General features: G+C 56.5%; 1 protein-coding gene across 2 annotated transcripts; it reads left to right on the forward strand.

Moving 5' to 3' along the window:
• Positions 1-3306: 3306 nt before the first annotated feature.
• Positions 3307-44969, forward strand: IGSF9B (immunoglobulin superfamily member 9B; the record flags this gene model as incomplete). Of its 2 annotated transcripts, none has more annotated exons than XM_082843801.1 (20): positions 3307-3370; positions 12372-12569; positions 14018-14164; positions 19045-19196; positions 19446-19563; positions 20641-20782; positions 21060-21205; positions 23347-23489; positions 23774-23914; positions 23999-24115; positions 24362-24512; positions 25290-25413; positions 27445-27620; positions 29001-29227; positions 29946-30030; positions 31835-31996; positions 32256-32301; positions 32864-34513; positions 41719-41840; positions 44761-44969. In XM_082843801.1, the coding sequence occupies 20 exons, from the start codon at positions 3307-3309 to the stop codon at positions 44967-44969; spliced, it is 4320 nt and encodes a 1439-aa protein (XP_082699927.1). The 2 variants fall into 2 exon arrangements, with proteins under 2 accessions (XP_082699927.1, XP_082699928.1); XM_082843802.1 differs by having other exon boundaries at positions 25290-25401.
• Between the last annotated feature and the right edge of the window lie 24335 nt (positions 44970-69304).

The following is a 69304-nucleotide window of genomic DNA, read 5'->3' on the forward strand; positions in this document are numbered from 1 at the left end:
ACCTGGAGAATAACTGCAGTTCTTTGCCTGCAGCCTTGGCTGCCAGCCAGCATCACTTGCTGACCACGTGAGTGAGCCGCCTGCAGCGCTCAGCTCCCCTCCCCCGGTTGGTCAGATGTTGTACGAAGCAGAGAAGAGCTGTCCCCACCATGCCCTGCCCAAATTGCAGATTTGTGAGCAAATAAGTGACTCTTGTTGCTTTAAGTCGCTACATTTTGGGATGGCTTTTTTTTTTTTTTAATATGGCAAGATAACCGATACAGTTCCTGACTATAGAAACACTAAACACCCTTTCTGGTGCTCATTGGGGTAAATTACTTGGACCTGGAGATGCCTCTCTTCCTCACAAGCAACTGTTCTGACGACCGTCCTCACCTAGATTCTACAAAGAGGTCTGGGACCACTGAGGAAGGGGGAATGACAGTGGGTGAACAACTGGTTTTGAGTCCTACGTGCTCAGTGGATGTGAGGAGGGAGTGAGTACCCCCTCCTCTTCTAGATTTGAAGCTTCTGCAGACACCTGTCCTTCAGGGCTCCAGGGGGATGTGTGGGTAGGTAGCTAGATGGTTTTACATGGAGGAACTGATAAGACTAGCATTTTGTATCTCCAAAATGTAGGAGGGCTGACATCTACTCCCTTACCTGATGTACACACCTGCATTATTAGAGACACCGGTGACTAACCAGCTACACCCAGGAGCTGCTCCCAGGAGTGGCTTACATCCTTCCCTCATGTCCGTCTTGGATGCTGGGGTCCATGTTCACCTTGAGTCCATTACTGGACGTGTCCCATCCTTCTTGGGTCCCGAGATTAGCCACGTGCCAAGAGGGAAAGACTTAATTGTCTCGTTCCTCACTGGGACCTGACATTGTACATCTCTTTTGAGTTGATATGAAACCAAACTGAGACATGTCTGAGGATGACACTAACTTTTCCCTTTGAATCTCAACTTTCCTCCCTTTTCTCTCTGCCTTCTCTCCCTTGTTCTGCTGCATTTCTGGTAGATTTATCCAGAAGAAATTTAGTCCCCTTTTCAGATCTTTTGAAACCCTTCCCAGCCAAACTCACACTCTTAAGCTCTTTATGTTATTTTTTTCCTTTCAATCTGACAGACAGTTTTAGTTCCCTAGCAGAAACTACCATGCTGAGTAGGACAAAATCAATGACCAAGCAAATACAGTCAAGATGATGGTGAGAGTGGCTCCACCCCTTTCCTTACCCTTCCGGCCCCTAGAAGAATGTTTCCCACTCCTCTGCCGTGTTTATGCCTACAAAGGGCTAGGGACTGGGGTGGCCCTGGGGGACCCAGCATTTCTCTTTAGGCGAGCTAGCTGCTTAGGGGCTTTAGAAAGAGAATCCTGTTATCGTTAGTTCTGCAAAGGGATCCCTTAAGGCTCATAGCCCTAGGACCCTGGTCACGTGTATACGTTGAGGGCAGAGCTCTAGCTCCTGGACACGCTGGCTGGGAATCAGCCCTTCAGTGGGGGACCAGAGCTTCCAACTCATTTCACATCCCCAAGAAAGGCATCTTGGCAGAGAAAGAGACCCTAAAGTGATGGCTCAGGGAGAACTGTCCCTGCATCACCAGAGTTATGTCTCATGACTGGAGAAGTTGGGCAGGGCAGGATTCTGGTTCTCCAGGTTATATCCAAATGCTACACTTTACCAGTGTGTTTGCTGCTCTGCTGGCGAGGGGGTCCCAGCTTTCCATCTCCTGGCTGGCGGTGAGCTAAGAGGGTTCACCTTCCAGGGAAGGCTGTTTCCCCAGTATTCAGGCCACTTTTGATGCATGGTCTGTGTGTGCGTGTGTGCATGTGTGTGTGTGTGTGTGTGTGTTTTCTTAGAAGCAAGTTTCCCTCTTGTTTTGTTTTTGTTTGTTTTTCTTTGAGCTCCATGTCCTAGAGCCAGTGAGCTCCCCTTTGCTGCCCCTCTGTCTCCCCTCTGTGGCAGCAGCCCATCCTGGGGAGCTGTGCCCCTCTCACCACTGCTCTCACTCCTTGAAAGAACAGGCATCTTCACTTCAGCCTCAGAACGCCCGTGTGAGGGGATTGTTTGTAGTAGATGTTTCCATGACACTCGTTTATTTCTTCTGCAAATACAACTGCACTGGGGGAGGGGATGAGATTGGGAAACATGAACACCTTCCAGTTTCCTCCCTGTCCTCTACTGAAGGAATAAGAAATCCACTTTCCCTGGGTCCCTCCATCCCAGACCCCTACACTGCTCCCCAAATCCATTTGGTTTCATGCTGCTGATGGGGCCAGGCTCCCAGGAGGGTGGGGAGGGGGGAGGAACCTTGTGCTTGAGGAGACAGCCTTTTTAGGAGAAGAACAAACACTTTCACTGCTCAAAGTCGAGATTTCGTGGTGATGAGCAACTATGACCCGCACTGGGGGTGGCAGTGTGCACACGTGTGTTCCCGACGGGGCCCGTGACTCTCCCGCAGCTGAGCCAATGAATCACCCCAAATCTTAGCGACTTTTAGAGGTCATTTTAGTCATCCCCCTGCCTTCGGGCTGGATGGAGCTTAATGTAATCTCACGTTTGGGTGGGAGGGGGTGCGTTGGGGAGAAAAGAGTGGCCGTGTGTGGAAGGGAGGGGGTTGGTGGCGGTAGCGCGTGACCCCTTTGAAAAGATATCCGGCGAAGGACGTTCCCAGCTTCCCCAGGCTGCCGTTCCCGGGTTTCCCCATCACTGAATCAGCACCGTCCTCCCGGGACGCCTTTTTGCTGGATGGAAACCGGATGCTGGGTTCACTAGGTGGGCGGGGGCGCCGACCTCTCAGACCTGCAGGGTACCCGAGACTCCAGGGTCCCGTTAGCCGGCCCGGCAGCCACATTCCCTCCCCCAGAAACTTGCCAGGCAGCGGGAGCAGGGAGCAGAACCAAGCGGAGACGCGGTAGCGCCTTCTCCCCGGCAATGCGCATGATTCTGCGGCTCTGGGCTGGCCACACGTCAACGCACCTTGAATGGGCTCGCCCCCCTCGCCGTGACGGGCAGGCGTCCCAGCCAATCGGGCTCCGGGTTTGCGAGCCGAGCCCAATGGGCGGACTGCGGGGGCGGGCCTGGGGCGGTGCGGCCGGGCTTCTCCTCGGCGCTGGCTGCGCTCCGCTCGGGCTCTAGTGCAGGTGCCGCTGCGCCGGGCGGGAGGCTACGCGCCGAGCCGAGCGGAGCCGCGGAGGGATGGGGAGCGGGCCGCCCGGTCTGCAAGAGCCGCAGGAGCCGCGGGAGCACCGGCACGGGGCGTAGGCGGCGCGGGGCACTTTGCGATAGGATGAGGCTCCTGGCTGGCGCGCGGTAGTACTATGATTTGGTATGTGGCCACTTTGATAGCAAGTGTGATCAGCGCCCGAGGTCTTGCGGCTCAAGGTGAGTTGAAGTGCAGTGTCCCTCCCCTGCGCCTCCCGGCGCTCTCGGCCCCGTCCTCCTGCCGAGCCCGCGCCCTCCCGGCGGGCGCGCTCCGAGCACCGCGGGGAGGGCGGGGGCCGAGGCCGCGGCCGGCGGGAAGGGCCTGAGCCCGGGCTGCCGGCGCTCGGGAGAGGACGCCTCGGGCTTCGGTCCACTTCGCCACCCTTGGCCCCAGGGCTTCACAGCGGGTGCCGCGCCCGGTGCCCTTCTCGGGCGCAGCCGCCGCCCCGTGCGCTGGGGAGGCGGCGGCTTTCTGAATGAACTCTGCCGCCGGGGAGTTTGCGGGTCCTCGGGCGGCTGCGGCACGCTGGACCCCGCGCAGCGCCACCGCTCCGCAGGAGAGCCGCTGTGGGGCTTGGCTCCGGCTCGCGTCTTTCCGGACCACACGTCTTGGCAGCTGGAGGTCGGGTCCCCTCGCAGGGCGGGGCGCACGGAGCCCCGCGAGAGGAGAAGAGTTGGTTCTGCGCGGGGCTCCTCGCCGGCTGTGAGGAGCGGCTGCCTTCGGCTGGCCCTGCCCGCGCCCCGCTCCGCCGCACCTGAGACTGGCCGGGCAAAAGTTCCCCGGGAGCGCGCCGCAGCCGGGCACAGCTGGCCGGGGGCGAGGGCGGCGGAAGGGGGTCCCCACTGCCGCGTCTCCGGGCGGAGGGAGGTTTTCCTCTTTCCGTTTTTCCGGTCTGAGCTGGGAAGAGGCCAGAGGGAAGCCCGCGCGTTGGGTGATGCGCACGTGAGCGCGCGGGCTTGTGCTCTGGAGACGGCAGAGCCACCTGCCCACCTCTGTGTGACACCCTGGCTCTCGGCCCTTGTATGGAAGTAGGAGCGGAGGCTGAAAGTGCCGGGTCTCTGAGCTCACGGTGCTCAGCGCGCAGACACGACCCGGCTGCGGACAGGTTCCTAGGGCCGGGAGGGATGGCTTCCGGGGAGAACCGCCGGGAGTGGGCGGCCGCAGGAGGACCCGCAGCGGGATACTCCGCGTCCGGCCGCGCTCGCGCAGGAGGGTCCTCTCTTCACCGTGTCTGGGGCTGTGTAGGGGGAGGGGAAGTGATTTGGGAAAGTTTCTGGAATGGAATAGGTCTCCGTGCTGTTTGGGAGTGTGTGAATACAGAGGAGGGCGAAGGGAAGGGTGATTTTGTTAAATGGTGTGTGACCTGGATGGTTTTAAAACTCTCCCTTTGTCAGGTGGGGAAACTGAGGCCAGAGTGACCGCAGAAGCTTGTGGAGTGGGGTGTGAGGTCGTTCGAACTGCGCTTGAGAACCTGTCTCCAGCCTCAGCCTCACCCCCTCATTCCCTTGTAGTCTTCCGATGCCCGCAGCTTCCTCCCCTCCAGTTTTTGGTATGTTCCTGCTATGGGACTGTGGCTGAAAGCACAAAAGGATGTGCTGGGATCTTTGAATAAAAAAGAAACTCCAAAGGGAGGCTCTGAAATAGCCTCCAAGACTGAGACTTCAGGGGATGAGACTTCAGGGGAGGCGGATGGACTTTTTACAAGTTTAAGCACAGAATAAAGGAAAATGGGCTTTATTACAGCAGCACACAAGGTGGCTAGACAGAAGGAAGGACTTCCCAGCATTGAAGGTTGTTGGTTATGAAGCTTTTGCCTTCTGTCTGCGGTGGCTGGACATGAACCCCTGCCTGCCACCCCTGTGGGTCTTCGGGGTCTTTTTAGCCAAAGGGGCTCTGCGTGTGGTGGTGAAGGACCTAGGTCTAGTCACAGGACCTGCAGTCAAGTCTGGCTCGGCCACTTGCTGGCCTGTGACCTTGGACACGTTGCTTCGCTTCTCTGATTGTCACTTGCCTCATTGGGGGTTAACAGCCTGAGCTTGTAGGGTTTTTGTGAACATTAGCGTTCTTTAGTAAGTAAGAAAGTAAGTAAACGATGATGATGATGGTTTCATTGTCTGGGGCTTCCAGGCCCCCCTCTCAATTTCTTTCCCTTGAGCCATTCAGGGCATTGGGAGCTGGGAATGCCTTGGGGTAAAGTTCAGGTGCTGCCTCTGTCGGGAACCAAGTTTGGTTTCCCAGGTGGACCTCGCCCGGGGAGATGTGGAGGGCTGCTCGGAAATCCTTTGAAAGATCTGTAAAACTGGAGTTTTGTCAGTGGCCAGAGCCTTGTGGGAAGGATGCAGGGAGCCCAGGAGGCAAGCAGCTCGTCACGCACAGCCTCCGGGGGCAGGAGACAGGCCTGTGAGGCTGCTGCCTGCACACTGCCAGCATTCAGATGCTGCTGTGTGAGCTCAGCTGTTCTCCGACTGGCAGAGGTGACTTCCGGGAGATTCCTGAGGGGAGGGACTCTGCGGTGCCAGCCTTAGGGTTGGGCTGAGCAAGGGCTGCTCCAGCAGAGGGGCGAAAGGGAGGGATGAGTCACGTGTATCCGGGGGGCAGTGGAGAGCTTGGGGAGGGTGTGCAGAAGAGCCTGGAAGATGGCTATTGGAGTCTGCATCCCAGACGTTTGCTGAACAAGCCTGGGGGGAGGACCCGGGCCTTTACCGCCAAGGCTGCCTCCTCCTGTTGACTACAAATCCTGCATGACTAGTGTCCCCAAAGAAAGTGGGTTCTGACTCAGATCCTGCTGGTAGCTGGACCAGTGCCCTGTACTCTTGGCCTGGCCCTGACCCTCCTCCCTCCCTTTGGCAGCCAAGGTGGGAGGGAGGAAGTTTAGGCCTGGAGGCTGCTAGCAAGACCCACGGGCAGCCTCTCAGCTGAGCAGGACTTGGCTCGGGACGTGGCCAAGTGGCATGTGTGTGCGTCCCCAGCACACACGCTAGAGGCAGGGGTGTGTCTGGCAGGCTGCGCTCGGGAGAAGCCGAGCAGGGTGTGTGTGTGAAGAATCAGCTTTCAGCTGCTGGCCCCAAGATCGGCGTGTGCTGGACCTGGAGCTGCCGGGTCCCAGGGCTGGTGGTTTCAGGTTTGAGGCTCTGAGACAGAAAGCTGGGATCTGGTTACCTAAGGAGCAGATGCTGCCTGGCCAGGAGGTGCTGAACTCCAGCCTTGCTTTGGCTGCCCTCTGTCCTGGCTCCTGGCCCTGTGCTCTCCTCCCTCAGATCTCCCTTCCTCGGGCCTGGCTGCCACAGCCTTGCTGCGCTAAGGGTGTGAGGGCGGACCTGGGCGCGAGGGGGTGAGGCCCGAGAGGGACGAACTCTCTCCTCTCTGAAAGGCTTCCTGCCCCCCTGCACGTCCCATGCCTCCTCAGGCTGGGCTCGGGTCTCGGGGAGCAGCTCTCTCCTGTCTGCGCCCGAGGATGGGTAAAGCAGCTTGTGTGAGAGTGGATCTGAATTGTGGAAAGAGCTGTCACTGGTGCAAGCTGCTGGAGGTGACTGCACACACGCGCGCGCGCGCGTGTGTGTGTGTGCGTGTGTGCACGCAGTGTGTGCAGCTGTGTGTTTGCATGTGCACGTGAATGCAGCAGACAGGCGACCCAGAGTCTCTAGGAACGAGGTGGGGCATCACTCCCATCTGAGTGTTGGTGGCCGTGGGTGGCAGTAAGGCTAGACTTGGAGCAGACGCCTGACTTCCCCTGCCCCCTGCTCCACACCTGAGTCTGGACAGCGCAGAAGCCCCCAAAGTTGGAGGCTCAGCCCAGGGGCTGGTCGAAGGATGCCTGAACTCCCCGAGAGAAAGCCTCAGTGGGGACACACACGGGCAGAGCCCCAGGGATGCAGAAGACGGGTCTGTCTTGTAAGGTGGGCTCTGGTCTCGGCTGCCCAGTAGCCCAGACTCTTGAGTGGAGAAGGGGCTGGGTCCCTGGGGAGCCAGGCGCAGAGGCAGCTTGTAGCCTGGCCCTGCCCATGGGGGAGAGCCCAGCCTGCCCGAGGCAGCTGACCTATTTCTCTTAGGCATCTTCCTGCTTTTCTGTTCTCTCTTGCGTGAATAAGCAGAAGACTGGTGAGCAGAGTCGGGGGCTCCATGAAGGTTTCGGAGAGCAGTTCCTCGTGGGCCAGACTGTGAGCGAGGGCTCAGCCAGCCTGCCTGTCCTCCTGGAAGGGAGGGGACTGGGTGCTGCTCTCTGCCCGACCCTCTACCCCGCCCCGCCCCCGAGCTCCCTCCTGGTCCAGGCCCGGCCGCCAGCTGTGGCAGTTAACTTGCACACACTATATGAAGGCAGCCGCTGTCCTGTTTTCTGGCTTCTGAGTAGGGAGTGCTGACGCTTCACTACGAGCAGACACGGGCTTCGATCCCCCCGCTTACTCGTGACCACCTGGCGCCTTACCCGAGGGCTCTCCCGGCTCACGGGCACTTGGACCAGGCCTGTACCCGCCCGGCAGGCGGGCAGGGTGGGTGTCGCTGGGTCTGTCCATGGAGGAGCCGCTGCAGGAGCAGAGCGGAGGTTGGATTGCTGACTGCTTCCTGCCAGTGGCTCCTGGGGAAAGGCTCTTGGAAATACAATCTAGCCCAGAGCAAATTAAGGCTGCTAATAGCGTCGTTGCTGCCTCTCGGGCTGCCTGGGCCAGGAGGGTCAGGGTGAAGAGGCGCCCATGGAGGAGGGGGCCTGCAGATCCTACCCCTCCCCCAGGGCCTCGAGAGAAAATGGAAAGGTTCCCAGCCAGGGCCAGGCTGGGCTCAACCGACCTTTGACTTGGGCCCTGAGAGTTTGATGGGGAGTGGGGGCCGAAGGGCCTGAGGTCAGCACTGGGGAGACCGCAGAAGGAGGATCTGCCCAGGCGTGGGTGGAGGTCCTGGCCGGAGGCAGGCTGTCCTGGTGCCCTCCGGCCCACCTGCCTCCTGGGAAGGACAACCAGGGTGCGGCCTGACGTGGACACGGCCGTTCCTCCGCATCACACTTGGCTTTGGGTGGTATGTCTGTCCTCAGCTTTCCTCGTGCAAGCCTCTGGCTCTCCACCCCCCGGGTAGGGGGTGGGTGCTGTTCCGGGGGAGCCCGATCACAAGCTCCCTGGAATCTCCTGGAACCCCCTGGCGTGTCAGGGAGGAGGGACTGGGGGACTGTTGGGGGCTGTGCCTTTTTTGGACTCAGCAGGGATTATTTTTAGGCTGGCAGATGGAGGTGGTGGCTGGCGCTGGTATTATTAGACAACAGGCCTGTGGTTTGGGAGCCTGGTGCCCGAGGGGGAGGGGGACGGGGTTGGGGGGTGGGGTGGGCGGGGGAGGGGAGGCTCCCTGAGGACTTGTACTCACAGAGGAGGAGGCTGGCGCCGCCGCCACACCCAGCCCGAGCTCCCGGGTCCCAGGTGGAGGGGGCTCAGTCCAGTGCCAGCAGCTGTCTTCTGACCCAGGCGCACCCCGCCGTCCTGCTTGGGTCCAGGGCTGCAGAGCTCTGGCTGTGAGAACCTGTCCAGAGTGTGCGGTGTGGAGGGGCTGGCCTGACTCAGCAGAGGGGAGGGGGCTGCTTCTTGGGTCGGCGTGGGAGGGGCCTTCGTCCTTGGTCCCTGGGCCTGTGGCCCGGCCAAGGGGAGACACGGCAGCTGGAACCTGCTCCGACCTGCTGCCCGGCGGGCGGCTGAGCCAGCCCGGGGGCCCTCAGCCTGCTCACCTGTGAAATGGAGATGGTAGTACGCCTGTCAGCCAGCGCTGCGACCCAGCACGGGCCTGGTGTGTAGGAGCGGCCTAGAGGAAGCCGGGTTTGCCTGGTGGCCGGCTTTCCCGCCGTCAGACCTTCCGGTCCTGGCATCTCTCCTCCCCCAGCCCCGCCTGTGGAAGAGCCCCAGCTTGGGGGGTGGGGGCGTCAGGCCCTGGATGCCCCGTGGTCCTGTGCTCATGGGGGATCCAGTGGCAGCCCTGGACCCGGCTACCCGCCGGGCACCACCTGGCCCAGAGAGCAGGAGGTTTGTCCCCAGTGGGCTTTCGGAAAGGTCAGCCAGACCGCAGGGGCACCACGTCCTCCTTTGCCCTCTCTGCCCACCAGGGTGTGTCCCCAAGATGCAAATTTGCTCAGCTCCTCCGGGTACAGCTGTGTCCTGCCTTCTCTGAAAGGGGTGTGTGGCATCTAGGACACCTCCCACCCCTGCGGTGCTCACCCTGAGACGCCAGCATCCCTTTGAGGCTCGTGGCCTTGTCCCTCCGCTGCTGCAGGCTTCTGTGCTGGGGAGGGGTCTGGGGCCTCCCCCCGCTGCAGCCCTCCCACTCAGGTCACCACCCATCCCTGTCTTCCCCTGCCCCCTCCTTCCTGCTCCCTTCTGAGCCAGCCACCGTGAGCAGCCTGCTGCTCCTGGACTAACGGCCTCCCTTCTGCCCCCTCCTGGCTCTGGGTCCTCTGAAGGCCTGTGTCTCTGTGTCCCAGGCTGAGTCCTGTGTGCCTCTGAGATCTCTCTGTTTGTCTCTCTCTGTCTCTGTCTGTTCGCACCCTACCATCTGTCTCCATTCTTGCCCCTGGACTCTCTTTCACTCTTCGACTTGGGTCGTGTCCTCCTAGGGTTGAGGTCATCTCTCTCCTCCGTCAAGCCCCTCTTCGGTCTCTGCTGCCAGCAGTGTTTACTTTTTTTTTGCAGTGAGCTTTTCTGGAGAAAGTGTTTTATTAGACATGCTTGGCTCAGAAAGGCTCAGGCTGAGGGGGAAGTGCTCGTGGGTGATGGAGTGAGAGCACACGCTGTGTGTGTGTGTATGTGTGTGTGGGTGTGTGTGTGGGTGTGGGTGTGTGTTGAGGAGATGAGGGAAGCTGATAAATATTTTAGGACTCAGAAAGCCAGGAGGGCTGGTCTGAGCGTGGGAGCTGGGGCAGGGCCTCCCCCCACCACGCCCCGCCCCGGCCTTCTTCCTGGGAAGCGGGTCTCTTTTGGCTTTGCTCCCGTCTCTGGACTGCTGGCCTCACCGTGTCCTCTCCCAGCTGCCGGCCGCTGGTGGAAGGGTCCTCGGGAAGAACCGTGGAGGCGGGGCTGAGGCCCGAGTGGGCCTTGGTGGGGTGGGTGCGTAGCCCTGAGTCCAGGCTGGCGGGGGCCGGTGTGGAAGAGGCTGCCTCGCTGCTGTGCGGTGAGAATGAGGCAGCCCAGGTGCAGACCCTCCCCCCGCCAGAGCCTCCAGAGCCTTCGCTGTGAGAGGGGGGCAAGCGACCCTGCCCCCTGCCCCAGGCGCTGGGGCCAGAGCCTGGGAAGGAGCCCCTTCTGTGGAGGCCTCTGCCCCCCAGGTGACGGCCCCCGGGAGGAGCCCCCTCCTCTTACCCTGGTTCCTGTATTGCCTCTCTTCTCCTCCAAAGCCTACACACTCACACGTGCATGCACACGCGCGCACACGCGCGCACACGCGCTGCTTTCCCTGCTTGCTCAGGTGGCCTGCTCCTTGCCCATCCCTGCAGGGTCCAGGAGCAGCCTCTGTGCCCGGGTGCTGCGCGGGCTCTGTCCCCACCTGGGGGTGCCTGCTGCGCTTTCCCTGAGGGGCTGGAATTCAAACTTAGCCTAAAGCAGGGCTGGGAGGGTTGGAAAACCGGCTGGGGCCTCAGGCAGGTGAGGGCAACAGTCTGCTCTGCTCCAAAAATACTCTGTGATCTTAGCTCTTTCTCTAGAAAACAGTGATGTCACCGGTAGCCAATCAGCTTCTGGAAGGGTTGCCTCCTCCTTCTTCCGCAATTTGCAGGAGGAGAGGGAGCTGGAGCGGGAGGGAGAAAAGGAGAGACAGACAGAGACACAGACCCAGAGAGGTGGAGGCAGAGCTCACCACGGAGACCGGGCAGTGGAAAAGCAAAACCCCTTCCCCGGCACAGGCGAACGGAACCCCACACGTTCCCCCAACACACACACGCGCTGATAGAGACATATAAACGGGGAGGTGGGGAGAGACAGGCAGGTAGACAGAATCACCCATGCAGCGGGGAGCTAGAGAGAAATGACAGAGACACAGCGAGACAGACGTTGGAGGAGGATCCGGAGCCGAACAGAGAGTCAGAAAGACACAGAGACACGAAGGAGAGACGGACGAGAGGTGCGGGGCCGGAGCCCCCAGGGGTGGAAGGGGTGGTCAGAATCAGGCCCAGAGGCACGCGGAGGACGGGGGCTGCTCTCCTGGGCGTCCCGGGCTGGGAGCCTCCGCGGAGCAGCCGCTGTCCCTGGTGCTGCCTGGAGGGGTCCAGCCGGGACTGGAGGGGAGGGGCGGGGTGGAAGGGCTGGGGTCTGGGGGGTAGTGTGGGTACTGGAGGGAAGGCAGCGGGAGGGGCCTCTTTCACTTTGGAAGGGAGCTGGACAAGGTGCCTTTGGGCTGGAGGTGGGGTTGCAGGCCTCGGGGCGGAGCCTGGCTTAACCGCTTCTCTCTGCGGCTGGGCTGGGGGTGGGGCCGCTGGGGAGCCTCTCCCGCCTCATCTTCCGTCCCTTCCAGTCCCTTTCGGGAGGGTGGCCGAGCCCTATCCAGCCGTGCGCCTCGTCCTCGGCCGGAGGTGGGGATGTTCCCCTTAGCTGGCTGAGGTTAGCAGCCCCAGGGTCCCCCTCCTGCGTCCCTAGTCTCCTGCGGTATTAATGGTGATGTCTGGGGCTTCGCAGCCTGATAGGCTTGGGGCGTGGAAACTGGCGGGCTGGAGGCCCCTCCCGCTCCCTCTCCAGCCCCTCCCGCTCCCTCCTCTGCGGCACGCGCGGCGGACCGAGGGAGGAGGGGCAGAAAGGCCAGCTCCGGCCCCCGGGGTTTTCCGTCTGCTGATGCCACGAGCAGCCTCTGCGCAGCCTGTTAGGGATTCCCCGCTCCTGCATGGAGCACTCTTGTTTCGCGCTGTGAACATCAGGCTGAGCTGGGGGCGGGGCGTGGGAGGACGGCTGCCTCTGCAGCCCCTGCCAGGCTCCATTGGGAATTATCCTGGTGCAGGAAGACGTCCCATGTTCACCCGCTGCAGCGCCCGGGCCACGGTGTCCACAGAGGGGCCGAGGCCCCTCCACCTTCTCAGTGGCCACGCTCCTCAGAGCTGGCGCGGTTGTCATGGGGGAGGGCGCGGTCGGGCTCCGCTCTTTGGGGTTGGCAGGGCAGGGGTGGCCTCTGGGGGGGCCGGGCAGGATCTCCTTTCACCTCCTTCCCTGTGTCCCCGTGTGGCTGTCCCGATAGGTGCCCACGGCCTGCGAGAGGAGCCCGAGTTCGTGACCGCGAGGGCCGGCGAGAGCGTGGTCCTGCGATGCGACGTGGTCCACCCGGTGACGGGGCAGCCCCCGCCCTATGTCGTCGAGTGGTTCAAGTTCGGGGTGCCCATCCCCATCTTCATCAAGTTTGGCTACTACCCGCCCCATGTGGACCCTGAGTATGCAGGTAAGGCCTTCCCGCCTGGCTCCAGGGCCCCCGCACCGTCCCTCCTGCCTGTGTCTCGTGGCCTCTTGTCTTTTCCGACGGGCCTCTTATCTCTGTTTTCCAGTCGCTGTCTCTGTCCTCCCATCCTTTGCACTCTGGTAGGTTTTAATTAAGTGGCGTGAGGAGAGGGACATGGAGGTGGGGCAGACACAGAGCTTCCTGCACAGCCCCGCTGGGCCGCAGGGGCCAAGGCCAGAGGAGGAGAAGGGAGCCCAGGAGCCTGATGTGTGGGAGAGGAGGCCGGCGGGAGGGCGGCTGGCTCGGCAGGAGCAGCTGCGTCAGAGCCATGGCGGCCGCGGGGTTTGCTCTGTCTGGCTTTGCCCACTCCCTCCCTCTGGCTCTGAAGTTGGGGCCTCATCCAGTCCTGAGTGTGGGGAAGTGTCTGGGCGCCTGCTGCACTTGGTGCCTCGTCCTCCGGCCTCCCTTCTCCCTCCTCCTGGCCCCAGTGCTGTCTTGCTCTGCAATTACTCCTGCCAGTGGTGGCCTCACTGAGTCACTGTCAGGGCCTGCCTGCCAGGGAGGAGGGCGTGGGGCGGTGTGAGTGAGGGGCGTGTGTGCCTGTGCGAGGGTTGCACGTGGGCTTGTGTGTGTGCATGCATGTCTGAGTGTGTGTACGCATGCACGTGTGTTGGGGTCTAAAGGAAGAGAGGAAACTGGTGGGACACAGCTTTTATCTTTACCTCTGATTTCTGAGGTCTGCATTGCATTTTTCTCAGCTTCTATTTTTCTCTCTCCCTCTTCCTCCTCCTGTGTCTGTGTCTGTTCGGCCCTGGTTGGTTTTGACTGTCTGGTTTGTAGGCAGATTGCCACTACCGAGGAGACAAGGAGGAAAGCACAGGAGGTCGTGACACTGGGGCGAGGAGTGGGCCTGAGTGGAGAGTGAGCGTAGGGGGGACCCCGAGGGCTGCTCTGGGGAAGGGAACGGAGTTAGGGAGGGCGGCTCGGGTCTTTGCTTGCCTGCCAGCCACTCCTCATTCTTGGGCTACAGGCCCTGCGGCCACGCTCGGAACCTGGGCTCTGGCTGGATGAACGCTCTGCTCTCTGGCCTCCGCGACAGGACTAGGAGGGGACGCCGGCACCCTGTCCCCAGCGGCCTCTTCTCTGCCCACCACAGGAGTGCTGGGCAGACAGGGTGCTGGGCGTGGCAGCCACGGGGACCTGCTGGGGCGGGGTCCCTCTCCTCTTCTTCTGGGCTCTCTGGCCCCCTTCCCGCCAGCTCTGTATCCCTTCTGCCTTTCCTTGGCTCCAAGAGAATGGGAAGTTGCAGGGAACTGAGGCGTTCTCGGTGCAGCTGGCGGGCAGCGAGGCTGGGGCTCTCGGGGCCGCCCTGCTCTGGGCCTGCCCGGCGGCGGGCTGGGGTCACAAGGGTGCTCTGCGTGCCCCTGACCCACTTTGTCCCCTCTCCACAGGCCGCGCGAGCCTCCACGACAAGGCATCCCTGCGGCTGGAGCAGGTGCGCGCCGAGGACCAGGGCTGGTACGAGTGCAAGGTGCTCCTGCTGGACCAGCAGTACGACACCTTCCACAACGGCAGCTGGGTGCACCTCACCATCCACGGTGCGTGCGTGCGCGTGCGTGGGCCTGTGCGTGCGCGTGCCTGTGTGCAGGCATGAGAGTGTGCGTGCGTGCGAGTGAGCGGGCAGACGTGCGTGGTGCGTGCTTGCGTGACTGTGCACGCAGGCGTGTGAGCGTGCGTGCGTGCGTGTGCGCCTCCTTCCGGCGCTCCCGGGCTGGGGGCCTCAGGCCCCCTCGCTCGTCCTGGAGCCCCTGGGGGCCATGGGCACAGAGGCCTGGCAGCTCCCGGCACCAGGGCGTTTGCCGCGGGCGGGGTCGTCAGAGCCCAGCGCAGGGAGGTGGAAACCGGCACCCGAAACTGGTAGGGTTAAGGATCTGCGGGGCGGACTTGGGAGCAGCCGCAGGAAGGCTCTCTCCGGGCACCTCCCCGTTACAGCCTCTTCCTTTAGACCGTTCACCTCAGTAACCGTTGGGCGCCAGTCTCCACGCTGGGTGACCCGCAGCAGCAGAGCGCACCCAGGGCCGGCGGGGATCCTGCTGGTCCCGGTCCAGAGGGTACCTTCTGATGCCCGCGGGTACTTACTGCCCTCGTGTTGTGCCGTGCTTCCCAGGGGCCGGGGTTTCCCTGGACCGAGGGTCCCCTGTGCCCTTGGGAGCCCTCGCTTGGGAGGGGACATTCCGGAGGAGCCAGGGGGCGCCGGAACCGGCAGAAAGTGGAAGAAGTGGTCCCCATGGTGGAGGGGAGCAGGGTTTTTGCTTTGATTTTTTTTTTTTTTTTTTTTTGGTGGTACGTGGGCCTCTCACTGTTGTGGCCTCTCCCGTTGCGGAGCACAGGCTCCGGACACACAGGTTCAGCGGCCACGGCTCACGGGCCCAGCCGCTCTGTGGCATGTGGGATCCTCCCGGACCGGGGCACGAACCTGTGTCCCCTGCATCGGCAGGCGGACGCTCAACCACTGCGCCACCAGGAAAGCCCTTTGATTTGTTTTTCTGACCATACAGTTACTCTTGCTTCAGTTTATGAGCCGACGTGTTCAGCCACCGCGTGTTGCAGACGCTGCACTGGTTATTGAGGTGTCAACAGGTGTGCTTTGGACACGCCCCCCACTGCTTGCGTCTTTCTGGGTGTGATGTCTGTGACCCTGGGTGCCACGGTCTGGAGAGAGCAATGGGCGCTTGCCTGGGTTGCAAGTTTCTCTGAGCCTCGAGGGTCCCTGCCTTGTGGGGTCGGGTCAGGCTGTGCTCCTTCCGCCTTGAAAACCCATCCAGGGCCCTGGAAGAACAGAGTATTTTAGCCAGAGCACTGGTCTCTGGAAAGCGAACTTAGGGACGGTGGCCCTGGGTCAGTGGTCCAGGCTGCCTGAGCCCCTGGATGCAGGCGCACCTGCTGGTCAGTCCCCAGAGACCGATTGGAGGCTTATTTTGAATCTTGGTTGGGCTGTCCCCACCACCCGCGAGTTTTTGAGTCATCCCTTTTCGATGCCAGCTGTTGTGTGTGCCCAGAATGAAAACGGCTTAATATTAGCCCAAGCAGAACATAATTAGGAAGGTAAACCTGCTGCTGACAGCGTCACTGATGAGCACCGAGCCAAGAGCCCCACGCTGCTTGCTTGCTTCTGCCCTTTCCCGAGGCGGGCTGACGCCTCCTGCAGCCTCACCTCCTCCCCTCACATCACTGCTGGGTCCGGTCCAGCAAGCAGAGAAGCAGGCATGCGCAGACACTGCGAGCCGGGACGCAGAGCTTCCTCCTGTTAGAGTCGTGTGTCCTGTTAGAGCTCGGGCTCCGTCTGCACCAGGGGAAGTTCGTGGCTGGGAATTCCTCATTGCTTGGGTGGACCGGCATGGAACGCGGCCCGATGAGACTCAGCTTATTTCACGGATCCACCGCGTTAGCTGTCTGATCCCTGGCACCCGTATCATTTCTCTGAGCTTCCCTTTTGTGTTTCCAAGAACAAAGCCTGTTTGTAGGGCTGTTGTGAAGGTTAAGGGAAACGCTGTGGGTGAAGACGTCTGGCACCGCGCCTGGAAGGTTGGCTGCGCAGGGTCATCGTGTGCAGAATGCTGGTTATCCTCCTCCTTAGGGGAGAAAAAGATGAAGTCGGGTAGCATAGGAGGCGCCTCAGGTTGGGAGAGGTGGCCTGTGGTGGTCGGAGAGCCCTTGGGAATACACCCACAATCACCCATTCAACACACATTTCTGAACATCCACTTGGCCGGCTGTGGGGAAACGCAGTGGGTGTGACCCAGACCCAGCTCTGAAGGACACGTCACGAGGCAGTCAGGTCCAGAGAGGATTGCAGTATGGGCTTTGGGAGCGTGAGGGATGGAGGGCTTCTCTGAGGCAGTGAGCCCTGGGCAGAGACCCTTCGGGGAGGAGGAGTCTGCCAGGTGCGGGGGCAGGAGGCGGGAAGGGTGTTCCAGGGCAGAGGGAACAGCATGCCTGGAGGCCCAGAGGAAGGAGAGCCAGCGCACTTAGGCAACCTGGCAGGTTGTTCGTCCGGAAGGGTCAGCCTTTAGCACTGGGGCTCATCATCGGATGCTTCCCCTCACCAGGGGCCTCCCTCTCCAAGGGTGGACACCACAGGCACCTCCCAACGTGAGCGATCTCACCCTTTCTTCCTTCTGCATTCTGAGGTTCCTTCCTGTGTAAATACTTCCGTTATCGAAGGAAAGAGTTTGGAGCACCAACATTCCGTTGCTTCCAAACTAGAATATTTAATGTCAGGCATTTCTGACTGGGATCACCTTTGGAAAGTGAAAAATTAGAATCACAGATTGTCTTATTCTCCTTCTGTGTTTTCTCGAAGACCAGTTGGGAGGAAACAAGCCCAGTTGTTTCTTTATTGCATATAAAATACCTGGAAAGCCAGAGTGAAACCTTGCTTTATGTCGATGAATTGCTTGGAGGAGAGGCCAGCCTATTTCTAACGTGCACGGTTAATTATAGGGCATTTGTGAAGAAGAATTAAGCCTAGAAGTGCAGCTGGTAAGCTCACACCTGATCCAGTAAATAATCCGGAAAACTCGAAATTGTTCCAAGTGCTTTCCTGATTAGCACCTACATAGTAAAGTAATTATGTAATTAGTAATTAATTTGTCACTTCAGGATGTAATTTATCATATTATCTTTTCTTTAAGTGTGACGCAGAGGTAACAGAGGCCACGGCTGTGTGAGCTGGAGTTCAAGGGCAGGCGTGGCGGGAGGGCTCTGCTGGGGTGAGCGCGCGGCCAGGCCAGGAGGGGCCTGGGGTTCGGATGCCAGGTTCCCTCTGCAAGGACTTGGAATGAGTTTTACCATCACTTTTGGTGTATTAGACGTTGGGTGAGGATGGACTTTCTCAAGGATGTGTCGTGAGTGATGAAGCCTGCTTTCTGGTCACCCAGTCCTCACTCCGGTGCCCCCTGTGCGGCCACGCTCAGCGGAGGGGTGGGGAGATCGTCGAAGAAAGCCGTCTCGCCATGGTCTTGTCTTCAGTTTTGCGTTTGCATTTGTGTTGCTCTGCTGTGTGTGTGTGTGTGTGCGCGCGCATGTGTGCAGGTGTGTGGCTCCTTCACTGCATTCATCCGTCTGTTCAACCAATGTTTGTCGAGACTCTACTGCGTGCCAGGAACTGCGCTAAAAGCTGGGCACGTAGTGGGATTCTTGGAAATCTCTGCTCTCAGGAGACTTGGTCGTAAGTGCTTTAAACAGTCTGAGGAGGCAGGAATGCAGCAGGTGCCTTCCTAGGCCGGCTGACCAGGTGAGGCAGAGGTGGCATTTTAGCAAAGGCAAGCAGGCGCCGAAAGGGTGAGATGTGGGTCCAGCCCAGGAGGGGGGTGGCCGACGCAGAGCCCCCAGGAACGGAAGTCCTTGGCACTTGTAGGAAGACGGGAAGGCTGTTGTGTCGGAGCAGAGTTGAGGGGTGTGCAACGGGAGGTGAGGCTGGTGGCAGGTGGTGGGTGGCCGCGACCCCCGGCGTGTCCTGAGCCTGGGGCAGGGCAGCCTCCGAGGAGACCCCCCTCACAGCTTCTCGTCGGGGCCTCAGGAGCCCTGGGCGGCCGACAGCGATGACAGTGACGACAGAATGACAACCATTTCACATGTGTACGTCTTACCAGCTCCTTTCACGGACTTTACCTCGCTAATTCCTGCCACTGGTCTTGAGGGTGGGGTTTAGGTAGAGCCCAGAGCGGCTGAGCCCAGGGTTACAGAGTGAGTGGCAGCTGGATTTGAACTTGGAGCCTTGAGCCCGGTGCTGTGGACCCTAGGCTGGTGTCAGCAGTGCCCCCCACTCCAGAAGACCCCGCATGATCGTCCAGGGAGTTGGGGTTGATCGGGTGGCTTCTATAGGCAGCTCGGACAGGTGAGACAGAGTGTGTTATTCGTACCGGATGGGATTTTAGTCAGAACTCCGAGGCAGGTGCTGGGGGACAGTCTGGCACAGTCTTAGAGAATTCAGGAGCGAGTAGCCCGTGGACCGGGCCGTCTGCCTGGTGGGGGATCGTCGCTGCAGAGCCTGGGCGAGCCTTTGTCACCTGGCTTGAGATCCGTGCTAGGCCTGACAGGGCTCAGACGGCAAATGTCCCAGAACCGTGGGCCTGGTTGGGCTGGGGTTAGAAGGAGGGGTGTCTGGACGATCGTGGGGTGACGGGTGCCTCATTTATTGCCGCATCCCTGGTGCTGAGCATGGGGGGCCTCCCTGTGGGTGCTGGACAAACAGTCCTTTATTGGGAGTTAGGTGTATGCAATGGGGAAAGTTTAGACTTGGGATCCAGCCATACTGACTCTGAGTTCCAGGTCCCCCCGCACAAGGCAGGGCCTGCCACCTGTGTCACCTCTGACCTCCTGGAGGGCGCCGGCCTCGTGGGGTGGCCCAGCGCAGGGCCCTCGCTGTGTGCAGGGCCGCTGGCTGACCCCACCCCGCGCCTTGGGTCTCTTGCAGCTCCTCCCACCTTTACAGAAACCCCCCCCCAGTACATCGAGGCCAAGGAGGGCAGCAGCATCACCATGACCTGCACAGCTTTTGGGAACCCTAAGCCCATCGTTACCTGGCTGAAGGAGGGGATGCTGCTAGGTGCCAGCGGCAAGTACCAGGTGAGTGTGGGTCTGCCGCGGCTGCTGCACCCACTTCTCCTTGCCCTGCGCCTCCGTCCCCGTGACAGTTCACACTTGCAGAGGCGCAGGTGGGGCTGGAGGCGGCAGGCGGAGCGGCTGGCACCCGTGTCCTCGGAGGGAGAAGCCTGCTTCCGTGTCCCCAGGTGCATGGGCCCCAGGCCACTTCCACCTGGGATGGGGTTGGCGGGCCCAGGGCTGGGAGCTGAGCCCGACTCTCCTCGGCCACAGGTGAGTGACGGCAGCCTGACGGTGACTTCGGTCAGTCGGGAGGACAGAGGTGCCTACACCTGTCGCGCGTACAGCATCCAGGGGGAGGCCATCCACACCACCCACCTGCTCGTCCAAGGTGAGAGCGATCTGGCCTCTATGCCCTGGGCCTCTGGCAGGGAGTTTCGGCCCCACTGAGCTTGGGGGGTTCTTTCCAGGGCGTGGGTGGCTCAGCTGGGGGTGGTGGGAGCTCCTCTCCATATCGTGGGGCTCCTTGGTGGCCTGCGGCGGTCCTCCCGTGAGGTGGCGGGAGGCACCATGCCGAGTGGGTTTCTGCTTTCTCTGAATGTCTGGAGGGCATCCCGCTGGGCCTCCTCCTTCCCCGGGGGAGGAGCCCTCTCTCAGGCCTCCACCCTCTGATGATGGCATCAGTAAATAAAGATAGGAATTCCGTCCAACCCCAGAGGGTTAAATAACACGGAGGGCATTTGGTGGGGCTGGCGTCTGTGGGGTCAGCACCTGAGATGCCGGTCTGCCTTGCCTGGGACCTCGAAGCCCCCAGAGGGGGCAGCCTCCGTCCTGCTCGAGGGGTCGGGTGGCGGCTGTGCGCTGCTTCTGCGACTCGGGCCTGTCTGGAAGGCTCGCACTGCCGGGGCTGCTGGAGCTCCACCCCTCTCCTCCCCTGCCCCAACCCGCCCGCCACCCTTATCTGGTCAGCCGGAAGCCTCTTACTCCTCCAGAGGCTAGGCGGTTCCTTTCTCCTTGCTGCATATGTGCTGCCCTGGGCTCCACTGCAGAGAAGGAGGGGCAGGGAGGGCCGTGTGCGTGTGTGTATGTGAGTGTGCACGTGTGCGGGCGCGCGTGTGTGCGTGCCTGTGTAGGGGTTAACTGGCTGTTCGGAAGCCAGGTTAACAGCGGGGCTGTGCGTGGGGCGGGTGTCTACAGCAGGCTGGGAGCATACGGCCACACCTCTGGACCCCTTGCATCCCTGGGACTTGCAGGGAGAGGAAGAACCTGAGCACAGGCAGCAGCTGGATGCGTCTCCATGACAACTGCTTGGCTGCGCTGCCAGCTCCTGGACCAGTGCCTTCCCCGCTGTCCCTCCCAGGGCTTGGGGTGCCCCTTCCTGAGGGTCGGAGCCTCCTGGAAGCCCAGCGCTGTGGTCCCCCCCCAACCCCTCCGCCGGGAGAAGTCATGCTTGTTCCTGTCCCCCCAGGACCTCCCTTCATCGTCTCCCCTCCTGAGAACATCACTGTCAACATATCCCAGGATGCTCTGCTCACCTGCCGGGCAGAGGCCTATCCCGGCAACCTTACCTACACCTGGTACTGGCAGGACGAGAATGTCTACTTCCAGAAGTGAGTGCCTGCCCTTCCCTTGGGGCCCAGCCAGGCCCCCTCGGGGTGAAGCTTCCGAGCAGGGGCTGCCCTTGGGCTCTGGGAGCTGGCAGGGGTTGGGGGCATCCGGTCCATGTGTCCCTCATGCTGAGGCCAGTGTGTGTGCAGACGGCGCCTGTCCCCCTCCTCAGCCGTGCGGAGGACTCGCTGGCATGTCGTCCCAGTGTTGAATGGAAGACGCCTGCCCCCCGCCCCCAGCACCCCCCGCCATTGTGTCCTGTGTTCTGTGTCCCTGCAGTGATCTGAAGCTGAGGGTGCGGATCCTGATCGACGGGACCCTGATTATCTTCCGGGTGAAGCCTGAGGACGCGGGGAAGTATACCTGCGTCCCCAGCAACAGCCTGGGACGCTCGCCCTCGGCCTCGGCGTACCTGACCGTGCAGTGTGAGTGGGGCAGGCTCAGGCCACGCTGGCCACATGGGGGGCTGGAGGGCTGCGTGGAGGCAGTGTGGGTGGAGGAGGGGCCGACGCGGGGACGGGACAGCGCGGGAGGAGGCCTGACCCGGGCTGGCCAGCGGAGGTGAATCGAGCCCCTGCCAGGCTCTTCTCCGGGCCGCATGGCCACCCATGTCCACTAATCCATTCCGTCAGCCTCGCCCCGGTTGGGCTCAGGGACAGGCAGGCCTTCTGGACGCCGTCCCCGTGCCGGCGCTGGCCAGCTCCTCTGTCCGCACCTTGAATGAGGTGTTTTTTTTCTTAGTATCTGAGGGCCATGTGGCTCAGACCCAGTGGGGCAGCTCTCCTGCTGCTCTCTGCTCCCCTGCTGGGTGGGCAAGGGGGACAGATCCTCTCTGGGGTGACTAATCCGCTTCCCCAGCAGCGGGCCCCTGGTGGCTTCCCTGCCGCGCCTTCCAGGGCTGCCCGAGACCCAGGGGAAGGGGCTGCTCTTGGGCCGGAACGACCGAGGGCTTTTGTGCAGCGTCATTCAGCTTGCTGGTCTCGAGTGGGGGAGAGGATGAGTGCCGAGGGCTAATCTCTTCCTCCTGATTGGAGGATGGCTCCGTCACTTTGACAATAAAGGCCCCTCTTGACGTGGTAGGTGACAGGCTATCCATCACACAAGGGCTCGTGTGCAAGAACCACTCCCTCCCACAACACGGAGGGGCGGGCGAGAGTATGACCATCTGGAGAGGCGTGGCCCAGAGGTGGCATCTGAGCTGAGGACATTAGAACAGCTGGTGACCCCGGGAGGCGGGCTGAGCGTGGGCCTGGCAGTGGGCCCCCCGAGTCCCGAGCTCACGCCCTCACGTGGTGATGCTGCTGGTGCGGGCAGAGGCCTCCTCTCCGCTGTCCACAGCCGAGGACGACTTTCAGCTGCTGTCTTATGCGTCCCGAGTTCTTAAGAGCTGTGAGGCCTAAGGAAAGCTGTGTGACTCAGAACCCCAGGCCTGTGCCACCCAGGAGAGAAAAAGCTCTTACAAGTTACTTACTGTGTGCCCAGGCTGTGAAGGTGCCAAGGGCGGGGCAGGCTCCTTGCGGAGCAGAACCTCTCTGCCTGTGTCACCCGGGCATGGAGGGGGCAGTGGCGGAGGCAGAGGGCCGGCAGGGGTGGTCTCCAAAGGACGATGATCCACCAGGACCAAGGCTTCCATCCTCCAGGCTGTGGCCGTGTCTGCTGAGGGAAGCGTTTCTCTGTCTCCCTCTGGCACCATCACCCACTCCCACTTGTCGTTTTTTACCTCTTTCCTGCCTTCAAAGAGAACCTGTTGGGTGAGATTTTCAGGTGGGTGAGACAAGGATCTTTATTTCTGCTAAAAAGCAGTGTTCAGAGTATTTCTCATTCATAAACCCTTTGAAAACCTTGGAGGAGAAAAAAAAAAATCTACCATACGAAAGTAGGAAGCCATGTCTAAATATATACTTCGGCCTGGTATTTATGCAATGCTCTTCTCTGAAGGGCTCCAGATGCGAACAGAGCCGCCCATTCATCCTCACCGCCTCCCGGGCAGTTCTGGGTCCTTCTCCTCCATGGCCCTCGTGGGAGCCCGGGAGCCTCAGCGGGGGGGCTGCTCACCCACGTCACAGAGCTGCTGCTCCTGCTGTCCCGAGAAACTTCCAGCGGCTCCGTGGCTGACTCTGCACCCCACCTGCACAGATGGGAAACCGAGGCAGGGCAGAAAAGCAGCCTTGTGGTTCCGCCCCTGGTCGCTGTCCGCAGAGGACGTGGGGCGAGGAAGGGCTTGGGGTCCCGCAGACACTCGGGAGGGATGCTGCTATCTTATGCGTCCCGGCGGCTGTTGCGTCTCCGGGCGGAGGTGTGTGGGGGGAGCTGCAGGCCGGCAGGAGCAGCGGTGCCTCCGTGCATTCAGACGGGTGTTCTTAAGGATGCAGGGCTGCACAGACAGGACGGTTGCTGTGGCCTCTGGGCGGTCAGCCCGGGGAGTGGGCTTTGCCATCTCGTGGCCCCCGCTGGGCCGACACCTGGCACTGCGCCGAGTGGGGGGCCCTGGGCTGCGGGGTGGCTCGCCCCCCCCCCCACCTGCCTTCTCACCTCTGCTTCCCTCCCCACACCCGCGGCCCTGCAGACCCAGCCCGCGTCCTCAACATGCCCCCTGTGATCTATGTGCCTGTGGGAATTCATGGCTACATCCGCTGCCCTGTGGACGCAGAGCCACCGGCCACCGTGGTCAAGTGGAACAAGGACGGCCGCCCCCTGCAGGTTGAGAAGGTGCCGGAGGGCCGTGTGCCGGTCGCGGGAGGCCCCCGGCCCTGAGGTGCTACCTCTGGGGATCTGGTTCCTGCCAGGGCCCCTCCCCTCCCCCCAGGATTTGGGGAGAGCAAAGAGCTGTTTCCCGTGGGCCGAGTCCAGCAGGGCCTGGCCATTCTCGCATCGCGAGACGCCCCCCCCCCCTCCAGCCTGCACACGGAGGAGCAGCTCAGGTCCAGCTGAGGGGCCTGGGCCGAGCGCCGGCTCCTGACGCCAGCTCCCCTGCGCTGTCTGTGCCCCAGCAGAACCTGGGCTGGACCCTGATGGAGGACGGCTCCATCCGAATCGAGGAGGCCACAGAGGAGGCTCTTGGCACTTACACCTGTGTGCCTTACAACACCCTGGGGACCATGGGCCAGTCCTCCCCCGCGAGGCTCGTCCTGAAGGTGAGGCCGGGGCTGCGGGCCGCCTCCGTGCGGGCACTGGGCGCCTGAAATGCCCGACGTCACGGCGTCGCCGTGCTCTCCTAGGACCCCCCGTACTTTACGGTGCTACCAGGCTGGGAGTACAGGCAAGAGGCCGGCCGGGAGCTGGTCATCCCCTGCGCCGCCGCCGGGGACCCCTTCCCTGTCATCACGTGGAGGAAGGTACCTCTGGGCTCCGGGGCTCCCGGGGAGCGCGGTAGGGGCACGGCCTGGGAACGCGCTGTTCCGACGGGGCGGGGGCCGAGTAGCGACGGTGACTCCTGGCGCGGGGGGGGGGGGGCGGGCAGGGAGGGCTGCGGGCTGGGGCCCGGGGCCGCCCCTGTCCTTCCTGGACCCCTGAGTGTTGGTGGCTTCTCTTCTTCCCTGCCCCTCCTCCCGCCCTCCTCCCTGCCCCCGTGTTTGGCCAAGGTAGGGAAGCCCAGCAGAAGCAAGCACAGCGCCCTGCCCGGCGGGAGCCTGCAGTTCCGCGCCCTGAGTAAGGAGGACCACGGGCAGTGGGAGTGCAGCGCCACCAATGTGGTCACCAGCATCACTGCCAGCACCCACCTGACTGTCGTCGGTATGGGGCGTGGGAAGGCGGGCCGGGCTCTGGGTGCGGGGCTGTCTGCCCCCAGGTCCGGGCTGGGCCTGGCACAGGTGTCCCCTGACCTGGGGCTCCGGGCACGTGTGCCCCGCTTCCTCTGCCTGCATGCTTTCCCTGCCCCTCTGGGGACAGACAGCCACAGTCGTGACAACAGCCAGTGCTTTTTGAGCATTTACCACCAGCTTTAGGCTCAGCACCTAGGGGCGCCTCGTCACACACGTGTGTGAGGTGGGAGCTGGTGTTCCCCCCACGCTCGCTCATTGAGACCGAGGCTGGTCTGGGGGGGACGCCCTGCCTGGCGTCACTGCACTGAGTGGTAGGCCCAGGGCTCGAGCTCCTGCCGGAGGTGTTGACTGCCGTGCCGGGCTGGTGGGCGGCTCTCACGTTGGTGTTTGGGTCTCAGGCCAGAGAGCCGTGTGCGACGGGGGCCTTTGGGCTTCACCTGTGGCCATCGGCCGCACTTGATGCTCTCCAGACGAGCGCGGGCCTGCTCGGGGCTGATGACCAGGGGCTGGTTTCCCTCCGGCCCTTATTCCTGATGCTCACGCATCTCCTGCTGGAAGGACGAGCCTGCCCGCGGGACGGTTTTCCTCCTCCAGCCCCATGACCCAGCAGGGCTGGGCGCAGCTCCTCGGAGCGGCCTTGTCCCCACGTCTCCCCCGGGGCACCGCTTTTGCCAGGTGCACGAGGTCACAGCCAGCCCGGCTCCGCGGGCTCAGTTCCTCCCGCCTGAGGTGTCCGCTTGGCCTGCAGGCACCAGCCCCCATGCCCCGGGCAGTGTCCGGGTCCAGGTCTCCATGACAACTGCCAACGTGTCCTGGGAGCCAGGCTACGATGGAGGATTTGAGCAGACATTCTCTGTTTGGTACGGACCTCTGTGAGTCACCCCCGCACGCCTTGCTCTCTGCTTATCCCCCCACCCCCACCCCTCATCAGTCCCTGGGGTCAGGGGGCAGGTTATGAGAAGGGTGTGGCTCTCCACCTGCCCTACCTCCCTCCGGATGGTGGGGTGTGTTGCCCGGTGACCAGGCTCCAGGGGGGTGGGGTGTCTGGGATGACGGCGGGGCTGGGGCCTGGATGGTCCGTCACCCTGTGCTGCACGTCCCCAGCTGATCTCGCGGCCCCTCCCTGTCCTTGGCTCGCTCCTCCAGCTTGCTCTGTTCTCTGGAGCCTGGAAGAGAGTCCTGATGTTCAAGGGCATCGTAAGACAGCCAGCCACAAGCATAGATCTTTTATTCTGACCCCGCACCGGTGGTTCCAGAAACCCGGTGTGAAGTGGCGCTCACCTTCCTGGCCTTTTCTGCACATGTGCATTTTCTCTCTAGGACCGTGTGTCTGTCGTCTTTGTACCTGGTTATACGTTCACTTAGCGAAATGCAGAGATTTGAGATCTTTCCCAAACCTCGGGGCAGACAGACATCTTAATAATGCATGAAGCAGGCTGAGGACAGGAGGTGTAGAAAAGCTGGGAGGAGAGGCCTCGGCCGAGGTCCACCCCTCCCCTCAGGATCTTCTCTCCCCACATCCCTCTCCTGAGCCACGCACTGGCCACCTGCATCATGGGTGACATCCTCGAGTCGGGAGGGTGAGCCCTCACCTCCTCCTTTCCAGACCTGTCTCATCTGGGTGTGTAGCCCCAGCCAGGCTCACCAGGTTGGGTCGGGGGCGCCTGGAGATTCAGGGAGAGCCCTCCGTATACTTCTCAGCAGCAGGGAGTCAGAGGGACCTGGCCTGCTTCCCAGCCTCTGATTTCCTAGGTGTTCTGAGCTCTGGATGCCCACTGGACCTAGGTGGTGAGCTTGGGGGGCTCGGAGTTGAAGCGGAGCCCCCTCCCATCCCCACCTGTTCCCCAGGGCAGGCGGGACGCTGCCAGGCGGCTGCGTGGCCAGGGCAGGGCGTGTGGCTGCCTTTGGGGAGGCCCGAGCTGAAGGTCTGGGCGTGGACTGGTTCCCTCGCTGCCTGCGGCTCTGCTTCGCTTTGTCACTCTGCTGCCTGCTGTGGTGCCGGCGGGGGAAGGGCGGTCACGGGGCTGGGGAGGCCTCCTTCCAGCGCTGGTTTCTCTCTGCTGTGCTTTCGGCTGCCTCCGCTCCGATTCCCGGGCAGAGGCTTGAGCTGTGAGCCGTGAGCCCTTAGCCTGCAGGGGCCTGGCCTCCACGGGGGTCCTCAGGCTGCTGAGGGACTGTGCGGCCAATCCCACGGGACGATGTGTCCTCCCCGTGGTGGCGCCGGGCGCTGTGCCTGGGCGCCGGCTTCATGGCTTGCAGGGAGTCAAGTGGGCTGCAGAGCAAGGGTCGACCCTCACCCCTGGTTCCAGTGTTCTGTAGCCACAGCGCGGCCTTCCTTGGTGACCTCTAACCCAGAAGCCGTAGGGGTGGGTCCTGGTCCCCACTGTGGGGAAGCACTGATTATTTCTGTCCTGCGCCCAGCTCCTCCTCAGTGACTCAAGCCTACTCGGACATATTGTGCCCTTGGGGTCACGCAGGTCCCACTTTGGCTGTCCCCGGGAGGCCAGGTGGCCAAGGGCACCCGGCCTCCCCCTGGTCCTGCTCATCCCCACTTTTCCACTTTGGTACCTGCCTTGTTCCCAGCGTCCTCACTCCCAGGGCTGCGCCACTCTTAGGGCTCTGACCAGGGTGAGATTCTCCCAGAATGCAATTGGTAATTTGACCAGTATCTCGAGCATCAGTAACGCCAAGGGTCCCTTTTCAGAGAATAGGCGCCAGTAGTGGCTGGGGACCTGGCTTCATGGGGACCGGCACAGCCACAGCTGGGGGGTTGTGACCTGCTCCTGACCTCTAAGCTGGGGAGGCTGGGGCAGCGCCCCCAACTCCAGCACCTGTGTGCCCTCTCAAGTCTCCAGTGTAACCCACCCCGCGCCCTTGTCCCCGACCCTCTCTCTCTCGGGCAGGATGAAGCGGGCACGGTTTGGGCCCCACGACTGGCTGTCCCTGCCTGTGCCTCCGGGACCCAGCTGGCTGCTGGTGGATGCCCTGGAGCCCGAGACAGCATACCAGTTCAGTGTCCTGGCCCAGAACAAGCTGGGCACCAGCGCCTTCAGTGAGGTGGTCACTGTGAACACTTTAGGTGAGGCCGGGCCGGGATGCTCCTGGAGGGGCTGGGATGGAGAGCAGACATTTCCTGCCCATTGTATGCGGGCGCCTTGCTAAGTGCCTTATACAACCAACACTGACCTCCCAGTAAGGGTCTATCCTACCGTCCCACGGGGTTTGTCTGGGCCAGGGTGCCTCGTGCCCCGTCTGAGCGCTGTGGGCTGCCCTGACATGTCCTCGGATGGATGGAAGAGCTTCCGTTCCATCGTTCCTTGCTGGCCCCGTGTTTGCATCTTTCTGTGGCCTCCCGGGGTGGTGGGGGTCCTTCCTCCTCCTTTTGCACTCCCGCTGCTCCCTTCCTCTGGCCCCCGGCCTCGTCTGGTGGCAGGCGTAGGGCCACCTCTTCCTCCCTGACCCAGTGGCTCACCCTGCCCGCCTGCTGCTGCATTTGGCCCCTGTCTGCGGCCAGAGAGGTTGGCTGTGACCAGGCGGCTCCACGCCAGCCTCGTCCCACATTCTTTCTTGCCGAGGCTCACCCCACCCTGAAGCCCTGTGCCCTGGGGCCTGTTTTTCCACCTGGGCCAGAGGGGAACGGATGGAGTGAGCAGTGCTGAGGGAAGATGTGCCTCCTTCCTTGGAAGAGAATGAAAGATACGTTTTGTAGTATCTTTTTTTCTTTTTTAAGATATATTTGATGTGGACCATTTTTAAAGTCTTTGTTGAATTTGTTACACTATTGCTTCTGTTTTTTTTTTTGCGGTACGCGGGCCTCTCACTGTTGTGGCCTCTCCCATCGCGGAGCACAGGCTCCGGATGCGCAGGCTCAGCGGCCATGGCTCACGGGCCCAGCTGCTCCGCGGCATGTGGGATCTTCCCGGACCGGGGCACGAACCCGCGTCCCCTGCATCGGCAGGCGGACTCCCAACCACTGCGCCACCGGGGAAGCCCACTTATGTTTTTTATGTTTTGGTTTTTTGGCCCTGAGGTATGTGGGATCTTAGCTTCCTAACCAGGGATCGAACCCACACCCCCTGCATTGGAAAGCGAAGTCTTAACCACTGGACCGCCAGGGAAGTCCCTATAGTATCTTTTCAAAGATACTGTCTTATTCAAAAGATAATTACATTTCCTTCTTCCCTGAAGTTCCTGACTCTTTTCCTTTCACGGGACCTGATGCCCTTGTGTGTGTCGTCAGAAGTGCTCTGGAAATGGAGTCAGGAGGCTCGGGCCCACCCACCCTGCCCCCTTCCCTTGGGTCACGAGGGCTCTTCATGGGACACGTGTCCTGAATTGATGCCTGCACCCTGGGGATGTGGCCCTCATCGCCCTGGGGTCACTGCCCCCACAGGGACGTGTGGGTAGAGGGGTTGCAGCGGCCTCGGCAACCCCGCCATCACCTCTCCCTCCCCCGCAGCATTCCCTGTCACAACTCCAGAACCCCTGGTGCTGGTTACCCCACCGAGGTGCCTCACAGCCAACCGGACCCAGCAGGGTGTGCTCCTGTCCTGGCTCCCACCTGCCAACCACAGCTTCCCCATCGACCGCTACATCCTGGAGTTCCGCGTCGGAGAGCGCTGGGAGACGCTGGACGACGCCATACCTGGCACTGATGGGGAATTCTTTGCTAGGGACCTGTCCCAGGTGAGGTGCCTAGCGTTTTCCCCGCTGCTTTTCTCAATTCCGGAAGTGACGTGACTCTTCCTAGAATCACTGGAAGCTTTGAGTGACCCAGCTCAGGTGTGTGTGGGCCGCTGCGTACCGTCCCACACCTGCACTTCTGTGCTCGCGGGTCTCCTGCCAGGTTTGGGATCCTCAGATCACTGTAGCTGAGGTCGGCAGGTTCAGGGCCTGCCCTGTGGCCGCCGGGAGTGCCGTTCTCGCTTGAGGGGTCTCCAGGTGCCGACACGAGCCAGGGTGGGCTGGGGGCCCAGCTCCCTGCGGGAGTCTGACGTGGGCAGAGGCTTCCCAGAAGGGTTGTCTTCCACTTGCCCAGAGTAGGGTCCCTTTTTTAACAATTCCGAGCCCCTGGAGAAGACGGTGCTTTTTTCCAGCTGACTCCCCTTAACCCGGGAGGTCTCTCTAGTTGGAGAGGCAGCAGTGTATTTCTCAGGGGCCCCCCGTCCCACCTATGTTCCCTCTCCCTTCCCTGCACTCCTGAGAGCCCATGTGGCATCTCTGCCCAACTCTGCTTTCAGTGACCTCACGTTGGTAGCTTGAAATCGGCCACGGTGGGAGTATTCATCCCATGGAAAATCGGCAGATACTCCCGAGTCGCAGAGCTGGGGTGGGGGAAGGATGGGCGGCTGTCGCAGGTCCAGGTCGCTTGGCTGACGATGGGGTGTCCTCCCTGGGGCTGTAGGATACGTGGTACGAGTTCCGGGTCCTGGCTGTCATGCAGGATCTGATCAGCGAGCCCAGCAACATCGCCGGCGTCTCCAGCACAGGTACTTGGGGGAGGGGCGGCGTCTGTGGAACAGCTCTTATGGGAAGAGGTTGAGCTGGAAGTAGAGGGAAAGCGCCGGCGGAAGCCTGCCAGGTGGGTAGGATTTCTCCGTCTAAAGAGCTGCGTTCATGACCGTTTCTATAAGGTAACCACAGAGAGAAATCCAGTTAAGGTTCTTGTTAGAATAGTTGAAAAGGACTTAAGCCCTTTTGCTATAACATTTCTGTTCCTCTGGTGTCATCCTCTTGGAGGTGGGGGGCGAATTGGAGCAAAGAGACAGAAACAGGTCAGCAGTACTTACTGACGCCTCTCGTTAAGACGGCTTCATAATTAGGGTGTTTCATTTGGAAAATTGCTGTTTGGTGTTGTTTTCCTCCATTCCTTCCTCTCCGTAGATATTTTCAGGCTAAATAAAGCCAACTCCCCAGCATTTTCTCCATTTATCTTTCTTTCTCTTGGCTCTGGTCCCATTTCTATACATCTTTCTCCAGCTACACTCCCTCACATGTAGCAGGCCCCTCTCCCAGAAGTGGTTCCCTTGGTCTGGGAAGAGGTTTTTGCTTAGTGATCCAGCAGTGGCTCACGTCCTCGGGCAGCGCTCGCAGAGACCCTCGGAGGCAGTGGGCAAGAGCTGGGCCAAGAAGCTCGTGCTCGGGCCTGGTGGAGATATGGGGGCAGCGGGGAGGGCGGGGGGTGGGCGGGCGAGAAAGCCGGTGGGGAGCGGCTGTGACTTCTGTCGCGTGTACTAGGCACTGTGGGGCTGTTTTTCTCTACACGGAGGTGCCTGCTGTAGCAGCAGAGACGAGCGTACTTCTGTCTTGGCTTCCCTCCAGGGAAGAGAGCTGCAGCCAAGCTAGAAGAGAGGACTTGAGGGTTTGGGGGTGCCTCTCACGAACTGTTCTGCATTCGGTGGCTTTATGTCTCGTTCCCGGCAGTCGGGAGGTTCCCGTGGTAAACAAGGATGCAGCTCCCTCGGCGTTCCCTGTCTCGAAGCCTCCCACTTCCAAAGGCTGAGCCCTCGTTTTCTACTCAACCAGTCAGCGTGATCTGGATTGTTTTAATCCCTCGCTGTCCTCGACATGGCAATGGATTCTGGCCAAATGTATCAAGATACATAGGCTTCCCCTTTGAGGAGCCTGTAGAGCAGCACTTACTAACACAACTGTCAGGTGACATGTAGCGCAGTGGACTGGTCCAGTCTCGGCTGTCACTCTGAGCTCTGCGGACCTGGGCACCAAGTGAGGCTCACTTCTGCCTGTAGAACAAGGACGTTGTTTGATGCCCCGATCCGTGCCAGCACGTGCCTGTGGTGCCCAGGACACGCTGACCCCCTGCAGAAGTTGCCCGCCTGCACCGTGATGGTTAGAAAGGGGCACCTGCGTTCTGCAGCAACAGCCCTGCTGCTGCTGCTGCAGAGTTTCACCCTCTGGGCCCTGGTCCTATAGAGAGGTTGGTGGGAGTCACGATGCCCACGTGACGCTTAGGCCCCTGCAGTGTCCGGTCAGCTAGTCACGGGTTCCGTGTAGAGAGTGCTGGTAGGTGAGGGTGGCTGGTAAGGTGCTGGGCCAGCGCAGACCATCACAGAGCTGGCGTCCCACAGGGAAGAGAGAACAGATGGTGTTTCCTCTCCACAAGCAAGGTAGCGATTCCTCGGCTCTGTAAACGCCCTCTTCTCCGTCTTCCCGCCACGCCACCTCTTCATTTTTAGGGCGGAGCCTTAGTGATGTCTGTCCTACACAGGTGGGGAACCACCTGGGGCCCTGGGGAGGGAGGGTCTAACCCGTGCTCTCCCCCTATCCCCCCAGACATCTTCCCGCAGCCGGACCTAACCGAAGATGGCCTGGCTCGGCCGGTACTGGCTGGAATCGTGGCCACCATATGCTTCCTGGCTGCGGCCATCCTGTTCAGCACCCTGGCCGCCTGCTTTGTCAACAGGCAGCGCAAGCGGAAGCTCAAGCGCAAGAAAGGTAGGTGTCGCCTTGAAAACAGGGAAACTGGGACCTCGTGGGCAGAGCTGCTGATGGGACTTGCTCTGATGGTGGGAGAGTCGGCTGGGACCGAAACGAGGGTGGAGGCAAGACCCGGTGGGGGCACGTGATCCTGGACCCAGACGTGCCAGGTGCTAGGGTGCTGCTTCCCTGCGGGGCTTTGGTCTGGGCCCTGCTGACAGCTGGGGAGGGCTGTGTGGCGTCAGGCCTCAGCGGGCTCCCCTCTTTCTCCCTCCAGACCCTCCACTCTCCATCACGCACTGCAGGAAGAGCCTGGAGTCTCCGTAAGTGGTCTAGCCCCAGAGAGACAGGGTACGGCCATCTGGGGTGGAGGGTGGAGGGCTCGCTCCGCCCCATGACAGCGTTTCTAAGCTGTTTTCCCTTAATTGATCTGCACGGTAATTTTAAGTTGTCCGCACTAATAGGGGGAGCAGTAGTGTAGATGACCCAAAATGGTAGATGAGCCGTTCATTTCTTTGATTTTTTTTCCATCCTAACAGATGTATCTTCTTAATATGCCTTGTTTAAGTTACTTTTAAAATGAGCTTGCATTCCTTGAGCAGCCTGGGAGTGAAGTTGCAGGTGTGACTGGAGAGAGGTAGCAAACATAGGAGCAGGCAGAATAAACGCGGAAACGAGGTGTCCATTTGGAAAGTGGACAGCGCACGCCTGGACAGTTGAGAGTTGAGAGTCGGCCAGAGTATTTCACGCCGGCACACGCCACCCGCCAGCATTCCTCCTCCTCACTGGCGTCCTCCTAGGCGCGTGTGGTACTTTGCAGGGAGAACGGAAAGCAGTAGTGTCCTCTGAGCTTCCTCACGCCTCCTGCTCTCTCCCTGTCCCCAGCTTGTCCTCTGGCAAGGTCAGCCCCGAGAGCATCCGCACACTCCGCGCCCCGTCCGAGTCCTCCGACGACCAGGCCCAGCCGGCGGCCAAGAGGATGCTGAGCCCCGTGCGGGAGAAGGAGCTGTCCTTGTACAAGAAGACCAAGAGGGCCATTAGCAGCAAGAAGTACAGCGTGGCCAAGGCGGAGGCCGAGGCGGAGGCCACCACGCCCATCGAGCTCATCAGCAGGGGCCCCGACGGCCGCTTTGTGATGGACCCCTCCGAGGTGGAACCCTCTGCGAAGGCTCGGCGCATTGAGGGCTTCCCCTTTGCGGAGGAGACCGACATGTACCCTGAGTTCCGCCAGTCGGACGAGGAGAATGAAGACCCGCTGGTGCCCGCGTCTGTGGCCGCCCTCAAGTCCCAGCTGACCCCTCTGTCATCCAGCCAGGAGTCTTACCTGCCACCACCAGCATACAGCCCTCGGTTCCAGCCCCGCAGCCTGGAGGGCCCCGGCGGCCTGGAGGGCCGGCTCCAGGCCACTGGCCAAGCCAGGCCACCCGCTCCCCGGCCCTTCCACCACGGCCAGTATTATGGGTACCTCAGCAGCAGCAGCCCTGGGGAGGTGGAGCCGCCGCCCTTCTACATGCCGGAGGTGGGCAGCCCCCTGAGCTCTGTCATGTCCTCACCACCTCTGCACACCGAGGGGCCTTTCGGCCACCCCGCCATCCCCGAGGAGAACGGAGAGAACGCTTCCAACAGCACGCTGCCCTTGACTCAGACGCCCACCGGCGGGCGCTCCCCAGAGCCCTGGGGCCGGCCGGAGTTCCCCTTTGGGGGACTGGAGACCCCGGCCGTGGTGTTCCCCCACCAGCTGCACCCGTGTGATGTGGCTGAGAGTCTGCAGCCTGCAGCCGGCCTCCCCCGAGGACTGCCGCCCGCCTCCCTGCCAGTGCCCGCAGCCTACCCGGGCATCCTGTCTTTGGAGGCGCCCAAGGGCTGGGCTGGCAAGGCGCCGAGCAGAGGCCCTGCCCCAGTGCCCCCCGCCGCCAAGTGGCAGGACAGGCCTGTGCAACCTCTGGTGAGCCAAGGGCAGCTGAGACACACCAGCCAAGGCATGGGCATACCCGTGTTGCCTTACCCCGAGCCGGCCGAGCCGGGGGCGCACGGCGGCCCCAGCGCGCTGGGCCTGGACACCCCGTGGTATGAGCCTCAGCCCCGGCCCCGGCCCAGCCCCCGGCAGGCCAGGCGTGCCGAGCCCAGTTTACATCAAGTGGTGCTACAGCCCTCCCGGCTCTCGCCTCTGACCCAGAGCCCCCTCGGCTCGCGCACCAGCTCCCCCGAGCTCGCCGCGCGGGCCCGGCCGCGCCCCGGCCTCCTGCAGCCCACCGAGGTGTCGGAGACCGCCTTGCAGCCGCCGGCTGCCGTCAGCTTCTCGCGCAAGTCCACGCCGTCCACGGGCTCCCCGTCCCAGAGCAGCCGCAGCGGCAGCCCCAGCTACCGGCCCACCATGGGCTTCACCACTCTGGCCACGGGCTACCCCTCCCCTCCGCCGGGCCCCGCAGGGCCTGTGGACCACTTGGATGTGTTTGGACAGACGCCTTCCCCTCGGAGGGTGGGGGAGGAGCTGCTCAGACCGGAGCCGCCCCCGCCACCGTTACCTACCGCAGGGTGAGTGTGAGCTGTCTCTCCTGCCCACCGCCGCCTGGTCATCTTCCTCCCCTTTCCTCCCCTGCCCTCGCCCTTCCATCCACCGACTGACAGGGCTTGTCGGGACACGCTGCAGCATCCCTTCGGGAGAGGAGCGCTGGTCTTGGCAGCGGCAGGGAGTGGTCACTGGGGGTGTGTGTGGCTTACCTGCCCAGGTACCCTGCCAGGGGCATGAGGGGTCTTCCCCATCCAGCCCAGAGCTCTCAGGAGGCCATCCGGGGGCCAGGGGAGAGGACGTGGCCAGGGGATGTGTGGTGTGTCCCCATGAGTGGTCCCCCGGGGCCTTCTGGAGTGGAGAGCCCACCACGTCCCCATGAGCCTGGCTTTGGGCGGTTCCAGGGTTGGCCCAGAGACCTTGTATCCAACCTCCTTTTCTTCCTCGGCCTCTCCTCCTCAAAAGCAGGACCCTGGGGCCTGACTTCCCTGGACCGCCAGGCTCCCGTCCCCACCCTCCTGCCCTTAGCAGCCTAGTGAGTGCCGCCTCCCGCCCCCACCTGGCCCCCCAGCCTCCCTGGAGGCTGCGTCCTGGAGGCTGGGAGCAAAACCTCAGGCCTCTGAACCGTGTGCCCGAGCCACACGCCCCACCCCAACCTGTGTGCCTCGCAGGGAGCTGCAGACAGACAGACAGACAGACAAGCCCCTGCGATCAGCCGGCCTGGGGGAGCCCACTGTAAACTGTAGCAGCTGGTGTGCCAGGTACCAGTCAGCCTGGACGCCTGCCCGTGTTCTTTCTCTCTGGTCTTTCTTCTGCTCTCCTCCCTCCTCCTCCCACTACTTCCTCCCCAAGTCCATCCTTCTGTCCGTCTCTCTTCCTTCTCCATCCTCTTTGGGTTGGCCCGACTTGCTGGGAAGAGTCTGCACCGTCCGTAGTCCCCCATCCCTCCTGACCCCTGCCCCGGTTCCGTCCTTTGGTCTCTTTTTGATGTGGCCGCCTGTGCAGGGGAGCAGAGTCCAGAGGAGGCTGGCCTGGTGGTAGGCAGACGGGAGGAGGTCGAGAGGAGGGAGCCCAGCGCCCTTCCCTTGCCCCCTTCCCCCCCCCCCACTCTGGTACCTGGAAGCACAAGCCTCACCTCCCACCCCGGCTCAGGTGGGGAGCAGCTCGGGAGGTGGAGGAGAGCTGCGTGCTGTCTGTGCAGGAGATGCGGGGGGCTGTGCCCTGTCGTCTGTGCTTTGTGCAGCCCTCATCTGCTTCGTCCCATTGTGCCGTCTGGGTCTCTGTCTCTCTCCTTACTGCTCACCCCATTCTCTGGCCTTGCTTGTCGGTTCTCTGGTCCCTGTGCTCCTCCCCTTCCCTCTGGGTGTGCGTGGGTGGTTCCCCGCACCCATGTTGATAACCGCTTTGTTTCTGATTGATCTCAGCTATCTGGGCAGTGTTGTCGAGACAAGCCTCTCTTCAGCTCAATAGGTAAGGGAGCTCCGGCTGGGTGGGTGGGCAGGGGGCGGACCAGCGGACGGGCTTCCGCAGGGCCAGCGCTTCCTCCGGGCCAGCGCTTCCTCCATAGGGGAATCCAGACCACAGCCCTCATCCCTCTGTGGGGCGGCAGCCTCCGCCCCGATGGCCCGTGGCTTCTGGGTCCCCACGCCCTGCTGCTGCCACAGCTGCCGGGCCTCGCTCGCACTGCCTCGCTGCAGCTTCTGAGCCCCTCCCAGAGCCTCCCTGCAGTTTTTGCACTCAGACACCTCGCCATCCTGCTGCCCAGAGCTTCCCACAGAAGCCCTTGGGGCCCTGCATGCACCCTCAGGGGCCTAGAATGCCTACAAGCGCTTTGCACCTCTGCACCTTGGAAACCTGGCCGGGCACGTGGTGTCTCGGAGCACCGGCCCCTTTCTGCCCGGTTTCCCCAGTAGCAGGCGTAGAGACCCCCTTCCTCCCTCAGCCCCCCGGGTGCAGATCTCCCCCTGGGGTGGCCGCTCCCTCACTGTCCTCTCGGGATCCTGCCGATGCTCGGTCCTCCCAGGAGCACGCGGCTGGGCTACGGCCCTGCTCCTTCCCTCACCAGCCGGGTCTTTCTCAGGGCCAGGCCACCTGTGGTCCTCTGAGGGCAGGGGCAGGTCACCACTCCTGAGCCTGCTCTGCAGCCTGTTGGCTGTCACAGGACCGAGGCGTGGACCTCGCCCGCGGGCTCACGTTGCTCTCAAGGCCCCTGCAGTAGCCACTCCTGATGTCCCTGGGCCACAGCTCCGGGAAGGGGTCTTGGAGGAGCTCCGCCGGAGGAGAGGACAGGCCCCCGGGCAGAAGGCAGCTCTGCTCTCCATGTGGGTGACTCCTTCCAGGTGGAGGTCTCGGGAGCTTGACAGCAGAGGGGTGCCAAGTCTCTCTGAGAGGTTTTTGTGGTCCCCTGAGGCCTGCTCAGTCTCACGGCCGCTGACAAGATCTTCCTTTTGCCGTGGACGCCAGTCCCGTGCTTGTGGCAACAAGCAAACGCAGGCACCAGGCACTCAGATGGGACAGGGAGCCTCCTCTGGGCGCTTCTGGCTTCCTGGGTTGAAGTCTCTGCATCCCTTCCCCACCTGGAGACGGCAGGAGGGCTAACGGTCCTGACTCAGGACCTTCGGTCTCCTCTGGGCGTAAGGATGGCCTCCCGTAAAGAGGACGGCCGTGCCACGAGAGTGTCTGCAGCCAGAGGTCGCGGGATTGTGTGAGGCTGGCCGGGTGCCACGCCGCAGCCATGAGCTCGGGGAGACCAGGGACAGTGTAGTTAGGAGCGGCCAATGGGGTGACAGTGATGGGACCGCCCTCCACCTTCCTGCTCTCCTCCCTGCCCCCAGTTGTGACCCCCCTGCTGCCCCCAGAGGAGTGATGACTCCAGGCCCAGCTCTCACTCCACTCCGGGAAAGTGCCTGGGCCTGGGCCCCGTTTTGGTTCGTGACCCCCGCCCCGGTGTCCCCACCTGCCAGACCTGGGGGCTGGGTGCCCTCTCACTGCTGTGGTAAACCAGGAAACCAGGGGCGCGATGCAGGGTGGTTTCCGCCTGGCCCGGCCAGCTCTCCAGCCTTGGGGAGTCAGGCCCTCACCGTGCTGCCTGCCGAGAGCTCTGGGTGGAGGCTGCTGGGCCCTTGCAGGAGCCAGGCTCCTTCTCGGGCGCCACCCTCACACTGCCTTTGCATGTGTCCCCGCTGGGTCTCGTTGGAGGTGGTGTGACTCGTCTCGTCCACGTGTGTCCTTGCTCTGTTCCCACTTCCTTTGCTCTCCCCTGTTCTGCTCCCGCCCCGCCCCGCCCCGCCTCCTCTCCCCTTTCCTCCTCCTCCCAGCTCCCTTCTCGGACCTGTCCCTTTGTGGATGGGGCTCTCCGTTCCCTGTCTGACACCAGTAGCGGCCCTGTTCTTGCCTCCCCTCTGATCCCCTTTCCTGTTGGCCTCCACGAGGCACGTGGGTTGGGAGCGTGCTGGGGCCCCTTGAACTGGGTGAACCGTGGGAAGGAGGTCCCGTTGGTAAAAGCCTCTGCCGAGTTCGGAGGCCACACACTTGCCCCACCAGAGGGGGGCTGTCTGTGGGCGCAGTGGTGGGCACTGATCTCCGGACTCCTGGCTGGCTGTGCTGTGGCAGAGGGTGGGTTCACCCATGTCCTGGCTACACCGTGGATGTGAGTGGGTGTCCTCGGTCTCCACCCCAGTCCTGTAGTCAGACGGCAGAGTGTCCGCTCAGGAGAGGAAGGAAGTGCTCCTTCATCACTGCTCTGCCTGTCACCGGGCACGGCAGCCGCCGGGGTAACGGCCAGCTCTTGGGGCAGGAGAGCAGGAAAAGTCCGGAGGATTTCGACTGTCCTGCCCTGTGGTTTGCCTTTTTGAACCTGGCTGTGTCTTTCTTCCCCTGCTCTGGGTGAGCATAGAGATATGCACTAAGGCCTCTGGGGCTATCTGGTTGTGACTTGGATTTTGTATGGATTTTATAACAGGTGAGAGAGAGAAAAAGAGAGTGTTAAGGTCAGTTTCAGGCTGTCTTTGGTAGGTGTGAACCACAAAGAAACACCTGTGGGACAGAGAACTGGGGTTCATGGGGAACACGGTCCGGAGAAGCCCCTGGGCTTTAATTTCAGGCCTTCACCTTCCAGTAATGCTTGTACTTTCTGGGGGATGGGGTCCAAGTTTGCTGAATTCTTGTGTGTTCTGGAAGAACTGGGGCTGACTGGAAAGAGAACTCCGGCCTCGCCTCCCTGGAGGGCACCCCACTGACCAGCCCTGGACTACCTGCTGCCCTTGTTCCAGGGATGGGATGCAGCTGCTTCACCCAGCCTCCTACTGTCTGAACGTCATCGGCATCAAAAGTCCATTACCTGAAAGTCCCCTGGGGGGCTTGGTGTTGATAGGGGACATGGCCCCCCCTTTCCCCCTTCCCAGAGAAGGGAGGTGGTTTGATGTCTGCTGGGACACATTTCACGTGACTTTTCTACATAATTAGCTGAATATAAAGACCCATTTTGCCCCCTCCCCTGTACCTCCCGTCCTTCCAGACCCTTGCTTTTATTTTTTGCCTCCTGTACCGGGAGAGTGTTCCAGTGCCTTGGGGAGCCTTCTCCTGTCGTGCATCTGAGCCTGAGCACCAAGCCAAACGCGAAAACAGGTGGACAGCAGGTGCCTTGGAAGAGCTGGAGCTTGGCTGCTTCACAGGGGAAAATTGGCTTCCCCCACTCAGTGGATTGTTGCTGCTCGGGAATCATTGCCTGAGGGCATCACTTCAGCCAGCCTTCCCCCTCCCTGGTCTGCCTTCTCTGGCTCTGCCGCTGAAGCAGAGGATGTCAGTGACCGTGGCAGCGAGCGCGTGCAGGGCAGGCTGATTGCTCAGGTGCACGCGAAAGCAGTGTTTTCCTTCCATGCAGCTTCTGCACCTGCTTCCCTTAGGAAGAAGCTGGACACGCAGTTTATCTGATGTTGAGAGTCCTGGCTCTTACCCCATGATAACTGGATTATAAGATAGACTGCCTAACCTCTCTAAACTAACTTCAGTTTCTCCATCTGAAAAGTGGGGTCAATACAGTATTTGCCTCTTAGGGATGTTGTAAGGGTTAAAGAAAATTATTGCAGGGAACATAGATCAGTGCCTGGCGTGGTAAGTGGTAAGTAAATGCTGTATGATAAAAGCGGTAATAGTAGTGATATGTTGCTTGTAATAATAATGTTGTCCCTGGAAGTTTCAGCTGGCTTGGAGCATCCCTAGGAGTTTTCAGGGGCACCCTGTACCCATTTCTCTCATGCCCAGAGGGTCACCCTGAATTGCGCTGTTTGCTTACTGGACCCTGGGTCCACTTGCTTGCCATGCACCTCCTCAGACTGTACACCATTCATCTGTATGGCCTTTTGGAAGACTCTGGCCAGGACCAGGAGGCAGATGAACTGAGCTGTGGATTCATGTCTTTTTCCTTTTAGGCAGCACGAAGAAGCCTTAGTCCAGGATGAGCGGGGGGTGAGGACGTTGCATCAGCTCTGGGAAGTCATGCTCCCTCGTGCCCTGGCCATCTCCAACCTTTGTCTGCCCCCCAAGTTTCCTTCCTATTGCTGCTGTGCAGGGTCTCCATGGGTAGGCTGTGGGGTTTGTGAAAGAGGAAGGAAGGGGGAGTTGGCAGGCAGGTCTTCGGGGTGAAGACCCGACCTCCAGTGGTGAGCTGGACTCCTTCTCTCTGAGACTGTGTGCATGTAGCTGGGTTCTTAGTTCTGTGCTCTTAGGGGGCTGTTGAAAATTAATGTCTCTGACCTGAACTTGGGAGGAGCTTCTCCATGCTGTATCTACTAAAGGATGCTGGAATGATGGCATCCATCAAAGAAGATGTAGGTTGCTTCACTGTCAGTTAGCGCAAGAAACCCCAGGAACCAGAGGCTTACCTACAGTTAGTCTGTATGCTTTTCTTTCTCATCCCTGCAGAGATATCTGATGTTGGGGAGATGCGGCTGTAGTCTTCCCACCCCCTTTTTTTTTAAACCTTAGATTGCTTGCTCACCACTGGGGGCTTTTTTTCCCCTCACAGGTTTGGCTGTCTACTTCTTCTTGTCAGCATTTACCCACCACTGATTGTGAGGGAGGTGGAAGAGGGAGGTGTGACTCGCCCCCATCCACCAGGGTCCTGGAGTGTCCCTGCTTCCCTGATGGCGTGCTAATGCCAGCACTGGAGGGAAAGAAAGAGCGACCTGTCTCCCTCTTCCCCCCCTTACTCCTCAGGGTCCAAGTTTGGCTTACTTTGAGAAGAAATGGCATTGATCCATGTCTTCTAGATTTTCTTCTTTTATGATCCTTGAACAGTTCTCTCCAGTAAGCGCAGACTGTCACAGACAGTCCATCCTCTCAGCTCTCTTTGGGCCCCTTTGTCACCTGGGCAGCACAGGCTCCAGTTAAGTTGTTGCCTTTGTCCTAACCATGCAGTTGCTCTGTTAGGCAAACGGCTACACCCACTCGACAACTGGGGCAGAAAGAGACGCTGACGTAGGTGGTCTCCTCTCCCATAACCTTGGTTTTTCTGTCGAATCTTAAAATATGGATCCACTGGATACCTGCTGCGGATATCAAGGGCTTTGCAAGCCTGCCTGATTTGGACACTCACCGTCACAATCCACTTCCATCCTCTTCCGTTCTCTCACATGACTGATGAAGCCTGAGCCCAGTCTGCTGCTGAAATGTTGGTGGACGACAACTGTTAGTTGCTATTGGCTGCCGGGGTTCTGCCTGAATCTTGGCGATGGAGGAGATGATTTCACTGGGCATTGGGTTCCCATCTGGCCCGGCCCTGTCTTTCCCGGAGGAGGACAGTCAGTGGGGTGGGGTTGTTCTTCTGGTCCTTTAATCTGCCCCTTTACTTTTCATTTCAAGGTCTTGACTGTGATGATCCACAAACTTCAGACATCCCAGCTGCTTCCTTCTCCGACTTCCTTGCCCCAGCTTGAGTGCCGTGTGATGGGTTCGCCATTAAAGCCTGTCTCTCCCTTTCCTAGGCCATCTGATGGCTCTACAGACTGGTGTCCACCTGCAGCAGGCCTCCCACTGCTGGAGCTCTCCATTGGGGTTCTCTCTTCCAGGAGCAGCAGGAAGGCAGGTGTCAAGGAGCTGGTCACGGGCACCTGGGACTCCGTAGAGCTGTGCTCTGTCTCCTCTGGGTCAGCTACTTGGCTTTCTTCCAGCTCCTCTTCCAAAGCTCTCTCGTCTGGGAGCTGACCTGTGCCTCTCCAATTGTCCCTTCCAGGACACATCCACCTGCTCCTGGGAATGCTGCTGTACCTGAGAGGCTGGAGGCTCTGAAATACCAACGGATAAAGAAGCCCAAAAAGTCATCCAAGGGCTCCTCGAAGTCAAAGAAACGATCCGGTAAATGTCGAGAAGCACCCTGCTCCTCTCTTCCCACCCTGACCCGCCACTACGGGCTTGTCTGGCTCAGGATCCCAGCCCTGGGTTCTCTGCACAATCGACTCCTCCAGCTTATCTCGTTCTTTGCTTCTCTTTAATACTAATTGTCAAGGAATACACAAATAGAATTTTCATATCAAAAAATGAGAAAAGTAAGGTTAAAAGTCTCAGATCATCCTCCCAGTTCTGTTTCATCCAACCTGGGAACCATCCTTCTTGGGGGTATGTGTGTTCAGAACCCTTCTGTGCATACACCTTTAGAAAACATGGCATTGTTTCAGTGTATTTTTTTTTTTTTTTTTTTGGCTGCGTTGGGTATTTGTTGCTGTGCGCGGGCTTTCTCTAGTTGCGGCGAGCGGGGGCTACTCTTCATTGCGGTGCGCGGGCTTCTCATCGTGGTGGCTTTTCGTTGTGGAGCACAGGCTCTAGGCGTGCGGGCTTCAGTAGTTGTGGTGCACAGGCTTAGTAGTTGTGGCTGCCAGGCTCTAGAGCGCAGGCTCAGTAGTTGTGGTGAACAGGCTTAGTTGCTCCGCGGCATGTGGGATCTTCCCGGACCAGGGATCGAACCCATGTCCCCTGCATTGGCAGGCGGATTCTCAACTACTGCGCCACCAGGGAAGTCCCCTGTATTTTTTAACAACATAAATAGTACTTTTCTTTCTCATTCTGTCATATGCCTTGGACATATCCCTATCTCCTTAAATATTTCCTCTTTATCATTTCAGGCCTCTGGTTGGACATGAAATTTTGGGGTCCTACTCAGTGTTAAGGGGTCACTGTGGCATGGACTCAGCCTCTGCGGGCTGGCCAGACTTTTCTCCATGAGATAGAGTGAAATTGCCGTATTTCATGAAAAGGACACCACTACTGAAATGTGTGATGTTTATCCAGCAGCGATAGGTAGCTTCTAATATAGTGCAAAAATAATTCAGCCGTTTTTCAGACTTAGAAAATATTTATCACGTGCTCTCTTTTTACCAGTGGTTTTGGAAGTGCTGTGACAGGCCGTCCAGGAAGACCACTGCCCAGCTTCCTTGCCAGTCTTTCTTATCTACCAGAGTGCAGCTTTCTGCAGAGGCTGGGTTATGGAAGAGTGATGCACAGAGGCCCTTGAATCTTTGGGAGGCAGTGAGCACTTAGTTCTCTCTTAGCCTTCAGGTGGTACTATTATCCTGTTAGTTTATAGGTTGGAATACTGAGGTGGAGAGAAAGAAATGAATTTTTTAGGTTTTGGCAGAGAAATTAGAGCCCAAAGCTGAATTTTCAACCCATTTAAGCCCATTTCAGGTTAAGACCCATCTACATACCTACCTACCTACCTATCATTTATCTATTATCCTTTTTTTTTTGCAAAAAAGTCCCACGAGATGCCTAAATTCTCTGTTGTTCTGCTTGCAGTGGTCCCGTTTCCTGTCATATGTCCACAACTCGCAAATGCCCCCCGTATTTAGCCCAGATCTTGTCCATGAGCTCAAGTCTCATATTTCCAGGTGCCTGCTCCACATGCAGCTGGATGTCCTGTAAGCCTTTACCGTGTCCAAAATAGAGTTACTGATTATCCAGATGTGCTTCTCGGTTCTTTCCCAGTTTCATAAAAGGCACTCCTACCTGCCCAGTTGCTCAGGGTACTTCATCCTTGACCCTCTTCCTTTCACGTCTTACATCCAGTCCATCTGGTAAGGTCTGTTGACTTAACTTTTAAAACACATCCTGAATCTGACCACTTTTTTCTGTCTCAAATGCTAAAGCTAAATTACGAGTCATTCCCATCTCTCACCTTGTCCAGAGCAGTGGCCTCCTCTCTGGCCCTCCTGCCTCTGTCCTGGCTCCTGCAGTGTATTCAGCACACAGCGACCACAGTGATATTTAGAAAGTCCTGGGAGTGTGCACACACATACACGCATGCACAGGTACACACACGCTTCTGATTAAAACCCTCCAGAAGCTTCCCTTCCCCCTGCAATCAGAACAGACTTCTGCCCACCCTTCCTGCCTCACCGACTCTGCTCGCTCTGAGTTACCGTGATGTCCTTCCTTCGGTCAGCAGGTCACGTTTGCTCTCAGCCTGGGGCTTTCACACCGTGGGAACACTTCTCCCCCAGGTCTGTGGAAGGTTCATAATTCAAGACTCGCCTCGGGGTTACTCCTTCAGAGTAGAAACAGTGCCTCGTTCATTTGCCATCTAGTGATCCTATTTTATCTTCCTTGGTAGCACTTGCAGTATCTGACGGTTTTATATCTGTAGTTTTTAAGTCTTTATAGTTTCTCTCTTCCTCACCATTGCCACATTGAAGTATAATCTTCTAGAATGCAAGGGCTTTACCTCTGTGTCCCCAGAAGGACCATAAGGCAGAGGGATGGCCCTGGCAGTCCAGGGTGGGCCAGACCTGACTCTAATGCGTATGGATAAAATCTGTGTGACGTCCATCACTGCCTGGGGGAGGCGGTGGGGGGGAAAAGTGTGCTGAGTCCCAACCCCAGTACCTAGAATGATGCCTGGTACCCAGGAGGCACTAAAAGAGACGTATGAATATTTCTTTAATATCGATAAATAGAAATATTAGATAAAAGGTATTGAATATATTCAATATTAAATACAAGATGAAAAAGAGATGTTGCTTGACTAGATCTGTGAATCTGCAGGAAGTACAGCCACAGCTGTCCTGCTTCCTGGCTCTCGCTAGGACAGCACTTGGGGTGGCCCTGGGCACTGGCCCTTAGTGGTTCCTCTGCTGCACACTCTGCACTTGGGTGATTCCGGCGTGTGACCCTAGAGGCCGGGCACCGTGCCCTGCAGAGGACGGCTGGGTGTGTGAGGCTGCCTTCTCCCTTTCACCACTGTCTTCTCTTTTCCTGTGTGTGTGCACCTGCTCCTCCTCAGATGGTTCTGCCTCCCAGGCTCAGAACCTTCCAAACTCTCAGGTCCTGTGGCCCGACGAAGCTGTCTGCCTCCGGAGGAAGAAGAGACATTCCCGGCCCGACCCCTTTGCCCGACTCTCAGACTTGTGCCACCGCCAGCTTCCGGAAGACCAGACGGCAATTCTCAGCAGCGTGGAGCACGATGATCCTGGCCACGCCACTTTGCTGTGATGCCACAACTTAAGCGTCCCCTGGGCGAGGATGCTGGCCGAGGGGCAAGGGTGGGCACGGGCGATGGGTGTGCGGGGCTTCGTCCTCTCCTGCCAGTGGAGGGGTGGCCTGGTCGTTAGTTTCCAGGGCTGCTCAGACCCTGGCTCTGCTTGTTCTCCCTTTGGCCTGAGCGGGTGTCTCCTCTGCATCCTGGCCTGCTGGCCTCGTGTCCAGCAGAGAGGGCTGAGGGCAGACTGGCCGCCGTGGCTGTGTGTAGAGCTCGGGAAGTGAACTGGGGACAGGGAGAGCTATGCCTCCTCCCCCGCCTTCCCCTCTTCACTGGATGGATTTTTCCCACCTCCTCAAATATCTCTGGAGTGCAAAAGAGGAAGCAATGGCTCTCACTGCTGTCTGCTTCTGTTCAGTTTCTCAAGTCCTGAAAGAGGGCTGGACTTCCTGCCATCTTCCAGACTCTACATATATATAGATATAGATGCAAATGCGTATGTGTGTAGTTTGTGGGTTTCTTTATGTATATATATGTACGTGGAAGCAAATGCTGTTTACTTCTGTGGTCAATGGAAGGAGGAGGGAGAGGGCAGCTGGCATGTGGGCTTTGTGAGGGGCTCGCGGGGGCCCTGGTGTCTCTATCTCGGGAATGAGTCCTTCTGAAGTGGGATTCATGCCTTCTCAGCTGAATTCCCCGTTTGTCTTGACCTTCTCCCATTCAGAGTGGAAGTAGGGGCTTGCCATGGTTCCTGCTGCCTGCTTTGGGGGGTTCAGCAGTGAGTTACCACAGAACTAAACATAGCCTTTATTTCTTGGATCTGGGTGAAGAAGGGTGGCTGGTGAACGGCCAGACAGGCATCTCTCTTCGTTTCATGGTTTGGCTCAGAAGTAGAAGCTGCTTAGCAGTGGGGCCGGGAGGTGGCCCTGTGCTCAGACTCAAGCTCATTGTCAGCCCGTTGGTCCAGCCAGGCTTGGAGCCCTGTGGCCGAGGGCCTCCCACTCTGGAGCCATCTGTGCCGAGCACCAGGCGCCGTGGCTCTATTTATATCCCAGCCTGGCTCCGCACCCTCTGGAGCGCTGTTCCAAAGCCCTGATTGGATTCCTCCTTTCCTTTTGTGGGAGCTAATTCCCCAGATTGATTAATTGCCACGTGTGGGGAGCCCGCCCGCGCTCCTCTCCATGCTTCCCACATGCAGCCCGCCGCAGACCTGAGCTCCCACAGGATGGGATCAGATAAAGCTGGGGGGCCTCAGATTCTGGGTTCTGGGGGTGCTCAGGCCCCTATTCCCCCAGGTCTGTTTATATAGAACTGGCTGAGGCCTGGGAGTGAAGCTGGAAGGGGTGGGAGGCAGGAGCCAGGCTCCATCCTTTCCCTGCCGAATTCTTGTCCTAACTCAGACTCTTAGCACCCAGAAGCTTCTGCGAGGTCGTCTTACAGCGACTACAGATGTATCTCTCTCTTCCAGTAAGGTAACGGCGCTGCCCTTGACAGGTCAGAAGGCCTCAGTGTGGCTGGGGTGCGTCTGGCATCCTTCTCCTCCTCTCGTGCAGGAGCCTGCTCTTACGGCCACCCGAGAATCGAGGGGGCTATCAGGTTCCGCCAAGTACTTCCTTCTTGGTGCTGCTGTCTTGGTGGGTTTGGGGACATCCCTTGTCCCCAGATGCCTGCTTGGATGTTGGCCCAGTCAAAGCACTGGAGACTTCTGTGGCTCTCAGCCCGGTGACCCAGGCGAGGCGGCCCGAGAGCAGGCAGCTGCACATCCCGGGGAGCTTCCATCCTAGGGGTGAATCTGCTGCCACGCAGACCCGCCCCGTGCTTCCTTCTCTTGCCCAGCGAGTGGGGACCAATTCCACCCTTGAGGCTCTGCCTCAGAAGTCACAAAAACCACAGTTTCTTTCCAAACGCGACACATCGTGGAGAAAGGAGTGGGAGGGGCAGCACTTGTAGCCTCGCCGTGTCCACTGCCCAGCCCCCGGGTGGAACCTGCGCCATCTGGCCAGTGCACTTCGCTGGGCACCAAGTCCAAGTCCAAGCCACCCTCCGGGCGGCAGCTCCAGCGAAGTAGCGACTCTGCTTCCTTCCTGAGGCAGCACTACCTCTGCCACCGTGCCCGACAGGGGACACATGGGCACCTCCTCTGGGCCCTGGGGTCGGTTGTGGCCTTTGTGCGCACTCTCATGGTGGCTGTTTCTCGAGCAGAGCAGATCCTGCTGGACTGTACGTGGGACGTCAGGGCTGTGTGTCTTCAGGGTGAACTAGGCCACCCTTTCTGAGCCCCGTGCTGGGACTGTAGGCCCCGAGGTTACAACAGAAGAGGAGATGGGGGAAGGCTCTGCTGCCTTACGGTGGCATACAGGGCCCCGCCCGTGAGCCACCCCCAGTGGTGACAAAGGTGCTGACTTCTTCCTTCCTTTCTCTGGCTGTGCCCTGTACCTCAGCAGATAAGACCAAATGGTTGGAGCTGTGCTTTTTGCTGGCCACTGGGTGGCAGCTGGGCTGGGTGTCCCCAAAGCTGGGGAAGGACATAAGGCCGACCTATCTCTCAACAGCTTCGGACTCATTTCTCCTCCCAAGAGGGCTTCCTTCTTGTGACAGTGTGCATGGAGACTGGCAGCCTTCCTGCACCTTGGGGAGCTGGTTCAGTACTTCCTGTAAGGATTGCGATGGAAACTGGCAGAATACAGTTCCCTCTGTCCACGAGATGGAGACAGGGATGTCACAAGCACACACTGAAGTGCTGAGTGTGAGCATGTGCGAGAGGGTGTGCTCGTGAATGTCTGCATGGTGGGGTGCAGCCATTTCTAAGGACCAGATGTCCTTTGCGCTCTGCCCTTGAACAACTGCAGTGACGACTCTGAAGCTTCCTCTGACTTTCACGCTCCAGTCCATGGGAGATCAGGTGTCTTCCAAACTGCCCCTTGGATGATCTGGTAGCCTTGCATAGAAGTAACCTGCCCCTTCGTCCTGCATCTTGCCTGGAGACTGCAGCTGTTTCAGGTTAGGTGACTCGGAGCCCGGGGAAAGGGTAAAGTGATGCCATAAGCTGTTTAATAAGGAAAGTGGGTTTCCTGTTTCTTGATTCGCTGGCTGACCAGCTGGGGTTGAGTGTGGGCCCCGCCCAGCACGCGGTGGTCAACTTTGTCTGTGAGCTCCCAGCCTGTCTCCCTCAGCTTTCCTCAGAGACACAGGTCTGAGAGGCCTTCTGAGACTCCGCTTTCTCCAGGGGAAGGATGCTTCATCCCACAGGGTGGGCAGGGTCTGTGCCCCCTTTGAGGAGGAGCCCATGTCCCATGGTCGTGTGCAGGGGGGTGTCTCAAGCAGGGGTGGACTGGAGTCATTATTAATATTTTTCAATACTGTATTTTTGATTTGAGATCTAAAATATTTGGGGTTAAACTGATTTCACCTGTTTTCCTTTGCCCTTTTCATGCAGAGGAAACCTGGTAGGATTAACAGGTGAAATTTCCTGACTAGGGTTTTTTTTTTTTTTTAAAGGTTGACAAGATAGCTTCAGGGAGGAAACAGACTTCACAGAGCATCAGGGCGACTTTGTCACTTGCCAGGATTAGAATTCGGGGCCAAGGTGTGCATAGCTGGAGCTGTTTCTTCCAATTTTGTTAGAAAAAGCCTTTTGGTGGATTGGGGTGGGCTGGGGGAAGGAACTGTACATAAAGTACATTTTATTACTATGTAGAGAAACACAGGGAAAGAAAAGCTCATGGTTAATCCGAGGCTTGCTTTGCTTGCGCGTGACAGAGCTTTCGGCGGGGGCATCACAGGGATTGTTGGGGAACAGCAGGAAGGTAGAGTTCCTGGGGGCTCCCCTGAGTTCATCCCCCAGCCCCTCTGGGAAGCGGGCATCCATGGCTCAGTTCTACCTTTCTATCTTCAAAATAAAGGGAGGCTAGAGGCTTGGAGTCCCGTGGGTCTGCATTGTTGCCTTGAGGAGAGGACCCAGGAGTGTTTTGGGAAGGGCGTTAGAAAGCTGGAGTGTGGAGAGGAGGTGGGCTTTCTGCTGCGTGTCTGTAAGGCCAGAAGGGGAGTAGACAGCCAGGTCGGCCCCGGAGTGGGAGGCGGGGATGGATGTGACAGTAAGACCAAAGCCAGGGACATCAAGTTTACCTTTCTCTCTGGGCACATGGTAACTTAGTTACTATTCAGGGTGCCGTGTACAGGTTGGGCGTGGCCCCAGGAAGAGAAAGAGGAGGGGCTGCTCTGGGGTGGGGTGGAGGCAGTGAAGACCTTTGCGGGGGGCGATGCAGTCATTGAAAGAAGCCTGGGGGTGAGTCGTGGATCCCGAAGGGGTCTTGCTTCTTGGCTGGACGTCCTTGCTCCCTCTAGAGTCAGCCTACGACGCTGAGTGCCCAAACCAAGCATGGATGTATTCTCTGTGATGTCAGTTTGTGGGGACTCCTCAGGCCCAAAGCTGGGAGACTTGTCTTGAGGTCCCTGTGCCACGAGCAGCTCTGTGTTAGTGGAGAAGGAAGAACTGTTCTTAGGGATTTGCGTCTGTTCTCATAAGGAGAAGGGCAGCTGGCCTCTTCCATGATCTGAAACTGGTCCTGAGACAGTGTCGCTGGGGGTGGAGAGGAGGGACTGAGGCTGGGTTACACCTTTCCTCCTGAGGGGGCAAGACTGCTGCAGATCACAGAGCTACACAGTGGCTGTGTTCCTACAGCTTTCGTCCTCACCTCTCTTCTTTTGTGAGATGAAAGCTACCAGTCTGGTGGACGTAGGAGGGTGAAAGGGTTCACCCTGAAATCAGACCAGCCATTCCTCTGTCCTCTTTGATGTCTCCAAACCTGCCTCCTTTCACATCAAGAGGCAGAATTTAAAAAGTTGATAAACCAAGGATCAATGCCCAGATTGGACTTCAGCGCTTTAGCAACTCGATGTTTGGTTAGGGGTGTCCATTAGCACCCCCTCTGACTGGCAGTGAATCCACACTGGTCCAGTGCTTTGTTTCTGGGCCCCCTGTCTGTGCTTTCAAATAAGTTTTTCATGAGCAAGTATAATATTTTGTTTGTTGGGTTACTGAGCGGGTAGCAGTGTTTCTATGGCCCATTTTAAGCTAGAAGAACAAATCAGTAGGTTGACTCTTATCCAAAGACATTCCCACACCCCAAGGGTTTCTGTGTAGGATGAGGAAAAGTGAGGCATAAGTGCAAACATCACTGCTGGCTGCCCATACGTTCTAGAAGAGCTGGTGCATCTTGACTGCTAAACACTCTGGTAGAACAGCAGCCATTAATAAAATCACTTGGACATTCTGCTCCGTGGTGGGTCAGCAGTGGTAGTTAGGGTTTCCGAAGAAGGCTGATGAAACAGTCATTAGCTTCAGATCACTGGCTGGGAGAGCTGGACTGGGGGGTTAGGGAGAAAGTAGTACAAGTCCTCAGTTCCTGTCCCTGGTCCTTTGCCATCTGTCCTTCCCATCCCACTTGATGGTGACATGAATGGCTGCTGGGCCTCTTCTTTTGGAGCTTGAAGAAATATGCTCTACCAATCCCTCCCCTCCCTGGCACTGGATTCCCCGTCTTTATTGTAGGACCCAGGCCACACTCTCCCTTCCGCCCCATATACACACCAGTTACTTCCTTTTCCTTCCTATCCCACTTCACGGCTCCAGGGATCCTGACCTTATGCATGGTTTATGATGGGGAAGTGGTTGGGTGGGGAAGGGAATCTGAGAGGGGAGAAGGTTTGGGCTGGGGAGGGGGAATTTGCATTTTCAGCCTTACAAACACTGCGAGCATGCTTTTGATGATGTGCAACATACGTAGAAGGAAGGGGCAAATGCCGACTTTCCTCCTATTGGTTGATGAGGGCTTAGGGGCTTTTTGGTCCTTTTTGGCTTATGGCATCTAAGAGACCTTGTTTCTGGTGTGGGGAGTAGACCTCCTGATGGCCATCTTGCAGTCTTTGGAAGGGAAATTGTCAGTCAGTCTAAACGAATATTTCTATTGCCTACTGCGAAGCAAGACGGGTCTGTTGTGAGCAGACAGTGTCCAGGCTGGGGCAGAGAGGTGGGATTGTCTCACCTGTCTCTCTGCAGTCACCAGGCTATCTCCCTGGTCTCTAGCCCCAGCCAGCTGTCTTGTCCATGTTCCTTTCCTGGGCTCAGGAAGAGAGAGAGAGAGAGAGAGAGAGAGAGAGAGAGAGAGAGAGAGAGAGAGAGAGAGAGAGAGAGAGAGAGTCCCCGCACGCATGCATGTGGTATGTGACGTTTGCATGGTGTGTGTGTGTGTGTGGTGTGGGGTGTGTGTGTGGTGTGGGGTGTGTGTACCTATGCATGTAGTATGTGGTGTGTTGTGTATGGTATGTTTGTGGTGTGGTGTGTATGTGTGGTGTGTTTGTGGTATGTATTTGAGTGTGTATATATGTAGAAGAGATTTGTAGGGACACACTAATTGGCCTGAGTAGCCTCAGGCCTAGGACATCCTCTTTTTGGTTGACTCTTTCTTTGCGAGGCAGCTCCTACTTTGGTAGGAGGGTGAAATGAGTAATATACCACCTCTAGTGTATTTTTTATGGAGATTGTATATAAAATTACATAAATATATATAATTTGTTCTATTTTAAGGAGAGAGGGGAGCTTATGTAAGGGGGGGCGGGTGAAGGGATAGAATGCAACAGTCATGATTGGGAGGCTTCAGGTAGGGACATCTGGGGAGTGGGAAATGGGAGGGCAAGAGACTAAAGCCGGCTGAGAGGATCGGGGATTCATGCCCTCGGCACACATATATAAATGGACAGAAAGCCTATATAAAGTCTGTCTATCTAGCTTGTCTATATATCTATATGCAGTCATAGTTGGCTTTATTTTTGTACTTGTGCTTAGAGTTGTGTGGGCAGGACCACCTGGGGTGACCTGGGATTCTAGCTCATGCCTTGGTGCCCCCCCTTCACCGTCCATCCTCCATGCCTCGTCTTTTGAGACACTCTCTGTTCAGACTTGCTTGGGTCTTTCTGATGGAAATGTGTATGTAAAAGTTAAAAAAATAAAAAAACAAACAGTGCTCCCGCAGAGAGGACAAGTGAGCCGAGGGTTGTGGGAAGCTACTGGATCTGATAGTCCTGGAGAGCCAGGATCCACAGCGTCTCTTGTTACTGGGAGGAGACACTGCGGCTTGAAAGCTTTGGCACAGGTGCATAATATAGTGAGTGTGGAGAGGGGAAGACTCTGAGTCCATCCCCATATTGCTGGGGGTGGTACCCTCATCGAGGTTACCTGGGGGCTGACAGCAGTACCTATCCTGGTTTGCAGCACTTTGACGCAGCACCCCTGCAGGTGTTTGCAGCACTTTGACGCAAGCACCCCTGCAGGCATCTCAGGAGAGTTCTGTGAGGCCTTTGGCATGGGCTTGGTCTTGGAGAAGAACACCCTGGTCATTCTTGCTGCAGGTTCTTGGAACCAGTGTGGGTGTAGTGTCTGGTATAAATACATCATAGACGCTTTTTCCAGTTATTATTTTAATTGGAAAATAGGTGGCATTGGAAACAGAATGGTCCAATCCTGGGACACTGAGTGGAGGAGGAGAAGTGGGAGAAGAACCTGGGGCATAATGGGGAGGATGGGGCCGCTGGACCCTCCTTCTGGCACCTGGCCTGGGACTTCCGGAACTGAACAATGTATCAGTAGAGTCTGACCCAGAACTGGAGATTCTGGGGAGTAGGCACTCAGTGGCACTTGAGCAAGAAACTTTGTGTGCCCTGAAGAATACCTCGCTGAGAACTCAAGACCTCAAATATGCTGCAAGGACCACGTATCCTGCAGCCTCAGCAGTCGTCTCTGGGTGCTAGCTTTTTTGTCGACTTGCCAAGAGCTCAGAGTGATGTGTTTGAAGCTGGTGCAGGGCCAAATGGTGCAGACAGCCAGGAGAGACCTGTGGAGGCAGTCTCTCTGCCCACACCCTGCTGGTCAACTAAAAAAATGCAATACTAACCCCTCCTCCCCAACTAGAGTGTCATGCTAGCCAAGGGCTTTTGTCTTATGGAGTCTGGTCATTAGAAGAATTCAGATACCTCAGCCATGGGAAGGGCATTTTTTTACATTTGGGATATTAATGGGAAGAGTAGGTAGGGGTGGAGCTTGAGTTTGACTCCTGACCCTTCTCCCACCATACTGTAGACTTAAGGGGCCCTGGCATTCACTCAGGCACTGTCCTTAGTCCCTTGCATTCCTGCTCAAGACATTCTCATTTCCCAAGGATACTGAAGGAAAATGGGCTCTGTCCATGCAATACCAGGGGAGCTCCAATACTGGGTCCCACTGACTGTGTGTCCATCCTTGGCAGGTAACTAATCTTTCCTGCAGTCTTCTCAGGAGGCCAAAGGAGGATATGGCCAGATGTTTCTTGTAAGATTTTTCAGGGAGGTTGAACAAGAGGAAAAGCAGCACATTCTATGTCCCTTCCCGGCTTGCACCCTTTTCCAACCTGCCAAAAACTCCACACCAAGAGGGCTTTCCATTACTGTTTTTTTTTTTAGCTCTTAGAGCGATCCTCTCTTTCTCCACAGACCCTGTCCCACTTCTGGTACCATGCAACCAGCGAAACAAATCACCTCGGCATCACAGGCCCCTCAGAGGGTTAGTACCCCACTGGGTCTGGGGTTACTCTCAAACTCTTGCTTCTTTCCATATGAAAGCCTAGATGTGGTCCTTAGCATCAAGGAGTCACTGACCTGTGCATTCCCATCCCATCCCTCTACCTCCAATTGGAGTCTTCATTTATGGGAAGAAAAGTGAAGACAAGGGACATGGCCCTACCTTGAGATTTCAGAGCTTGGAAGGGATGTGATGTTTATCTCTACCTGGTCTGTGATCCTGGCCCTGAGCCTCAGAAAGATGGCGAAACGGTAGACATTGGCGGGGAAAGGATAGATAGCCCAGCCGAGATCTCCAGTTTCTGTGAAGAACCAGCCTTTCACAAAGGCAGGTGGGGCAAAACGGATTGAGATTTGATTATATGTGGAGTAAGCAAAGTTTTCTGTCTTTGAACCTCTCAGTTGCTAAGACAGGCGGGTGGGATGGGTGCTCTGGTTAGGTCTTTGGGGGCTGGAGCCGCGCGCCGGCCCACGTGCTCGTGCCGTACTCCTCGGTTCCCATGTGGTGGAAGGGATTCTGAATGTTGGTGCTTCTCCCTGTTGGTAGGTGGTGGGGGCATCTACAGAGTTGTTTTAGTTTTGCACCTCTGTCTGCTCTATGGAACAGGGTTTGCAGTAGACAGATGCACTGGGCGTTGCTCACCCAGGGATCAGCGTGGGCCGTATCCTTTCTCCTCGGTCATCGAGTAGTAGCTTGGGGAAGCGGGGTTTGCCCATTGCCCTCTGGCCCTTCCGCTCCTCTTTGCTGTAGGTATTCATGCTGACCCACTTTGGGCAACGTCAAGGCAGAAGGTGGGAGAACAGGAGAACCCACACGGCACATTCCCTGTCCCTGAGGGTCTGGCCCCGGTGTTGGCACGTAGGTGTCTCTTCTGTGCCGCCATGCCCAGGGCCTGGGAGGGGTCGCTGTGTGCAGGGGTCTTGATTGCTGGGACTTTAGACAGAATGGCTGGTTTAGGGAAGAATAGCAGTTTAAAGCCCCCCTTGCCAAGTCGTATACATCAGTCTCCAGAGGTCTTAATGCCTCGTTCAGATTTCATTTCCGAACCGTCATCTGCGGGGCCAGAGGTAGGGGCGCAGGTGGGTGTGCGCTCACCAGTTGCTCCTCCTTTTCACAGCCGCTGATCCGAAGGGACTCTATCGGCTTCATGTCAGTGATGCCCGGTTCCTCTCGTCTCCAGCTTTTTCTCTTTCACCAGGAGAGACTCTATCACCCTGGGTATGATACTTCCATTGCGCACCTGGAAACGTGTGTGGATTTCTTTTCCTCATTTCACCCAGTGGCTTGTAGACACGGAGGGGGGCGGGGAGGGGTCCCGCGGCCACCTCACCACACCCCAACAGCCCTGCGCCTCTGTCTGCCTGGGGCCTCTTGCATTAGTTCTTTTCTGAGGAATCTGGGTATGACTCTCGGTTTGGTCATGGGAGTTCCTGCTCTCATAGCAAACGCTTTTTCCTTCTTCAGCTTTCTTTGGGGGTTGCCCCCATCCATGCCAGGTCTTCTCGTGAAGATCCTTCAAACCTCGTTTCCATTTCTTGAATGTTTAGTACTACAACGTAACTGCGCTAGGGTGCTTTATGGTGCTGTTCTTGAAGAGGCCAGCTGGGCTGAACCTCCTTCATCCAACTGGTTCCTTAAATCTTGCTGTATTTTGTCCTCTATTTGATTTTTCCCCTAGGGGTTTGGGGTGGGAGACGTAGGGGTGGCTTTTGTGTTCTCACTCTCTCTCTCTTTTCTGTATGTATGCAGTGGAAAAAGTCAGTTATCATGGGCAGCTGACTTCATGGTATTGGTTGGCTGACTTTGGTTAACCATTAAAGACAAACCAACAAATTGTACAGATGCACACAGAACACCTTTGAGTGTGAATCTGAATGGCAACTAGAGGCTTACTTTTTGAACTTCAGGTATGTAACTCAAAAGTAAATAAAAACACTATTTTTTCAGTAAGCTTTTTTTTTCTTCTAAGAGACAACTTAGAAATCAAACGATAAGAACATTTAATCGGTGCTGTACCAAAGCCTTATATGAACATATTCTACACTCTGTACAACCTGTCTCTGGTGAGTGCCCTGTTCTGTCACCCTCTTCTCAAAGCCTGGGAATGCCAGTGTGTGCCAAGCCTGGGGCCAGGTCTTGGGGACCTGTGGGCCAAGGAGACCCCTTGGAGCGGAGGATGATGGTGAAGATGGGACACCATTCTGCTTCCTGAGTAGACTCTGGAAAGACACCAGGCATTTGTATGTGTGTGTGTATGTGTGTGCATGTGGGGGGGCTGGGGTGTGTGTGTGCATATGTGTGTAGGTGTGCTACAGGTGCACAATGCCAAAGTGAATGCACCAACCGGGGGCCTGAAGGGGAGACCCAGGCTGGCTCTGGGAGTGGGCTGGTTGTAATGAGAGGGGTAGGGTGTCCTCCCCCGTTTCCTGTCTCCTTCCCTTTCCTCTCTGTCGGGGAATGGAGGTTTATGGAAATAGCTACACTCTCAACCAGGTGCTTTTTCTTCAAAATCTCCAAAGTCTAAGCATTTATAACGGGCCCGTCCAAGAGGCAGGCACCTCCAACCACCAAATCACAGGACGGGCAGGAACCTTTCTCCTTCCCAGCTCCAGCTTGCTTTCTTGGAGAAGGGGTTCCTCCTGCAGGGTCCCCTGACCTCCCGTCCTGGTCCTGGGCCTGTTCCAGCTGCCACCCCTTCAGGCTGCCCAACCCCTTCTTCCCAATCCACAAGGAAGACCCGGCCAGAGGTGCCCCTTGGCCACGCCTGCTCTGTGGCCTAAGCAATAAAGCCTGCCCTGCCTACCACAGACAGTGACCTTTGGCCTTAGGCTCTTGCCAGTTGAAAGCTGAGTGATACCCCAGACTCAGGAGAGGACCTGTGGCTAGCCTCGGCTCAGGTCACTGTGCCGGGCTCCCCTCGCTGGCATTTCCAGGCTTGCTGGATACTAACCAATGCATCGCCAGTAACACTGCATGTTCATATAGTGAGTTAAAGAGCAAAACAAGCAAACACAGACATGGGCAAACAAGCAAAGGGAAAAGAAAGGGCACAATGGGAGACAAGATGTGTAGCCAGTGAAGGAATGCCGGGAGTGTTGCAAGTTAAAATTAAAGAAGTTTAGGATTTAACTGCTTCTCATGTAACATTACTCTGCTTCAGAAATGTTTTGTATTTTGATATAAATAAACATTTGCTAAAAAAGTTCGTTTTCTAACTTTTATTTATACCTAGGAGGTACTTTCTGATGACATCTAATCTCACCTCTGGCTTTTGGTCTCCTTAATCGACCCCAGATTTTAAACTCATGGCTCAACGTGATTGTGAAAGGATTTGAGGCTGGAGGTGAAGGAAATACTCTTCATTCACTGAGCAGACGTGCACTGAGGGTAGATCATGTGTGGGTCACTGTACAATTCACTCGGGATCCATCATGAACAAGTAGGCAAGGCTTCTACCCTTCTAGGCCTACATTCTAGTGGTAGGGAGACAGACAGCAAGCAATTATCGCAGTAAGAAAATCACATGTTGTAGAATAAGGTGATCCTAGCTTTGGGAAGAAACTAGGGCAGGATGAGGGGCAGGTGGAGTGAGGAGGAGGCGTGGGCGCAGTTTGAATCAGTGCTGGCGGGGGACCCTCAAGGACAGAAGTCAGCCCCTGAGCAAAAGCTGAACGGACCACTCATAGAGTTTTTAACTTGCAGACTTCACAATGCCTGACATCTTTAAGAACAGGGAGAAGACAGCTGACACTTCAGTTGTGTGATGAAGACAGTCTTGGGGCCTGACTCCACCTGTCTGAGCGGGTCCCAGCTCTAACGGGCCTGCGGCAACATTCACGTACAAGTCAGCGGTGCAGCGCCTCCTCCGACTCGGAGAGGCTGTCGGCCCTGGGGTGGATCTGCGGGACCGACTGCGAGATCAGCTCACCTTCCCCTACCACACCGGCACCCCTCCTCTTCCTTAACAGCCTCTCTTCCTATGTTCTGTCTTGGCAATACTCTGGTAATCTATCAGCTCCTACTATGCTTATTTTTAGTTTCATCTGGTCTTTAGGTGGAGGGCAAATACCAAAATATGATACTTCTATTTATGCTCATGGTTCCAAGTGAAGAAAAAAACAGCCAACCCACCAGCCAAAAAAAAAAAAAAAAAAAAAACAGGTCCATCTACAAATTTAAAAACACCTGCCGTGGTAAAAAGTCTCCATATAAATGCCCTAAAAGCTGTGCGCCCCAGGGCTGCTGTGCCGGGAGAGCGCCTCCTAGTGTCTATCTGGCTTTCTCTGCCTCAATGAACTGTCACAATTCTCCTAGTGTCTGTTTCCTCGGTCCTTTTTCTTTTTGAGCCTTAATGAAAATCTTTTTGGTATTTCATATACTCTGGTCTTAATTTTTGAAAGTAGATACTTAAAGTGTTTTGTAGTCTCCCATTTTCACACAAAAGTGCCAACGCTTCAAACTCCTCTGCACCAGGCTGTGAGCCGGGGCAGACCCTGGATGGCTGAGCTGAGAATATGGACAGAAATGAACCTTTTTGTTTAGATCTGTCAGCTCTGTGGCAAAGCTAAGTTTTAAAAAAATTAAGTAGTGAGGAGAAATAAATAGTTTAGGTCAGGAGGCCCTCCTCTGTGTTAAACTGTGTTACTTAAGGGCCTTTAATCTATTTTTAAATTGTCCCTAACTTCATGCTAACCCAGTGCTCCACACTTTAGAACATTCTTTTACATGTATTTCATTTGGTGCTTATGGTGACCTTATGGATTAAGTAAAACAGGTGGTGGTCTCTCTTTTTTAGAGACAGGAGTGGGCAGTGAGACCCATTAGAGCCAACCAACCAATGTCCCTTCTTTCCTCTCCCCCCCCACCACTGCCTATACCATCCCTCCGTTCTTCCCTCCCTCCTTCCCTCCCTCCCTCCTTTCCTTTCCTCCTTCCATACTCCTCTTTGTTCCACAAAGGCGTTAAGGCAGCAAGAAGTTGCCTAGAAAGCAAGAAGAGGCCTCAGTCTTGAGTCCTGGTCCAGTACTTTTTCCTTTAGGCTAACTTTCAGTTAACACAAACCAGTCCCAGGATATTTGTGTCCCCCAGTGAGACCATGTAGGGGAATGAGACTCTGGAGCCCTACTGAGCAACGTCAATACACCTATTAATGGGAATTCAGGTAAATTACAGTGACAAAAAAAGGTGGGAGAGACCATGTGCCAAGGAAGCTTCATGGACTTTATACACCTCAAGAACGCTGATTTCAGGGATCCAGACCCTTTGCTTTTAGGTTGCGGGACAGACCGGGCTGGGCCTGGTGCAGGAAGGGACCCTTTGTCACCTTGTGGATGGCATGGTACAGGGTGTGGCCGGGTCAGATCTGTAAACCAGCCAAAGCTCCTTTTGTGTCCCCAGCCTCCCCTTTTGGGGCCCCTTCCCTTATTTCCACTGAATCCTTTTCCTCTATGGTCAGGGGCCTCAGACCCTTTGTCTACAAACATGTTGTCAAGGAAGGATTTCAAGATGCTTTGGTTTCTTCACCAGCCGGGGACAGTGGACCCTGAGATCTCAGCTCCGGATCACTCTGCTCTTGAGAAACCACGCCCTTCTCCTTGATGCCTCAGCCCCAGCCCCTAAACCATCTGCATTTACAATGTCGGCTCCCCATTTAGTAACTGATGAACGCGGGCAAACCATTTAACCTTTCTGAGGAAGTTGGTCTTGCCAGGTTCCCTCCTTTAGAAACACGGCGGGGTGCGGGGTGGCATACAGGCTCAAAAGTCAGGGGTCAGGGGCACTGGGCAGTCCCTCAGGGCCCCCCTTAGGCCCTAGGTTGAGTCACAGGCTCTGCGGCTCAGCCACTGGCCATTCCAACGAGAGAGATGACGAGATGACGCGCTTTCCTGCTGGGACGGGTTGTCCTGGAGCCCTTGTTTCATTTGGCTCTGAGGGGAAGCACACCCTTTCTGAACCTGCACAGCGAGGAGAGGATGTGCCAGAGCCTTTACAGTCTCTCCTTGCAAGGCAGCCACTCTGCACTGGAGCCTCCCCAGGCTGCAGAGGCCTGGTGCGTGGTGCTAGGGCCGACCAGGCTGCTCCTTGGGAGGGTGTACCTGGAACCGGCCCTCTTGAGAAGGAGAGGCACACAGCTCCTGTTCATCCTCAGTCTGGGTTGCCAATCTGAAGGCAGCAGGAGTGTCACCTGTTAAGTGCCCTTAACACTCTGATACACTTGCTCATCGTGTGTCTGCCTCACTGGTGTGTAAGCTCCTTGGGGGTTAGGCCCTGTCTGTCCTGTTCACTGTTGGCGCCCGAGTGCCTATCACAAAAGAGGGACTTATTAAAAACTTACTGAAAGAATGAATGATTAGTCAGAAAACACCTATTTGGCATCACTGGACGAGGAGGTTATTGGTAACCTCGGTAAGAGCAGCGTCAGTGGGATGATGGAATAGACACCAGGCTGGAGTAAGGTGAGGCATGGGAAGTGAGCAGTTAGAGACACTGCAGACAACACTTTTGAGAAGCCTGGTGTTTTAAAATATAGGACAGGCCAGCAGATCAAGAGACAATTGCCATTAAAAAAACAGTTTGTTACAGTGCCAGGAAGGGAGACATCCCATGCCATAACGGGCCACATGGGGAAGCACCAGGGTGGTCAGGAGCTGGGGCTTGGGGGAGACTGTGGGTAGGAGCCTTTATTGTGGTCTCCAGGGGGAGGAATGGGCGAGGCAGGGTGGCAGGCTTAGGATGCGCTGATTTGAGTAATTTCAACAGGGCATAGGGGCTGCCACTGGTTGTTTGGTACCTGGCCCTGGGGTGGTTAGGGTGGGGAATGACGGCCTGGAGTGTGAGAGTCTGATAAAGGAGGTGGCTGCGGCGTAGGCATTGGATTGGTTGGCCTGTATTTGAAAAGTGCACTTATGGGCAAGTTATCTGATCTCTCTCTGGAAAGTGGCTAATCTCGGGAGAGGCAGTCCCTCCAGGGTCGTCAAGGCTCCAGAATAAAAAAAGCATCAGAATACAGAAAAAAGACAGAGCTAATACACCTTGTAGCAAAGGGGAACAGAGAAATGGGATGGTTACCAATGAGGACATGATGTCACAGGGTGAGCTTTACTCACTTTTATGTCGGGAGATATTAAAGTATGTTTTTACGTTTCAACAACAACAAAATAAAGTACATTTTTATGTTGCTGGAATGAACCAACAGAGGAAGAAACTAATGACAAGAGAGAGAGGTGATAACAAAAGTAACAAGGTCCTTGATACGACGACAGTAAAGGGGATCCAGACCACACACGGATGAACTAGCCATTGAGAAAAGCTGAGCTATTTTATTGTTTGGGACAGGAAGGAGGAAGATGCCAGATGTCATGGGAATTGGTGGGGGGATTCTCCTTTGATGACTTGTGTTTTCCTATGAAGTGAGAGACGAGGTTATCAGAGGAAAAGTCTGAGGGGTCATGGTGGTGGAAAAACTATGAAGAGTAAATGAGCTTACTTGAGAATTGCTGGGCTGTTTTCTGTGTCAATCTGAGGTTTGTGATAATACATTGGGGTTTAACCAGACTAGTGGATTTTCTCAGAACGTATGATGGAGGTAGAGGGACACGGTAGTTTAGGGAGATTATAAAATAATAACAATAATAAACCATGGAATCTAAAGTTGATAAGTAAATAAGAGAACAAGACTCATATGCACAAATATAAGATGATGGGTCCAGTGGTTTGGAGTCTTGATTAACACCTGTTTTTTGGGGGAGGGGCAGTACTGAGCCACTGTACTTGAAGAATAGGAGCCTGTGGTGAGGTCTTGGTAAGACATGTTCATAATTTAAAGGAAGAAGAATTTCTGGTAATGACCAGGTCCATAGTGTGACTGTGGGAGTGGATGGCTCAGGCAGGGTGAGAGAAAAGTTCACTGAAGATGAGGAGCTCCAAGAGCTAGGAGGCCAGGCTGGTGGCTAGATCACCTAGGTAAGCCATCACTGAGAGGGATGGCAGAGCTGGAAGGAGAGGAAGACTGAGGCAGGGGCTGAAGCCATCAATGAATGAAAGGGAGTCTTGAGGATGGGAGACGTCAGCAATGAGGAGAGGGGAAAGGCGGTAGATTTGAAAGGCTCACACCTCGGAGGAACAGGCTGAAGGGGAGGAGAATGACCTGGAACCAGCAGATAGAGTCTCTGCTTTCCCACAGCCTACTTTCTGGTGTAGGGAGCCAGCCAATCAATCAGTCAATCAACCCATCCATATTACATTGTAATGGGCATTACACAGAGGGAGCAACTGGTTGGCTGCTTTAAACTGGGTGGTTAGGGAAGACTTCTCCAAAGTAACATTTAAGCCTTGTCTCATTGGTGATACCAATAGACCAGCCAGGTAAAGTTCTACAGAGAAGATCATCCAGGTAGAGGGTGCAGTTAATGCAGAGACCCTAGAGCAGGACTGAGTTCGGTACGTCTGAAGAACAGAAAAAGCAGTGGGATGCTGGGTGTGTAGGGAAAGAGAAGAAGATAAGGCTGGAGTGGTAAGCCAGGGCTTTGTAAAGCAGCACAAGGAGTCAGACTTTATTTTAGTGTGATGCAAAGTCATTGAAGACTTTTAGACTGGGAAAAGGCATGATCCCTCTAACTGCCAGTGGTAAGAGCAGGAGAGTAACAGCAGAAGCAGGAAGCTGGTGAGAGACCACTAATGTAGTCAACACTGAGAAGACGGCATGTTAGACCTGGGTGGTCCTGGTCCAGATGGAGAGAAGTAAGTTTGGGACGTGTGTGTAAGAAGAGTTGACAGGCTTGCTGAAAGAGGTGATGTGAGTGGTGAGGGAGGTAGAGGAATCAAGAATGACTCCTACATTTTAACCTGGGTGACTGAGAATGAGAAGACTGAAGGAAGAGGAGATATGAAAGGGGATGCAAGTCAAGAGTTTGTAACATCTGAAATGATTATTAGACAACGTTTTTGAGATGCCAAGTAGGTAACTGGATATATGAGTCTGGAATTCCAGAGGGAGACTGGGGCTGGAGATACGGATTGGGGGATCATCCTCAGAGAGGTGGCAATGTGAATCCTAAGAAGAGGGTCAAAAGAGAAGAGAAGGGGTGCGCAAGAGAGGTACTAAAAGCCACTGAGTGAAGAAAATTCAGATAAGTACAGAGAAGTGACTTTAGGTTTGGGCAGCATAGAGGTAGGTGGTTGATGATGTTGACGAGGGTAGCCTCAGTGGAATGGTGGGGACAGAGTGGCTGAGAAAGTTGGACAGTGACCACTGATGAATCCTGGCCTAGGAGGCAGGAAATTTCTGACAGCACGGCAGAATTTGATGACTGCTGAGTGGAAGTCTCCCAGGACACCAATTACAGGTTTGGGAGCACAGTAGGTGGTGCTTTAGTGTCCCACCCAGATCCCCTACACTGGACAAGTGCATCCATCCCCAGCTTCTTAGAGTGTTGGTAGCTAATGGCTCACAGGTTCCCCATTGCCGGAGAAGTGCTATTGATTGACATGAGCCTCCTTGCCAAGAGGATGTGGTCTTTCAGGGGTCCTGGATTTACATACATGTCAGGGCAACACTCTGCCTTATGCAGGCATACAACTCATAGCTTGCCACTCAGTGTTAAAACCTCAGCTCTTTACTTACAGGTCTGGACCCTCCCCCCAACCCCCTCCCTCCACAGGCACCCCCATTTAGGTCAACTATGGCATCAGCTGAAGCTTAGGACTCTGGTTTCCAATTCACTTTTTTGGTTACTGACAATAACCCATGCTTTCTTATAAACTCGGCTATGCATTCAAGAGTATGCTTGTTTTATTTTATCCAGCATTCTAGGACCTTGAGGCAGGAAGCTTTTAGGTTATCTGGTTGGCCTTCTTACCAACACTGGAAGTCTCCACCCTTTATCTTTTACCTTTATCTTTGTTTAAAGTATGCTGTCTTTTTTTTTTCTAAATAGCATATTTATAAATATGTTTCTTTTTTTAAAAATAAATTTATTTATTTATTTTTGGCTGCTTTTGGTTCTTCGTTGCTGTGCGTGGCTTTCTCTAGTTGCAGTGAGCGGGGGCTACTCTTCGTTGTGGTGTGCAGGCTTCTCATTGCAGTGGCTTCTCTTGTAGAGCATGGGCTCTAGGCGCATGGGCTCAGTAGTTGTGGCTCGTGGGCTCTAGAGCGCAGGTTCAGTAGTTGTGGTACACAGGCTTAGCTGCTCCGCAGGATGTGGGATCTTCCCGGACCAGGGCTCGAACCCCTGTCCTCTGCATTGGCAGGTGGATTCTTAACCACTGTGCCAGCAGGGAAGCCCTATAAATATGTTTCTTAACTCAGCCTAACAGGGTCTGTTTTTCCAAGGAACATTCAGTTCATTCACATTGAGTAACAACTGTTACACTATATAGCATTCTAATTTATTTAATATTTTTTATTCTTTTTATTTTGTGGTTCCCTGATTTTCCTTTTCCTTATTTTTGCAGGTTTGCTATTTATTTTTCAGTTGCTACTTATTGCTATTTTACCCCTTTATTAAATTAACTATTGTTTCCCATTCCATTAATGATTATATTCCTTTTCCTAATTATTAAGTCTATATGTCCTTCCCCACCTGTTATCTGACTGCTTCCCACACCCTGCACATGATAAGGCTTGAGAACATTTTCACATCCCTACTTTCCTCTTTCCTGATCTGAAATGACATCTTTGAACATTTCTACCTCCCCACCTAATATCTAGGTTTTGCTGAGATAGCTTAGGATATTTATTCTAAGCTATTATTAGAACTTATCTTGCAATAGATAAATTTTAAGAATTTTTATTTCTTAAATTACACATTCTCAATGTTCATTTTCAATATATTTGACTACATACGTATATAAAATGATATCTATGAATGTATCTATGTACATATATAAGAATTTGTATGTGTTTAGTACCTACCACTGTTTCTTTTCCATCATCTTCTATCTTAAAGTCTTTGACTTGAAAACATTTTTTGAGAGTAAAGTCTTTCCTCAAGTTCTCTTCTCAGATAGATTCATAGGTGATACAGTCTCTGGACCATGCCTATCTGCAAATATCATTTTTTGGCTCCTTGTGAAAGCAATATTGGAGCAGGGAGTTTCCAACCCTCTTTCAAGGCACCAAGATGAACCTCTCGGCTTCCTGATCATCTCTTATCTTTCTAGGTTTGGGACAAGAGAAGACGCAGCTCACGTGTTCAGCTCTCCCTCTGCTCCTTGGAGGACAGAGAGACTAGGCATAGTCCCATGGCTGTTATTACCCACCCCCTGGGGCTCAGAATCTCTGCATACGAAGCTCTCCCTGGGATTCACCAGGTTCCTCGCCTGACCCTGGCTTTTCCAACATGCCCCTAAGTCAATGTGTTGCAGAAGAAGAACAAATGGAGCCTCATGTTAAATCATGGAAGTGGCTGAGATTCCTTATGCAAACATGGCGAGAGGGGTGAGCAGGGGGCCAAAGACAGAATCCTGGGAAACATCAATGTTTAAGGGGCAGGCAGAAAAAGGGGGGCCTAAGAAGCAGACCTAGCAGGATAGGTCAGAAAGGGAAGGAGAACCAGGGGGTGGAGAGTCTCAATAAGGAGGAAATGGTCAGTACGGTCAAGGATAACAGAAAGGTCATGTAAATATCACCTGCACGTCTTCATGAGCTGGGGTGAAAGTCATGTTAGCTCTTCACTGAAAGCGTACATTTCAATGACTCCATATCTTATTTGCCAAGTAGGCTGGAAGGATACACGTTAGTGCTGAGCTCCACAGCCTGGAGAGAGCCACACACTGCATTCGGGAAGTGCCAGCTCCTTCTATTTTATGTGCTTGTCTTTGTTTCCTGTGAGGACACCTCAGTTCCTAGAATCTCAAAGGGACCAGGAACTGCCTCCATTTCCTCCCTCTCTGCCTCAGTGTAAATTACTGGGTGTGATTAGGTGAGGAGGCGCACCACCCAAGCCCAAATGTAAATGGATATGGCGAGACGGAGAGGGGCGTGATGAATGATGCTACGCTGCGTCAGTCAGAGTTCCACCAGGAAACAGGTGATGAGAGGAGGGCTTATTTATACAGGAACTATCTCACAGGTGTGGGAGGGCGTAGGAAGAGACGTGGGGCAGTGCAGGCGCCGAGGGCAGTTAGTGGCTGACTGACACCATCCTAGGCCTGGAGGCAAGAGGAGAAGGAGAGGTCACCATAACTGGGAAGGAGAAGGAGTCACAGAGCAGGCCACCTTGAGAGGAGCAGTAACAAAGGACATAGCCAGCCCCAGATAACCACAGGTATGGGACCAAGGGAACAAATACATTGACCTTATTCTCCTTTCTCCCTCCAATCTCCTGACAAGGATTCCACAGACTGAAGCCAACTAGTACAGGAGTACACTGATGTAACCCACAGTGGAAGAGAGCAGGGAGAACAGAGTGGAGAATGGTCCTGAGGGGCAGTTGGAAGAGTCTGGCACAGACATCTGCCTGCAGAATCAGGACTTAGATTAATGCTCAACTAACATGTTCTGTCCCATAAAATGGGACCAAAAATGCATGTTGGATTTGGCAATTTAGAGCCCATTGGCAACCGTGTTGAAAAGAGTTCTAGCAGAAAGGTGAAGAGATGAAGCCAAAATACAGCAGAAGGGGAGATGAGGAAATAGAGACAGTGAGCAATGAAGACTTTCAAGAAGCCTGAGATGATAAGGAGAGATCTAGGATGAACTAGATCTAGAAGACCGCAGGATATAGTGGATGCCCTCAATTCTTTACCCCTTCTTGTATTCAAATCCTTTGCTGTGTAGCTTTTTAGCCTTCCCTCTTTGACTTTGGACCTGATCAGGTATCTTACTTTGTTTTTTTTTTTTTTTTTCTTTTTTTTTTTTGCGGTACGCAGGCCTCTTCACTGTTGTGGCCTCTCCTGTTGTGGAGCACAGGCTCCGGACATGCAGGTTCAGCGGCTACGGCTCACGGGCCCAGCCGCTCCGCGGCATGTGGGATCTTCCCAGACCAGGGCACGAACCCGTGTCCCCCGCACTGGCAGGCAGACTCTCAACCACTGCGCCACCAGGGAAGCCCAGGTATCTTACTTTGGCCACTGGGATTTCAGCAGCTGTTACACAGGCAAAAGTCTGAGTGAGCCTGTGTTTTAAGGCTTGCTCTACTGTGCTTCTGCCATTTCTTCGAGAACCCGTCCGTGGTAGCTGCTGGAAGACTACTGGGACACGGAGCAGGGCCACGTTGCTCTAACTGCTCCAATGTGAGGCAGCCGATATAGGAAGCCAGGGTAGACCAGCTGATCCCCAGATGTGTGGGTGAGCCTAGCCAAGGTCAGGAGAGATACCTAGCTGACATCTAACTGATTCCAGAAGGATAGGGAATAAACACTTACTGTTATATGCCACAACATTTTATAGTTGATTTTTTAATGTAGCATTATTGAGCAATCAATAACTGATGCACAGGGAAAACTGATATTCTTAATAAACTCCCCCCAAATTGGAGACATAAATGTAAAAACATGTACTCTCACAAGCACTAGATGAAAACATGGATGAATTCCTATATAATTCACTATGACTCAAAATCCAGATGCAATTAAAAAATTAATAAATTTGACCACGTGAAAGCTAGGAAAATTTTTACATGGCAAAAAGGCCATGCAAAGCATGGCCAAAATGAAAATGATAAACTGGGAGGAAATATTCACAACATATAGCATAAACAGAGGACTAATATACCTAATGTATAAAGAACTTTTAAGAATAAAAGTAAAAACTAAGTGTTCAATAGATAAATGGGTAAAACACGTGAAGACTTCACAAAGAATGTAAATGGCTCTTGAACAAATGAATACACGCTCAATTTTCCTCATAATTACAGAAAGGCAAATCAGACTACACAGAGATGCCATTTCTCATCTATCAGGTTGGCAAAAGTTCAAAAACTTGGTAAAGCACTCTGTTGGTGAGGCCCTGGTGAAGTAGGTATGCTCACATCCTGCCAGTGGGAGTAAAAACGGTACAACCCCATGGAGGGAAATCTAGCAACATCTGACAAAACTACACGTACATCACACATGGAAGCAGCAAGCCTACCTCTACAGATTTACCCCGAAGCCCCACCTCCAACAACAATGACAACAAACGTACACAGGGTTATTAATGCCTTATCTCACTAGCAAAATATTGGAAGGCACGTTCACAAGAGGCAGATTCAATCAGGCACACAATGTAGTATTATAAACTACAAAAGGAATGAGAAAGATCTTTATGAAATCACATGGAATAACTTCTAGGCTATATTATTAAATTGAAAAAAGGTGCAAAAAATGCATATATATACATTTAGTATTATTTATCTGTTGCTTCATAACAAATTACTCCTAAACTTAATGGTTTTAAGCAACAGTAAATATTTATTATCTCAGTTCTTTTTTTTAATAACCTTACTGAGGTATAATTGATGTACAAAAAAGTGCACATACTTGTAATAGCAGTCGGGCGGTGCACAGCCGTTACCAGGCAACCATTACGAGAGACCACAGTGCTGGGTTTAGAGGCCCCCTGGGCCAGTGGCTGGCGGGGTTGTGGTCCTGGCTGCGAGAGTGCGGTAAGAGGTGGGTCGTGGCCTTCTCCCTGGGGCCGGCGTGTGAGCTGGAGCCCGGGGAGAAGGCTGGGGCCTGTGCCCCGCAGAGCTCCGGAGCCCTTGCCATGGCCGCCCACAGGCTGGGCCCAGGCCTTGAGGCAGCGGCGAACCTCTCCCCCATCCCCGCCTCCGCGACCTAGTGGCAGTGGAAGTCTGCATGTGTTGCAGTCCGCAGGACCTGCCCCCCACCCCCAACCCCCGTTTGGACGGTCTGCAGAACCTGAGGGCCAGTTGGGTCCTGGGTGCCTGGCTCCCTCAGTGATGACGTCTGGGCAGGGTCTGGGGACCTGGCCCTGAGTGCACCATCAGCTAGGATCTGCCTCTTCAGCCGGGCCTGGGCACTGGTGGGAGGACCCAGACTGAGTGCTGGACGAATGCTCCCAGACAGGGTAACTGGCTCGAGCAGGGACACCCGTCTCTTAGCCAGGACCTGGACCTCGGAGGGTGAAAGCTGTGACTTGGGACCTTGCCCTTGCTTGTCAGAACCGAGAATAACATTTGTTTTGGTGGAGATTTACGGGAACATTATTACCTGACCATGACCTGACCTCAGGAACAAAGGATCTCACACCAAGAAGCTTGCAACAACAAACCACGCCCGTCCCTCACCTTTCGTATAAAAGGGCTTTGCTGAAAGCTTTCTGGGAGTTCAGGGTTTTTAAGGCATGAGCCATCCATCTCCTTGCATGGCCCTGTAATAAACATTTTTCTACTCCAAACTCTGACGGTTTGGTATTGTTTGGCCTCACTGTGTGTCAGGCACATGGACTTGTGTTCAGTAATATACTTAATGTATACAATTTGAGAGTTTGGACATATGTATACACCTGTGACTCCATCACCTCCAAAAGTTTCCTTGTGTCCCTTTTTTGGGTGGTAAGAACGCTTAACATGAAATCTACCCTATAACACACTGTTGGGCACACAACACAGCACTGCAACTCTGCCGTCCAGCAGATCTCATCTTGCAGAACTGAAACTCCACACCAGCCGAACAACGACTTCCCTTCCCCCGCCCTGGTGACCACCGTTCTGTTCTCTGCGCCTATGTGGATCAGGAATCTGGGAGCAGCTTCCCTGGGTGGTTCTGGGTTAGGGTCTCTCATGGAGTGGCTGC

The sequence above is a fragment of the Leucopleurus acutus genome (genome assembly GCF_964270905.1).
Source record: "Leucopleurus acutus genome assembly, chromosome: 8".
Taxonomy (NCBI): domain Eukaryota; kingdom Metazoa; phylum Chordata; class Mammalia; order Artiodactyla; family Delphinidae; genus Leucopleurus; species Leucopleurus acutus.